This window comes from Eubalaena glacialis, chromosome X, assembly GCF_028564815.1.
Source record: "Eubalaena glacialis isolate mEubGla1 chromosome X, mEubGla1.1.hap2.+ XY, whole genome shotgun sequence".
NCBI classification, from domain to species: Eukaryota; Metazoa; Chordata; class Mammalia; order Artiodactyla; family Balaenidae; genus Eubalaena; species Eubalaena glacialis.
In genome coordinates this window covers 91,151,714-91,223,802 of record NC_083736.1, presented here as the reverse complement: position 1 = coordinate 91,223,802, position 72,089 = coordinate 91,151,714, and positions in this window count along the sequence as shown.

Genomic DNA, 72,089 nt, shown 5'->3' with positions numbered 1-72,089 from the left:
GTGTGTGGAAACCTTTCCTCCTTCACAGCTCCCTCCCACTGGTGCAGGTCCCGTCCCTATTCTTTTGTCTCTGTTATTTCTTTTTTCTTTTGCCCTAGCCAAGTACGTGGGGATTTTCTTGCCTTTTGGGAGGTCTGACGTCTTCTGCCAGCGTTCAGTGGGTGTTCTGTAGGAGCAGTTCCACGTGTAGATGTATTTCTCATGTATCTGTGGGGAGGAAGGTGATCTCCGCGTCTTACTCTTCCGCCATCTTGCCCCTCCCTCTAGAGACTCATTTTCTATCAAAATCGATACCAATCACTATAAAGAACTCTGATTGGTCTAGTTTGTATCACATGACCAACCTTGAATTGATCACTTTATCTACAGTGATGAAGTGCTCTGACTGACCATTTCTGGCCCATGTGTCCACCCCCATGGCAGGAAAGTGGAGGATCACTGAACTGAAAGTTTACCAGGTGAACTTTTTATGAATTTTTACTCATAAACATAAAAGGGGTTCTTTATCAGAAGAAAGGGAGAAAGAATGTGGGCAGATAAAAATTTGTACCTTCTTTAGGAAGATATTCTGAAACTGTATGTGAGGCCCTCAGCAAGATTAACTGAAATTGATATTTTAAACCCAAGTGAAATACAAAGGTGTGACTTTCAAGATGTAGAGACTTACAAAGTAGAATGTGAAAAGGTTTTGAGGTTAACAAGAGACAAAGACCATCTAGACTAATTCTAGGGACATTGCTATGATCTCTGGCTTGGACTGAACAGTCATTGGCTTTCTAAGTAAAAGTGGTCCCCAAATTTGTATGTGTAAAATAACCCCTTGGGGTATGAAAAGAAAAATAGTTTGCTTATAATTTACAGGATGTCATCAACATAGTTAATTTTACAAAAAACATTAAATAGTAGAATCTCTTCAATATAGATATGGTGAGTGGCCCGAAACTATTTTGTATTGTAGAGGTTCTTTGATTATCCTGTGATAAGGTACTTAGGGAATTGTAGAACTTAAATATATATTAGACATTTTTCTTTTACTAAAAGATAAGTGTTCCAAGTGTGCCGACCTTATTCTGATGACAAAAGACTTTCAGTAATGTGTTACTTAGAATGTACTTTAAAAATAATGAACACCTTCAAAAGAAAAGTGTTATTTTACCCATAATGGAAAGGACATCTGATTTTCAAAAGAAATTCACACAATGGAGAGAACATCTTAAAAGGGAATATTTGGAAATATCTCCAACATTATGTGACTTTATGGCTGAAACTATGGGTGTCACCTATAAAAGCAAATAATACACATATATGTGAATCCTTAAAAATTGAAAACACAATAGAAAAAAAAATGACAAGAGACATAAACTATTTACATAAAAAGAAAAACAAATGGTCCTTAAACATGTGAAAAATGCTCTCACATTTAATAAGGTATTAAAATTGAAACTACACTGAGATAGCATTTTTCAAATATGCTGACAACTAAGTCTATTAGCTTGATGTGGAGAAATAAGGACTCTTAAATTTCTAGTGGCTCTGCAAAATGTCAAACCCCCATGGTGGGGTATTTTGCAACATCTAACAAAATTACATGCTTTTACTTTGTGACCCAGTAATTCAACGTCTCGGAATCTACCCTAAAGATATAACTCCAAAAATATGAAATATATGCACAAGGTTGTTCATTGAAGCATTATTTGCAATAACAAAAATTGGAAACAACCTAGCTATCCATTCATAGGGGACTGATGGAATAAACTATGATACCTTCATACAATGAGGTACACGCAACCAACAAAATAAAGAAAAGGAGGAAGATTTGCTTATCCTTGCCAAAAGAAATACAGGAAGGATGGAAGGACTAACTAGAAAATTATCCTAAACTAATAAAAATGGGAAAATGAAGTGGAAGGCATAGAGAAAGAAACAAGTCTCCTCCTTGAGTATATCTTTTTATATAGTGTTGACTTTTGAACTATGCAAATGCTTTATTTAAAAAACAAAATAAATTTTAAGGAGTATAAACCTTTAAGCACAAATAGAAACACATGAGCATAAATATGTATCAAACATAACCATATAAAGAAAATGATTACTTAAAGTATTTTTTGACACAGTATTCTGACTGTACATCCTTAATTGGATATATTTCAAAGACAAAAGAACTGCAAAGAAAGCTCAGTAGATTTCTTGTTGTTAGTAATATTGATTATAATTTTGAAGCTAATCTAGGTATGTCATAGGATAAAGTAAATAAATGTACATGTATATGTATGGTTAGGCATCTATATTTTCAGAGTTAAGAAAAAGAGATGCATCAGAAAACTCTAATTAAAAAAATAAATGAACTGAAAGCTGATATGAAAAATAGCATGGAGGTTCCTCAAAACTAAAAATAGAATTACCATAGGATCAAGCAATTCCACTTTTGGATATATAGCTAAAAGAATTAAAAGCAGAATGTCACACCCATATTCATTGCAGCCAAGATTCACAGTAACCAAGATGTGGAAACAACCCAAATGTCCATGAACATATGCGTGAATAAAGGAAAATGTGGTATATCCATACAATGGGGTAATATTTTCTTATAATGAAGGAAATCTTCTCGCATACTACATGATGGATGAACTTTGAGGACATTGTGCTGAGTAAAATAAGCCAGACACAAAGAGGCAAGTACTGTATGATTCCATTTATATGAGATATCTAGAGTAGTCAAAATTACAGAAATAGAAAGTAGAATAGTGGTTGCCAGGGGCTGTAGAGAAGGAACAATGGAGAAATGTTGTTCAATGGATATAGAATTTCAGGTTTGTCAACCCAATTAAAAAATGGGCAGAAGAACTGAATAGAAATTTGTCCAAAGAGAAAATGCAGATAGCCAACAGGCACATGAAAAGATGCTCAACATCATTAATCATCAGGGAAATGCAAATCAAAACCACTGTGAGATATCACCTCACACTTGTCAAAATAGCTATCATTAAAAGAACACAAATAACAAATGTTGGCAAGGATGTGGAGAAATGGGATCCTTCCTACACTGTTGGTGGGAATGTAAGTTGGTACAGCCACTGTGGAAAACAGTATGTAGGTTTCTCAAAAAAACTAAAAATAGAACTACCATATGGCCCAGCAATTCTACTCCTGGGGTTATATCCAAAACAAAAACAAAAGCAAAAACACTAATTCAAAAAGATACACGCACCCCAATGTTCATAGCAGCATTGTTTACAATTGCCAAGATATGGAAGCAACATAAGTGTACATCAATGGATGAATGGATAAAGAAGATGTGGTATATATATACACAGTGGAATACTACTCAGCCATAAAAAAGAATGAAATTTTGCCATTTGCAGCAACATGGATGGACTTGGAGGGCATTATGCTAAGTGAAGTAAGTCAGACAGAGAAAGACAAATACTGAATGATGTCACTTATATATGGAATCTAAAAAATACAACAAAGTAATGAATATAACAAAAAAGAAGCAGACTCATAGATATAAAGAACAAACTAGTGGTTGGGACTTCCCTGGTGGCGCAGTGGTTAAGAATCTGCCTGCCAATGCAGGGGACATGGGTTCAATCCCTGGTCCAGGAAGATCCCACATGCCGTGGAGCAACTAAGCCTGTGCACCACAACTGCTGAGCCTGTGCTCTAGAGCCCATGAGTCACAACTACTGAAGCCCTTGTGCCTAGAGCCCATGCTCTGCAACAAGAGAAGCCACTGCAGTGAGAAGCCTGCACTTCGCAACGAAGAGTAGCCTCCACTCTCCACAATTAGAGAAAGCCTGCATGCAGCAACGAAGACCCAAGGCAGCTAAAAATAAATAAAATAAAATAAATAAATTTAAAAAAAAAGAACAAACTAGTGGTTACCAGTGGGGAGAAGTGGGGAGGGGCAAAACAGAGGTAGGAGAGTGGGAGGTACAAATTATTGGGTGTAAGATAGGCTCAAGGATGTATTGTACAACACGGGGAATGTAGCCAATATTTTGTAATAACTATAAATGGAAAGTAACCTCTAAAAATTATATAAAAATAAAATTTTTAAAAATTTCAGGTTTGCAAGATGAAAAAGTTCAAGAGATCTGTTACACACCAATGTGAATATAGTTAACACAACTGAACTGTGCACTTAAAAATGGGTATGAGAGTAAATTTTATCCTATGTGTTTTTTATCACAAACTTTTTAAAATAAAATGAACTGAAAATATCAGTATGAACTGATAATTTTAAAAAGTATTTCTCCTAGCTCTGACATAGATAGTCCTAGAAGCAATGACACCCCAGAAGCATTAACACACCTAGCGCACTTCTCAATTCAATTTTCTAATCAAAGGAACCAAGGCTCCTTTGAGAAATGGTGATTCCAGGTCTGAGGCAGGGTGAGACTGAGGCATCTTGTGCCATAAAGAGCAAAGAGGTACTCAGAGGTGAACAGGGACACGTCACTTCAGAAGAATACAGGATCCGGCTGGAAGAGGCTTCCACTGGCCATATTTGAAACACTTTGATCATTCAAAAGAATAATATCTATAATTAATTGCAACACACTGAATAAATAAAACCCATTAATCCATAGTGATACTCCCTCCAAAAAAGAAAAAAAAAAAGGAAAAAGGTGGATAAAAGGAGAGCTCTTCTTTATAGAATGCCAGTTAACAAATTAAATATAAAATGAATAATGGATTTAGAAAACCACTGTGTTGTAACCTCCGAAGCAAAAATGGATCAAGGCAAGGATCACTGAAGAATGCTAAAGCAATTAGGTGAAAGATTGTTGCAGAAAAGAGTATTCACCATGTGGAAGTGTACCTAGGGGAAGGGACCTTTACAGTGGAGGGGTCTGGAGGTCACCACCTTAAACAAGTGATCAAACTTAGTGTCACTCGTATAGGTGCAGCCAGACCTAATGTGCCGACCAAGATGATGCAAGTTGAATTGAACAAATATCACCTTTGAAATATTCTGCTGAAGTATTTCATCTTAATCTAATAAGCCTCTAGAGACCTTACTTGCAATATGTAAGGAATACATGAGATTTTTACAGTTAAACAATACCAGGAGGAAACAATCAGATAAATCCAGAATCCAGGGCATTCTATGGGACGACAGTTCTGGGTTCTTAAAAAAAAATGAGTATCATGAAAAATATACAAGGTGAGGGAGAGGTATTCTTTTCTAAAAGAGTCTAAAGAAACACAAAAATTATAATGTATGAACTTAGATTGCACATTGGTTCAAAAAATAGAGCTGTAAAAGATATTTGTGGGACAATTAAGGAAATTTTAATATGGACTATGTATTAGGTGATACTAGGGAATTATTGCCATTTTCTTAGTTGTGAAAGTAGAGTGATTATGTAAGAGAATGTCTTTATACTCGGTAGATGCAAGCTGAATATATAAGAGCAAAGTACTATGATGTCTGCAATTTACTTCCAAATGATTAAAAACAAAAACACCTAATTTAACCAAAAACTGTTACAAAATTGGTGCTTGGAATTCACTATTGAGCATCAGTATTTAGGAAGTGCAACCAACAGTACACCCCTTTCATTTGGATCTATATATTTTTTGAAGTACCTTTTCAACTATTACAACCATTAAAACCAGGTATGAAAATATACTGAATTTAGAATCAGGCCACTAAATCACTGTATCACAAACTGTTAAACCAAGAATTTAAAGTAATGAACGACATCCAGTCTTGAGTAGATAACTCTCACTAAAATATAATTATGTATAACATTTATAATAACATATGAGTGAGAACAAAAATGCTTTATGTATCATTAAAGATTAAATACAGAATATTTTCAGGTACTTTTATTTCAATTTTATCTCCTTTTTCATTTCTGTTTGTAAAATATGCATTAGAATGTGCATAAACTGTTATTACACTGCTATGTGTACATTCTTGAGAACAGTTCCAATAAATACACATCTAATCTATTCATGATTTTTATTTTTATTAAAGATTTTGACTGGCTTGAGTGGTGCAATATGAGTCAATGTGTAAGGCTTAGCCCTTTGTGAACGAATCTTGAAACACAAAATTTTGAGAAAGACACTGTATTAGTTCCTTAGGGCTGCTATGACACAGTACCACCAACTGGGTGGTTTAATACAACAGAGACTTATTCACTCAAAGTTCTGGAGGCTAGAAGTTCAAAATCAAGGTGTCAGCAGGAATGGCTCCTTCTGAGGGCTCCGAGGGAAACTCTGTTCCATGCCTCTCTGCTAGCTTCTTGTGACAGTGGCCAATCCTTGGCATTCCTTGCCTTGTAGATGCATCACTCCAATCTCTTCCTCTGTCTTCACGTGGCTTCTCCTTATGTATCTGTGTCTCTTCTCTTCTTATGAGGACATAAGTCATGTGGATTAAAGGCCCACTCTAATCCAGTATGACCTCAGCTTAAATAATTACATCTGCAGTGAACTTATTTCCAAATAAGGTCATGATCTAAAGTACCAGAGGTTAGGACTTCCACATATCTTTTGAGGGGACACAATTCAACCTGTAACAGAACCTAACGGATGTTTTCTCCATCTTGTTCTATGTGCTGATTCTCTATCTTAGTCTCTTCTTCCATATTTTTTACATTCACATATTTGGTAGAGAGAAATCCAAGGAGAAAGGGAAAAGAAAGCTCAATATGTCTGAAGATATATTTTGTGTTGTGATTCATTTTACAACATTTGAACTAGAAATGATGAATTATTTTGAGATGCTAGAATTGTTATCATGTCTTATCACGAAATAGATTTTTTCTTTTTCCAAATACTAGAATTAAGGACTGTGAATTCTATCCTTGCAGTTTCCTAATCCACATTATAAAGCATGACTCTTTTTTATTAAATTTTCTGTAGTCCTTAAATTCTCAGCTTCACCCTTTAGCACTATTATAATTCTTGTTCTCTTCAAGTTATCAGATCCAACATGTACAGTGTCTTTTTTTTTTTTTTAATTTATTTATTTATGGCTGTGTTGGGTCTTCGTTTCTGTGCGAGGGCTTTCTCTAGTTGTGGCAAGCGGGGGCCACTCTTCATCGCGGTGCGCGGACCTCTTACTATCGTGGCCTCTCTTGTTGCGGAGCACAGGCTCCAGACGCGCAGGCTCAGTAATTGTGGCTCATGGGCCCAGTTGCTCCGCGGCATGTGGGATCTTCCCAGACCAGGGCTCGAACCCATGTCCCCTGCATTGGCAGGCGGATTCTCAACCACTGCGCCACCAAGGAAGCCCCAGTGTCTCTTTAAAATGACTTTTCTGCAGATTATTACCTTTGAGGTCTAATTTATCTTCCTTTAAACTATGGCTCCTACTTCCTTTGACATGATATGTTCCTACATTTTGTTTCTAACCAATAAATCTTAAGGCTCATCAGTGTGTGACCTGTTTAATTGATTGGATGCATTTGCAGCTGCATTCCTAATAGATACAATAGGCTCAAGCTAAAAGGAAGAAATGTTTGGTTTGTTGTTCTCAGTTTTTCTAAATACAGAAATGCGGACATTAATTCTTATACCACAGTCTGCTTCAAGTTGCTCTGTATTGTTTAATATGGTTTCAGTTTGATGGGCAGTAGGAAAATCTTATTTAACACACAAATGTAAAGAAGAAAAACCCCTTCTGTAAGAATAAAGCCACTATGGTGGCTACTTAATAAATATTAAGTAATAACAGCAGTACTCATGGGGGAAATAGCACAAAGTAGTCTTTTATTGTTGGACAAAAAAAGTAATCACACTTTTTAAAGGCCAAATGACTTGGAAAAGCATGCTATATTTGTAAACTGTTAAATAAGCATTTATCCCATTTATTGAAATTCCCCTTTTAAGGTGTAAAGCATATTGTATTTAGGAAGCTGTATTTTCTATTCTACAGGTGAGTGCACTGTGCCAATTCCACAACTACACATTGCAGTTCAAAGATTTCTGCTCACTAGTTCAGGCCTTCGGAAATGTGTAAAGTGAAGCTTGTCTTAGAGTGATTCTTATTGTCTCTTTTTCTTTCTTCCTTCCCCCTTCCGTGCTCTCCTTCTCTCTCTTTAGCTTTCAAAATCTGCCCTCAGGAAACTGATAGCTCATTTACACTAAACCAGGGGTTCTCAAATAAAGGGTGATTCCTGCAAATTCAGCATCTGCTGGGAACTTGTTAAGAATTCACATTCTCAGTCCCCACCCTAGACTGACTGAATCAGAAACTCTAGGGATGGAGTCCAGCATTCTGGGTGGTAACATGACCTCCGGGGGATTTCAATGCCCCCTGATGTTTGAGAACCATTCCACTTTCCCATAAATGACAGATAGGTTTTTATCTGTTAGCCACACCAGGAATACTTACATTATTTTTAAAAAGGGAAAAAATTGAATTTTTAATTAAGAAATTTTAATCACTAGCTGTCTTAGTCTGTTTGGGCTGCTATAACAAACTACTATAGACTGGGTGGCTTATAAACAGCAGAAATTTATTTCTCACAGTTCTGGAGTCTGGGAGTCTAAGGTCAGGGTACCAGCATGGTGGGGTTTTAGTGAGGACCTTCTTTCAGACTGCAGACTGCTAACTTCTTGTATCCTCACATGGTAGAGAGCAGAGAGGGGAAGAAAGTTGTCCTGTGACTCTTAAAATGGCATTAATCCCATTCATGAGGGCTTCATCCTCATGACTTCATCTAATCCTAATTACTTCCCAAAGGCCCCACCTCCTAACACTGTTACCAAGTCTGTCGCCTCAGAATCAAACCCTTGCCCCTCCCTCGAATAAAAACCGATTACTCTTATCTAAGTTTCAGGAGGAAGCTGCAAAGAGAAAAAAAATAAGAACTGGTTAAAACCAACTAGACCCAAGATGGCAGAACATTTGACTTCCAGTAAACCTTGAACCTCATTATGCACTCATTGTAATACATTAGCATGCTAAATGACACAGCCACCAGCACCATAACAGTTGACAGTTGCCACGCCAACAACCGGAAAAACCCATAAGGGACTGAAAGGAGAGTCACATCAGTTCCATGTCCAAACTACATCCCTGTTCTCAGATAAGTCATGAATATTCTTCCCACTCTTTCCAATTCCCTCCCTTTTACCTCGATTCTCTTATATATTTGGTATCTCCACCCGAATTGGGTTGAGAAGTTAATTTGCAAACTAGGTTCCCACTTCTCCATCCTTTGGCCATTGAATAAAGCTTGCACTTTTCCAGTCTCAGCATCAGTTTCTTTATTGGCTGCTCAAATCCGATCAGAAAAAGAACCTCCCTGGCCAAGAAAAGATGTCTTGGCCCAGGCTAGGACCCCAGTGTGGGTCCAGTTGACCAATTCGGTAACAATACTATCACATTGGGGGATAGGGTTTCAGCATATGAATTTGGGGAGACACAGACATTTAGCTCACAACAACAATTAATCAGTGGGGAAGGTGATCAGGGGTGGGATGCTTTGAAGGTCAATGGTAGTAATACTTTGGTGACAATCCTGTTTCCTTCCTGGCTACATGAGAGTTGCTTGTTCCTAGGATTCCCAACTGGATTTGCCAGGGTCTGTGGGTCAAGTGATCCTGAAATCAGCAAACTTTACATTTTATGATGCTTTTTATGGTTCATTTTGAAAGAGTGGTGGGGATTATCCCAGATAACCTAGAAGAGTAGTTCTCAAAGTAATCAAGATTGTTTAGGCTGAAAGACAGGAGTTGTCTTTAAAATACTATTTTTTTTAAGTTGGCTGCCTTTGTGTTGTTCTTGTTTTTATAATTTGTGCATATCACACCAGAGCTCCACTAATTTTTGTCAGACTGCTAGGTCTGTCTTTTGTGCCATTAGAATTAATGTTTAAATGGCAAAATCCCTGGGCCAATATACCATTTCACTTTAATAGTAAAATTAATCAAGAGCATTTTGTGTGCTGAGTATGGCTGATTGAATCTTGAGACCCTGATTCTATTAGATACAAATTCTTGAGAAAATGTTTGATCAGAATTCATAATAGATCCCTCATACATGGATTTAAAAAAAAAAAAGACAGGTTTAATAAATAAAACAATATTTTAAATGTTTTAAAGTATCTGTTACTATCAACTTTCATTGAATTTATGGTGTCTTAAACTTCCTTGTGGATTATAAACATTAAATGAATCCTGTAGACCTTTATATTCACCTTGAGGTACTTTTAAATATAAACATGATATTTCATTTTACTTAAGAGCCTATTAATTTTAATAGAGATGAGTAAATATATCAGTTGTGATTAACACTCACTCAACAAGTATTTGAAGGCTTACTATGTGTACTTAATGCATTTCATATTCTCTCCATGAACACGGGCACCGTCTCTATTTTGTTTGCTGCTGTTGAATAAATAAATGAGTGGGTGAAGGAACAAAGGCTAAGAGCTATGGGAATATAAAGATAAATGCCAAGTAGCCCCTGTCCTCAAGAAGTGTATATTCTTACTATGAAGTAGCTAAAACATGGCTCATTAACTGCAAAGTAATAATTGATAGGTACCATGAGAGAAAAAGAGACCATTTCTGTTGGATTTTTGAGGCATGAGAGGTTACATTAAGCTAAAGAATCAGAAAAGTCTTCCTGGAGGAGATGAATCTGCATTTGGAGAATTTGAATATGTGGAAGGGGGGAAGGGGAGGCATTTTGGGCAGAGGAAACAGTTTCTACAAAGAAACTGAAGCAGGAAATACAGAACATGTGTGGAATGTAAAGTGTTGAAAGAAAAAGTAAGAAGTAAAACAGAAAGGGGTGGTTGCAGCCAAGCAAAGTACTTTAGAATGCTTTCAATCATCAGCAGGAAGCAGGTGAAGTTATCTGACCAGAAAATAGAAACTATTACAATAACCTGATGAGAGATAATGGCCCAGACTAGAATGAAAATGGGAAAGAAAAAAAAAAAAACAACAGAAAAAGACTACTGTATTAACCTGTCTCTGATGAACATTTTGCAAGGTCCTCAGGCCCCTAAATCCTCAACTAGCTTTCTGCTGGAGCCAGTTTCCTGAAGATTAAATGTACGGGGAACACTCCAACCAAATGCATGCAGATCTCCTGGTCAGAGTTTTGACCCCAAAACTCCTTCCCTGGGGTCAGGAATGGGCCATATGTGAATCTTAAAAAGCTTGATTTTGTCCCTAAAAGAATCTCTGACCCTACTCCTCTAGATTCTACCATTTCACTGTGAGAAGCACAAAATGCTGAAAAAAAAAATCCCTCCTTTCTCAACCTGGGGGAGAACTACCTACTTCCTTCTCTTCTGCCCCTGGGCTCCACCCAAACCAGAGTCAACCCATTGTACCACAGAAAAATGGCCAAGTTCCAAGGAAAATCAGAAGGTGGGCCTTCTAGGTGGGTCAGTTTGGGGAGAAGAAGGTCCTCTGTCAAAGAGAGAGAGAGAGACAGAGAGATAGACAGAGACAGAGACAGAGAAGCTCCCAGAGAAGACAAAGCTTTTACTATACCCTTTCCTCTTTCTAGAAGAAGCACCATCCCCTACAAATCCTACTAAAGAGTTTAGAGCAATGGTGAAAATGATGGTACATTGATGCCAGCCTGACTGGGTTCAAATCCTATTTCTGACACTTATGTGTGACTTTAGACAAAATACTTACAGCTCTCTCTGACTTAGCTTCTCCATGTTTAAAATAGGGACTATAATATCAATAGTACACCAAGATTAGTGTTATTGCTATCATTAAACAAGGCAATGTTGGTACTTAGCCCTTTCCATGCTTACTTGATGTGAGGTGTTGTTTTTCTAATTGTGACTCTTAACCCATGTCAGGAGCTACTACTTCTTGGAAAGAGTTAGGAGCAAGAGACCTGAGTACTATTTAAAATTAGAACATATGGCTTTCAGAAAGTTTATTGGTACAGGATCATAATTAAGGAAGGAATGGTGGGTGGACACAGGAAGAAAATAAAAAATTATAGCAAGATTTCCCACCTGGATAACTAAAGACACAGAAAGTTGGACATCAGGAAAAGGAGCAGGTATTGCAGCATGCATGTTGTTTACTTTCAGGTTCATGATGCCACTCTAACTACCACAGGCAAATTACAGATAATAAGCACATATTATCAGTCAGCTTAAGTTACTCTGTGTTGTAGTAACAAACAATCACAAAATCTCACTGGCTTAAAACAACCAAAATTTATTTTTTCATTCAAACTACAGGTCTACTGATGGCCAGCTGCAGCTATGCTCCATGATGTATTTACTCTGGGACTCAGATTAATAGATAAGTCCCTTTCTAGGATAGTTCTGATCTCATGGTAGAGAGAGAAGGTGAGCATAGAATAGCGCATGCTGGCTCATAAAGCATCTGCTTGGAAGAGAGTTATACTTCATTGGCCAAAGCAAGTCACATGGTCAATGCTGGTATCAATGGAGCAAAGAACTCCCTTATGGATGGTTCCTACAGATTGGGGTCAATTTATTCTCAACGGAAATACAATTTACCACACCAGGACTTTGTGGTCTAAGATCAAAGAAAGAATAGATGAATCCATTCTACTCTGGTACATGGATTATGGCCTCTTTATGAGACAGAAATCATCAACAAAATGTTCTAAGATGGTTAAAACCTAGAAATAAATTTAGATACACTACAGGGGAAAAAAAGCAAACAATTTGTGAATAAGAGGTTACTTGGGCAGAATTGAAGATGAGATGTAATGAATAGGTGTAGATTTCCAAGATCATATTATACATTCAGGTTTGAGTAGGAAATGAGCCATCAAGGTCCCTGTTAATATAATGTTGGTAAAGGTTAAAGAAGAGATTAAGGATTGAGAAGAAGGTATGATAGTTAAATGAGATGTCCAAAAACTAAGTTGATCTGCAGGGGGAGAGAAAGGAAAACACAAGGTGAGAGTCTGTGAGTGTGTGTGTGTGTGTGTGTGTGTGTGAGAGAGAGAGAGAGAGAGAGAGAGAGAGAGAGAGAGAGAATAAGAGAGAAGGAGAGAGAGAGAGAGAGAGAGACAGATGAAATAGCAGCATTCGGCAGTTCAGTTAGTAAAGGACACAAAAACCAGCAGAGTCAAAAATAACAGGAAATTTACAAGATTGGAGATAAAATAAATTATTATTATTATAGCCAGTACGTTTGAAAATGTTGAACACCTTTGTCATATGGAGAGGATGGGAAGTTATCTCAATTAAGATTTATTGAGATGGAGCTTCATAACAGGCCTATGGATTAGAAGCTGAAATTAGAGGATACTCTTTGACTAAATTATTATTTACTTAATGCCTGTACCTTCCGTTTGCATTTAATCACCTTATTCCTTAAAATGTTAATACATTATAATCTGTAAATGTTTTTAACTTAAATTTACTCTATGCTTCTAGAAACAGTAATTCTACACAAGTATGATAAAACATATCTGTTTGTGACACCCTAAGAAACTTTGAGTTAACCATTAACAAACAGAGCTCTAAGAATGAAGAACATGTTCTGCTTCTTTGTATCATTCACAGTTATCATAGTGCTTCATCCATAATAAGCAATCAATTGATAACTGTTGAGTGAATGAAAGAATTACAGTTTTATTCTTGCTGTTTTCTGTAGAATAGTTACTTGAATGACTGGTGAATCCAGCAATTGTATCTCTTTGGGCCTCAGCCTCCTCAGATGTTAAATGTAAAGTGGATTATCCACTAACCTCTTTGCAGGACTGTTGAGAAATAAGAAATGCAAATGTCAAATAATTTGTACCCATAACATTCGATGACTATTTGGAAGTAAAGTTATGCAGTGATATTTTAAGTTAGGATTCTGTATTTTTGAATAGCCAAGACAGGGAAACCACCTAAATGTCCATCAACAGATGAATGGATAAAGAAGATATGATACAAATACACAATGGAATACTTCTCAGCCATAAAGAAAGACTGAAATAATGCCATTCACAGCAACATGGATGGACCTAGAGATCATCATACTAAGTGAAGTAAGTCAGAAAGAGAAAGACAAATATCATATGATATCACATATGTGGAATCTAAAAAAAGTAATACAAGTGAACTTATTTACAAAACAGAAACAGACTCACAGACATAGAGAACAGACTTGTGGCTGCCAAGGCAGAGGGGGTTGGTGAGGGAGGGATGGAGTGGGAGTTTGGGATTAGCAGATGCAAACTCATATATAGAATGGATAAACTACAAGGCCCTACTGTATAGCACAGGGAACTATATTCAATATTCTGAGATAAACCATAATGGAAAAGAATATGAAAAAGAATGTATACATATGTATAACTGAATCATTTTGCTGTATAGCAGAGATTAACACAACATTGTAAATCAACTATACTTCAATAAAATGAATTGAAAAAAAAGTTTCTGTATTTTTCAAATCTTAGTAGTTTCTATTTAAGTAAATATCTAAACTGGCATCTTTGGAGAATCATGCTAGATCTAGGTGATACCAAACACCCCAATGAAAACTGAAAATACTGAACAATATCTAGATATTTTTATGTATTCAGAAAACAGCTACCATATACACAGAATAACTGGATGTGTAACCATAGAAAATCTGACTTCCAATTATATGTCCTGAAACTGACAGGTGGCATATAAAAAAAATTCTTGAACTTGGCAGAAAGAACATTTAAGTTTTCATGTAGGGCCTTGACATCATAAAAGTTTAACCATAGAAAGCAAAAATGCCCATTATAGATTCTATAGAAGTTTATTTCTCCATGACTTTGCAAATATCATTACCTTCATTCAAATAATGTATTTATTTCTTTATACTGGGCAAAATCAAAAAGACCAAAGCAATTCCATATTTTTAAACTGCAATTTCACACATGTATAGTAAAGCATAACTATTTCTGACAGTTTTAGAAGTTTTGAAAGCATCATTATCAGACAAACTCTAAGAAATAAGAACACATTTTTGGTTTTACTCTTTTGTTTCTATATTTGTTATTGTTTATACAAATCACTGTGGTTAACTGAGAACAACATTTAATAGGTCCCTTGCACATTCACATATGTGCTTTTGGAATATCAAACAACTTATATATACTCACGGAAAGTGACAAGTAAAGGCTAAGAGAGGTGGTGGTAAAAGGTTGTAGTTAAAATTATACTCTCTACTTACATTAAAATTGTTAATTTTTACCACAACATAATTTCCTGGTTATCAAAAGATTAATTGACTTTCTTTTAAGAAGATTCCTTAAATTATGTATGCATCACTAAAAATAGTGGTGATGTTTCAATATATTTGGGAAATTATCGTCTAACACGAATAAATCTGATAAGATGTTTAATGGATAGGAAGATGCCATCACCTATTGAACTATCAAATCAGGGACAGCCAAATGGGATTCTTTCTTGGACCCTTTAAATCATTTAAATTCAAGCATTTTGGGTCATTTTTTTCAATAACTAGGCTTTAACATGCATAGCTTATAGTAGGTACTAATATATTTAAAATGTTTCAGACATTGAGTACACTGTATCACAAAGCCATTTTCTTCAAATTAATAATACAAAGCTTTCAACTTCGTTTAATTTGGCATGTAGACAAAAATACTGGGAGATAGCATAAGGCACTCTATCTACAATCCTTTCTCCACCCTTCAGGCCAGGCAAACCTGCAAACCATTCTGAGGCTCTTAGATCTAATTGCTAAGCAGCATAGATGCCACTTATTAGAGAAATCGAGGAGGAAGCGGTAATCTAGAAACCACAATTTGATTGGAAGTAGGAATATTATTAATGCACACAATTCCCTTACTGCACATTACTAAGGCATCTAAAGTAAAGGGAAAGGAAGTGCTTCTGAAAGAGGAACCTCTGTGGTTCCTTTGAAAAAGAAAGCCAACCAACATGAGTTTTATAAAGTTTAGCAGCATTTTACTCCCTTCCATCTTAAGTAGTATGTTAGTTGCAGAATCATGATTTTCTCTTGGCTATCCTTTATGTTGCCTATGAAAAGTCTCCTATGTGTCTGCTCTGGCTGTTATTCTGTGTGTTCTTGAAAAACGCCATTCAGTGGTAAAGACCAAGCAATTTTGTTTGCCTAGAGGACTGACTTTCTACCCCATCAGGTCTGGCTCTTTACTTTTTTCCTGCAGTATCTCCTGATAATGTGCTTGAAAGAAACCCCCAAATACCCTTGGTACCAGATTGCCTGTCTTGCCTAAGCCAGAGGTATGTGGTTTTTCAAGATAAACTGTAACATAATAGCATTGTCACATTTAAATCTCAAGCCGTGGAGTCTAGGGGTAAAGGCATATCAAATCTGGGTATTATACAAGATGTTGGCATATATAAGATGCTATCTCAAATCCATTAGGAAAGCAGTGTGCAGGCTGGTGGGACTTGCAATGAATAACCAAATGATGGTTTGGCATGGAGGGTGAATGGGCGTGCAGAATCAGCACAATCCATGAACAGAGCTTTGCTTTCATCGACTGATGTCTGTACCAGTGTTTCAAGGCATGTTGGTTAAAAACACTGTCAAGACTGATCCTCTAGGGACACATCCTTTCAAAGTGGTGTTTGCCAATAAATGTGCAGCTGTCAAGTTCTACAATTTATTATGGGTTTTGATAGCACAAAAAATGTTTACGGATTTAAAAAAAATCTTGAATGGGAGGGAACACACAGGTGAAGAGAATGCCTTTCTTCCTGTTGCTACCTTATTTGGTTATGAGTACATTATCAGAAAAATAGAAAAGCTCATTTCCTCATCTTCAAAATGGCACCCCTTGTAAAGCAGTTGTATTAGAGATCAGACAGCAGGACAAGAATGGGGGCAGAGGCTAAAAATGAATGAAAGAAAATTGATACCATCAAAAGAGGAAAGAAATATAAGAAAGGCGAAAAGGCTAAATAAAAAGTTTTTGTTTGTCTTGGAAAACATGTGAGAGGGTGGTGAGCCTGTAATTCAGTTTAAAGGCACAGGACTGGAGCAGCCTGGCAAGTAGGTCTGGGACTAGAAGGATGGCAAGCTGAGAATTGCTATCATTGTTCAGCTATTCCTTCAGAGAAGCCCTACCAGGTATGTCTCAGAGGAATCCTCACAATAGCTACCTGCAAGCTAGCTAAAAGCTGGAAACCTACACTGGTCTCTTTATCATCATTCTTGAAAATAGAGGGAAGGGAGTATTCCTCGTGGTAAGTTTAATCCACATTTCCCCAGCTTGGAGGTCTCTAATGAAGGTGGGTTTGAGTTACAATGACAGTCATTTCTGACTCTGAGCTCAATAAAAATTGACAATACCCCATCTCTTTGCGTCCTTCCATTACCACCTAGCAAAGCCTTCTTGGGGATCAGCACTGTAATTGTCCTGAGCAGCTGCTAGCGTGCATTTATCTGCTCCATCCCAATGTAGCCTCTACTCCAATGCTCTCAGCTGACCTTGGTATAATCTGGTCGTTTATCAATGCCTGATTTTCAGGACTCCTCCCACAACCATATGGCTGTTGTAACTACTAATTAGGATCACTATACATCCTGGTTAGCCCAAGACAATCTCAGATTAATTCTCTTGACCCAGCAAAATTTTTTACAGTGTCCCCTTTCATTCTCAAAAGTGCTACTTTCTATTGGAGATGGACTTTCTTCCATCAGTTTGTAATTCTTGTTCAATAAGGCTTCCAAATAGAACAGTCTAACTCAGTTTCTTACAGTTCCCAGACTTTTAGAATTCTTCTGCTTGTCTTGTTCATTCAGATTTGTCCACCCCATGATACAGCAGAAAGAGCATAGATTTGGGAGCCCAATTGATTTGTGCTCAAATCTCAGCTCTGGTACTTACTAGCTAAGTAGAGCAGGGTAAAGTCTCAGTTTTCTCATCATAAAAGTGGGAATAATAATATGACTTAGCTCATATAATTATTTTGAGGATGAATCAAATATAATATGAGACTAAAACCTAAGCACAATATCTAACATTGTAGAGAATGAATAAATGTCAACTTTTCACTCCATCCCTCTAAAGATGGAAATGTAAAACAGCTTCTCCAGGGCTTAGGCCAGAAAACATTCACCTAATGATATTTAACAACTTACTCAAAATTCTCTCTTCTCTCTTCCTGTAAGACAATTTCTCTTACAGGATAGTGAATAAATTCCTTACCCACTGAATTATTCCCTCAGTGGTTAGAAGTGACCCCTTACCCCTCTCTTCCAGCCTATACTTCAATTCTTGGTCTTAGATAGAACCCTAAATTTCAATGAGCCCATTACCATCTCCCTAGGAGACCAATAGGAAGCTTAAACAAAAAGAACTCTTGGACATCACCATTTTAGTTAAACCAGAGGTCAGCAAACGTTTTCTGTAAACAGCCAAATTGTAAATATTTTAGGCTTTGTAGGTCATACAGTTTCTGTTACAACTACTCAACTCTACTGTTAGAGCACACAAGCAGACATAGATGATTCATAAATGAATAAGCATGGCTGTGTTCTAATAACACTTCATTTATGGACACTGAAATTTGAATTTCACACAGTTTGCATGTGTCACAAAATAATATTCTTTTTTTACAATCATTTTTTTAAATTAATTTATTTATTTGGTTGCACCGGGTCTTAGTTGCAGATCGCCAGCTCCTTGGTTGCGGCATGCAAACTATTAGTTGCGGCACGCATGTTGGATCTAGGTCCCTGACCAGGGATTGAACCCAGGCCTCCTGCATTGGGAGTGTGGAGTCTTATCCACTGCGCTACCAGGGAAGTCCCCCAATCATTTAAAAATGGATAAAACCATTCTTATCTCATAAGCAGTACAAAAATAGGCAGTAAGCTAGATTTTGTCAATGGGTTTTAGATTGCCAATCACATAATTTGACTCTTGGTTGTAAATGGCAGGAAAACAAGCTCAAACCAACTTAATCAAAAAGGAATTTATTAGTTCACCTAAACAAAAGTCCAGGAATATATGTTTCAGGTATAGCTTGATCCAGGGGTTCCAAACAGTGTCATCAGTCTCTGTCTCTCAGTTTCTCAATCCTCCTCTCCTTCATGTTGACTTGATTCTCATGTCCTGATTGTGTTAAGATGGCTGTTCATATTTCTAGGGCTTTTTCTTCCATGTTCAAATATAGCAGAAAAGAAAATGAGTGTTCTTCTTTCTAAAACTGTTAACATAAAGTACTGGGACTGATAATCAGTACTCTGAGCTAGATCATGTGTCCATCCCTATTCCAATAACTATGACCAGAGGCATGAGATGTCTTGATTGGCTTAGGTCAATAGCATATTCCTGTACCTGGGGCTTGGGTGGGATCAACTCTACACAATCTATTCAGAAAATCAATAATTCCCCCAGGTTATTTAAAGACACTGCTGCCAAAGAATAGGAAAGGGGTAGGGGTGGTGCTGGTGTATGTTAGAAAATGTAACAAATGTGTACCATATACCATAGAACATGCCTGCCTTTCAAGGACATTCAAATTTGGCCCTCCCCAATGCCCTCAAAAAAAAATGTGAACTTAAATATTTTGAAAATAAAATTAGTCAGTGGCATAAGGTTGATCTTTCAGAGAAGGCCATTTCATATATATGTATGTAGGTATATGATGAATAAATAGGCCTCAGTTTTTCCCTATAACACAAAGAGGTTAAATTAGACTATGACAAACTTTTCTGCAAAGGACTAGATAGAAAATTTGTTAGGCTTTGTGGGTCATATATTTAGTCACATTTTTCTTCTTTTTCCTCCTTTTACAACCCTTTTAAAATGTAAAAACCGGGACTTCCCTCGTGGTCCAGTGGTTAATACTCTGCGCTCCCAATGCAAGGGGCCAGGGTTCAATCCCTGGTCAGGGAACTATGTCCCGCATGCCTCAACTAAGACCCGGGGCAGCCAAATAAATAAATTAAATTAAATAAATAAATATTAAATAAATAAATAAAATGTAAAAATTATCCTAAGCTCAAAGGTCATAAAAAAATACAGGCCAGATTTGGCCTGCAAGCCATAGATTGTCTACTTCTAAACTGGATAATCACTAGCACCCCTTCTAGCTATGCTAATCTATGATTCTAGGCTTCTGTCTTTAGCAGCTGATACCTACTGCCTCCGCCCAGGAAGGTCTCATCCTTTCACAGAAGTATTCAAATGCCAATGTCACTATTATCCCCTGCCCCAGGAAGTGTGGTGAAAATATCTAAATGGTTCTGTGCTCACCTGCATCCTTTTTGGCCATTGAATACTAGGTATCCGTATTTTCACTGTTCCCAAAAGATGCTCTCTTCTCATGGTTTTCTATCTTACTTGTGAGAAGCAGCTTCTGCCAGGCCAGAGGTATGCGGTGGCAGGTAAGGATTACCTTTCTAAAATACAAATATGATAATATCACTCTACTGTTTAAAAGCCCTTACTGACAGTCATCACCTTCAGGGCAGAAGCTACACTTCTCAAGCATGGCATTTAAGGACCATCACAATCTAACTCCACCTGGCTTTTCAGCCTTGTCTCTCATGACTTTCCTCAACTGCTTTATCCACTACCAAGCCCAGTATACTCATAGTACCCAAACTTGTCATGCATTGAGTGCTTTATATTTTTGCATAATAGTAAACTACTCACTTTGCCTACGATGGGGTTCAGAATATGCTACTCCAAAATATGGCACCTTGGCATATGGAATATTTTAGGGTGAAGGAATTTGAGAAATGGCAGGTACAGGGACTCTCTAACTTCCCCTTATTCACTGAAGCAGGCCATAAAACCCTCTTGTGAGGTATCCTCTCCATACCCAGAGGAAAGGAGCATCCTTATCTCTGAAGATGAGAATCTGAAGACACAAACCTTACTGTTTCCCCCAGTTTACTACCCTTACCTCAATGCTCTTTTGTCCTACCGCATTTTCCCATGACTTTCTACCCTTCATCAAATTTAGTATAAATATGGTCAGGTTTAACTGTTTCTTTGGGTCTTCATTTCCTTATGAAGGCTCCTGTGTCATGTAAAGCATATATTAAATACATTTGTATGCTTTTTTCCTGTTAATCTGTCTTTGTCAGTTTAATTTTCAGGTCCAGCCCCAGACCCTAAGAGGATCAAGGAAAAGTTTTTCCTTCCTATACCTATAATCGGCTTCCTTTTTATCATGCTCTTGAGATCTTTCCTTCATAGGCCACATCCTCTTTGAAGCCTTCATTGCTCCCATGCTTGGGAAGAATTTACTCCCTCTTTGTGTACCTTTATGATCATATTCCTACTTAGTCATACAATGAAATCATACCTTATGTGGGGAGTGGAAGTCTAAAAATATAAGAAAAAAAGAAAACCTCACATTAGTTTCAAATTCACCTTGAAAATAAATGTCTTAGGAAGGTTATCCCTCAGGCTGAATAGTAGGTGAAATAGTTAGTTGCCTTGCATGTAGGGACCAAGTTGTATAAAAAATATAACCCTTACACTTGAGAATCACAGACAGCGCAGAGAGATGTTCACACTGTGAGAGGTAAGTGGGAACCTACACTGAGGGAATTGCAGTTTCCTGTCTTTCATTATCATACTAATTATAGGGCCTTGCTCACTAAATGGATTAGTGGACAAGCCAAATTGGATTAGTGCACCAGCCAAATTCTCTCTCTCTCTCACTCTCTCACTCAACTTATCTACTTAAATATACTTTAAATATGCACTATGTAGTCTGCTTTCTCCTTCTAACTTGAGATTATAAGATTCTTGTGGGCAGGAATTATGTCTTCCTCACTTTGGATCCTTAGTACTTATCTACTATGGCATCTCCTGGGTGCTTACAGGTGGAGCATTGTAGAAGCTCATTAAATGTGAAATGGGATTGAATTCCATGTTCCTTCAGTGTTTTCTTCTTATTTCTTTTAGTCCCTAACAAATTAATTCAACATAATTTGCTGATGGGGTGGTGGACAATCTTCAGTGGAGAAAAGGAAACTCTGCAGCAGGCCTTTCCAAAGTAACCCAGTGATAGTTCAGTTTTGCAAAATGTAAATGACATAATGCTACTTTCTTTCCAACCACAGGCCGTATCAAATAATTAGATGAGACCAAAGTTGAGTCCATTATAATTTGTCAATAAGTCCTTCTTACCCCTTTCATGATTAAAATCAAGCAGTAAACCTTCTGAACATCACTATACTTCCTGGCAGTCCAATAACAAAGCTTTCTAAATATTTTGGACCTCAAGTCCTTTTAATTCATCCAGTCCTTCACATTACTATTCATATGAAATTAATCTCAAATTTGTAAAACTTTTGATAGTTTCTCAATACCTTTCCGAATAGCAGGAGAATTTTTATTATTTTTTCTTCCAGTACTGAAATGAAGGACTTTCTGATATAGAATCATCTACTAAACTGCTCAGGGAATGAATTACATGTTGACATTTTAAGTAGGCAAAGTATTCTGTCCTCTTACCGGTTTTAAGGACTTTGACTTCAAAAACACCACGAGTGATTCAGGAGATGGAGGCTCTCTCATGTTTCTATGACTCTCTGATTCTTGGTCAGATGGTAATACGTGAGAATATATTTTGGCTGCCAAAGAATATTCTCCCATAAACAATGTTCAAAAACAGCTTAATAATTAAAGCACTAAATATTAAATAAATAGATGAATATATATGAAAGATACAAATATATAAACATGACTTAATAATTAATTCTTAGTATTTTCATTTGGTTTCTCCCTAGTGCAACTCAATCAGAGGGAAAGGATATAGCTGAGTCAAAACTCATGTAACAAACTAAATGACTCCTTTCACACATAGCCTTAGCTTAGCTCTGTCTATATCCCCACTCTTCAACCTCTTCTGCTGTTGGACTAGTAGACTGTGTGACAAACGATAAGCTGGTTAATATTTGTTCTGTGATCAAGTCTAACATAAGTCCAGGTCACTCTAAGGTCATTCAGTAAGCAGGTTGAAGAGAAGGGATGCAAACCCAAGTTGCTCTGATTACACAGCCTGAGCTCTTAGATGTTCTATACTCTCTACTCAGGTAGCCTATCTCCCTTTGTTTCCTGGTTCTCTAAAGTCAATCAAGCCTGAATAGAACACATGATGATTCTAATCTGCCATGATATATAAAGATAGTCATATAAGTGACTGGTTTGGTTCCTTCCTGTTCTGGAACTAGGCCAGTGAGTCACAGCATATTGGACCGACAAATGGTCTTTCACATTTGATTAGGTTGCATGTGCTAGGCAACATGGACAATGAAATGATGATGTTAAAGCACCTTTTTGTTTCCCCTTTATTAAGGATTTGACAGACTAGCATCCAAATAGCTATAATACAAAGCAAAAGCATAGGGTGGTAAATGTCTAAGGAATGTAAAATCATAATGCTGGAATACTTAATACACAATTCAAAGACAAAGGTACGTTAAAAGGTTGGTAGCGAGAATTATCTAGTAAGGCACTGGCGAAAGGAAAAATGTTTCTCTTGGGTGCTTTTGGGTTTGATGATAGGAAAAGCTGGGAAACAAATTACCATGAGTCTCCCTTTGTATGACAGGAAACACATACTCTCTTTTCAAGAATAGCAGGGAGTAGATCTTTTGCCAGTGCTTCAGGGGTCTACCTAGAACTATTGTTTAACCCAGTGGTTAGAAAGTTTGGCTCATTGTTATTTAAGTCCATTTCCTACAAAGCTACTCTATAGAAAAATGGATCGACCAAATGCAAACCTTGTTTTTCTTTTTAACAAGCAGTCACGTTGTAGAATGCTATTAACTGTCAGAGGAAACAAAATGACTATGCTGACTGTGCTAGTTTTCAGACATAAACATAGTATTCAAATCTGCAGACCCTGATGATTTTTATTCCAGGTTTCTATAAAAATTAGGTCAAAGTTATTGTGGGACCATACCAGTAGTATATTTATACATTTTCTCCAAGAGGAAAGTGATGATACTAGAAATGATAGGCATCTAAGTTTAACTTCTTTACCTGTATATATATTTTTAAAAAATTCAAAATTTGCCCTCAAATCTATTTGTAGGCAAATTAAATGGGAAAAGAAATGAACTAAAAGCCATAATAGCTTTGTGAAAACCAAATCCTATCAGAGTAAACTTACCTCTTTCTGCAGCAGATTCAATAGACTAAAATAAGGGTTTTTTTTTTGAGGTTTTCAATTCCACCCTGCTAATATAACCATCAGTGAAATGGGAAAGTGTGGTATGAACTATATAGCTATTAAACTGGACCACAGTTGGCTCTAGCATCATGTTTAGAAAGTGTCATAAATCTAGATAATATAATAATTAGGGGTTCAAAGCTTCCAGTCCAGAATTTTAGAAAAATGACTCTTCTGAGATTTTAACACCATCATTACTAGTTAGGCTAGAAATTAAAAGATTATACCTGTACTTCCAAACAGGTCAGAATTTTTTTTTTTTTTTTTTAATTTTTATTTATTTATGGCTGTGTTCGGTCTTCGTTTCTGTGTGAGGGCTTTCTCCAGTTGTGGCAAGTGGGGGTCACTCTTCATTGCAGTGCGCGGGCCTCTCACTATCGCGGCCTCTCTTGTTGTGGAGCACAGGCTCCAGACGTGCAGGCTCAGTAATTGTGGCTCACGGGCCCAGCTGCTCCGCGGCATGTGGGATCTTCCGGGACCAGGGCTCGAACCCGTGTCCCCTGCATTGGCAGGCGGATTCTTAACCACTGCGCCACCAGGGAAGCCCCAGGTCAGAATTTTGACATACATAAACAAAAATGATCAAAGAATAATAGAGAGGAACGGATAAGCAAAACAAATGGACTTTCAGATTTTGCACTTAGCAGGAATTCAATAACATCTGTTGATAGATTTAATTTATGTGTTTTGGTGTCATAGCTGTTGATCATTCATTCATTTCACACATATTTAGAGAGGCCTTAGTATGTGCCAAGAACTATTCTAGGTGCTGGAGATCCAGAGATATCTATTAGGCAATGGGGTTTGTCTTCATTATTTTTCTCCACCTTTTTGATGTTAGATGCTGCAGGACTTTACTAATATCTTTATGTAGCATTAATTCTAGTTTGTCATTCAAGCAATAAAAACCCAGAACATGAACAAAAATCATGTATTTATAGATTTCACCCCTAAGATAGCCACTGGGCTCATTAATATGATATTGCTATCTCTGAAGATGTTAAAAAAATTATTTGGGACTGAATAATTCTTGGTACTTTTAGCTGAGCCAGTAGTATACCTTCAGCCCTGTAATAAACTCATATCAAATCAGGTGTATAAAAGATGTTAAAGATTCCTTCCAACTCTGTTGTCACTTCTACATGATGTAAGCATTTTCCAAGTGTACTAAATTGTTTGACCCCAAATCATGGTCTTCTATTATTTCTTTTCACTTGCCTCCTGGGCAAGTCAGAGGCTGGGAGAGAAGTAATCATTTAAGATTTCAAATACAGATAATGCATTTTATGGAGTGTAACATGGTCTTAAACATATCCACAGATCTGTAGACCCATCCCTCGAGATGTGTTCCTGCTCAGAGACAGAAAAGACGTCCTCAGACCCATGGTGAACAACCATCCCAGATTGCCCAAGCCTGTCCCAATTTTAACACTGAAACTCCCACAACAGGGGAAACCTTTCAATCCTAGGCAGAAGAGGACAGTCAGTGACATTAAATGCCACTGAGTCTTATCTTGACAAAAATTTTTGTCAGAGTATAAGATAGGATTCCACAGGTTAGGACCACTTTTTACCGTTAGTGAGTTAACTGCATTTACTGGGATGGCAGGAGGGAGGGAGGCAATCTAACTCTGATAATTTTTGTAACAGCTCTTATCACCTTTATCAATTTGTTTCTCTTCTTATATACACATACCATCATTATAGTCATTGTGAACTCTTTTTTCAATTCTTGTATGTAGGCCAGTTCACAACAAATTTATAGTTGAAACGTTTTTTTTAACAAGTTTTGTTTTGCCATCAAGAACCTGATTTTAACAATTTAGGATCTATTTTAATTCTTCATAAATCACACACATACACAAATGTGTAACCATAATATATATATGAGATCAGTTTTATATATATATATGTATCATATGTATATATTCATTTATATGTTAATTTATAGTATCAATCAACTCTTCCTTACATCTTCACCTGCTTTTTTTCATAGGGTAAAAGAAAATATGAGCATTGTTCACTACACCAAGTGAAAGACCTAATCAAAATTGGAAGTTTGGTACATACCTGGACACTTATAGCAAGGCATTTCCAGATCAAATGTGTCTGCTTCTAAGTGAACAAAATCCTAGGCTTTGTCCCAACATTGATTAACAGGAGGAGTTAGAATGGATTTTTGTCTACAATTTAACTATAACAGCAAAAAGTTTTTGAGTGTTTTTGTGGCAGAATGCCATGCTTAGAAACTAGGGTATTCTAAAGGCCCTATTAACTGATAATTGATTTTTCAAAGTTATGAACCACTCTGAAAGTCCTTCAATCCACCATTTCCCAGCAACTGGCAGAGTCAGAGATCCACCAGGCACAGAAGTTTCTTGTGTTGAATATTACAGTATAGTTGCAGAGCCAGATTAACTCTACTGGTACATACAGCCTTGACCTTCACAGTGATCCATAGGAAATCAAGAAAAACTATTTAGAAAAATATTTTAATACTATCATTTTCTCAGTTTACTCTAACTCTCAGGACACACACAGCAAAGAAAAAAAGATAACCAACCATCAAGACTCCAATTACAAAAATAAATAAATAAATAAAATAAATTTTAAAAAAATAAAAGGGGCTTTCCTGGTGGCACAGTGGTTAAGAATCTGCCTGCCAATGTAGTGGACACAGGTTCGAGCCCTGGTCAGGAAGATCCCACATGCCGCGGAGCAACTAAGCCCGTGCGCCACAATTACAGAGCCTGCACTCTAGAGCCCGCAAGCCACAACTACTGAAGCCCGTGTTCCTAGAGCCCGTGCTCTGCAACAAGAGAAGCCACTGCAATGAGAAGCCCGCGCACGGCAATGAAGAGTAGCCCCCGCTCTCCGCAACTAGAGAAAGCCCTTGCGCAGCAACGAAGACCCAACACAGCCAAAAATAAATAAATAAAATAAATTAAAAAAAAAAAAAAAAAGACTCCAATTATACTTGACTTATCCTCAGGAAAAAAGTTTGGTAAAAGTATAAGGTAGGAGACAACAAAGAGTTCATTTTGTCTTCCTTATAAATTCTTTCTATTCATTTTATGTTATGTTCATAATCCCAGAACTAAAAGTCAACATCAGTGTTAAAGAAATGTGAAAGGAATTTTCAGCAAAATTTGGAAGCAATTTGGGGGTCAGGAGAACCAAAATCGAGTCTGTTGCACTCCAGGAATTTAGAGATGAAATGTGATTTATTGATTTGAGATGCATATTCAAAAAATGTTATTGTTACTTTGAATTATAGATGCAGAGAAATGCTGAAGGCTAAAGAGGCAGGTGTGAGGTCAGTATTGCAGACATTATACCATGTACTTACCACACATACCCATGATCACAATATGGATTACTGAACTGCTTAGAATTAATAAAAAAATATATATCTACTTTCTGTCCAAAATTTAAATAGAAGTCAGATTGACTGCATAAGTATATTTTTAAAAACTGCTAGCTTAAATATCATCTACATCCCCAAGTTTTACGCAGATGACCCAAGGCACTTTACCAGTACATTTACCAATCATCATAAGTTAACCAGAACACCAGGTACCAGAACAAATTAAAAGGCACAACTTTAATAACCTAATGATCCATTCATATGTCTGATTTTGATGACGCAGCATTATGCAAGAAGTAAAATTGAGCTGCTTCATTTCAGTTTGCACTTATACCTCTGAAATTTGTTAACATTCCCTTCAGTTTCCACACTGAAATCATTAAACGAGTTCTAAAAATCAATGAGACTGTTTGATTTGTATATCAATCTACTCTGTAGTAGAAGAAAGATAATAATATTCAGTAATCTCAAAATTCTTTAAATTCTTTGATTTAAAAGTAGTCTAACTATATCTTAGCCCCCTGTGGTTTGGTCTTGAGAATTTTTATCGAACTGAAAAACATGTATTTGCACTTCCATTGTTGCCCATATTTGCTTTAATATGGGCCATCTCAAAGGTTTCTTATCTTCCATAACAAATCATTATGGATTTATCCTCCACAATTTATTAAAACTCTTCTTGAACGTATTTATGTTTTGGAGTTAGTCATTTATCATTCTAATTACTTTCGTAGATTTACTACCTGCTTCATGAAAAGATCTTCATTTGCTCTTAAATTAGCCATCTTCAACTGCAATATTGCTCTTGGCTCTAATTTTTATGGGATTTGTTTAAACAAGCCCAAATTCACCAACCTGTATATTTCATAATGTTAAAAACTATAATCAAGCCCCTATATTCAGAAGTTTTCATTTTGGTAAACATAGCCTAAATGTACTATAATTTTTAGACTCTTTCTGATGTTCTTAGGCCCAGAGTACTAAGGTGGTTATTTGTATTTAGCAGTATCTCTTCACATTGGGATGGGGAAACTGAGGTATGGAGAAGATAAGTAGTATTATGAGCATGGACACCAAATCAGTTTTGCTGCCACGAATAGGATCTGGGCTTAGATGTTCAATCTAAGGAAGAGAAATTCCCAAGCATGGGTCTTTCTGGCTGTGTCAGAATCATTGGGGATTGAGGGTGCTGGAGAAAATACAGATTCCATGCACATAACACCAAAGATTTTGATTCAGTAAGTCTGGGTAAAGCCCAGAAATCCTGATTTTTAATGAGCTCTCATATTAATTCTGATGAGCATCCAAGTGTGGGAAACCACTGATATAGTATATCATTGGTGTCAACTAAAATATAGTAAGGGGTAATGATGTTCTACTATTTTCCAGGACTCAGCCTCCACTGTACTGTCTCCAATATCTCCAACTCATAGCAGGTCGAGCCATTCTCTAGGAAATTAAAAAATAATTGAATAACATTATTGTGCTTTTACTGATCTTTCATATAATGATTTAAGATATGTAATGTACAACATGAGTTCTATCTAGCCTTTTGAAGAGTGGATCTCATTTTTTACAGAAGATTAATCTTTTGCATTGGAAGCTGCCTTGTAATACATATCCCAGTGTTTTATTTTCATGAAATGTCTGTGTCAACTGAAGACATGTAAATCAGCACATATTGTGTTCTAGCACAGCTGAATTAGAAACCCATTAAGGGCTGGAATTACGGAAATGATGACCTAGTCTTCAGTACAGCTCCACTAGTCCATACCTCCAGCTGTTGTGTATCCAAGCTATGGCAGGAACATTTGAGTATGATCTTGAGAGAACTTCAAAAACTTAAGAAAGCTTTGACCCAAATGATTTAGTTTGGTTTTAACTAATTGTGTGGGGGGTGTGTGTGTGCACACACATGTGAGCGTGTGTGTGTGTGTGTGTGTGTGTGAAGGGAGAGCAGGGGAGAAACACAGAGAGGGGAAGAGAGACTGAGAATGACGCACTGTAAACTTTTCTTCAAGCTCACATCTGGAATAGTGATGAATAAAGAACAGCATAATTCATTGATGAAATCAAGTTGTATTTCATTCAGTTAGGCACACGTAACTCCTGCCTTTGGATTTTTGTCTATTTTTCAAAGGTGGTGACTGTTAATGCATTGATTTTTAATTTATAATATCAGAAAAAATAATTGTGTTATAGAATTGATGATCTTGTTGGGAAAAACCTCCCTTGACAACCTAAACTAAGAGGGTGTGATGCTGGGGGAGTGCATTTTGTTTTTGTTGTTACAAAAGAGAAAATTGTTCTTTCAGCTATAGCAATGGTGTCTAACAGCAACTGCTTCCTGTGAAATTGTTCCAAACACATTTCCATAAAGAAGGGTTCTATTGTACTCCTTATATTCCAACTCCATCTACATTCTACTCCAGGACTTGGTGTGTTTTTCCCCCCAACAATTTGGCTATTTAATGCTTGTACAGGCCTATAATTGTTCTGATGTCATCGAGCCAATCAATCACAGAACTATTCATTAGGATATCTGCAATCAGGGCAGTGTCAAAGTGAACTATATTCATTTTGCTACAAAACATCAAATGATGGCAAATTAAACTCTTATTGTAATGATGGCATTAAAGTGAATGGTGTGCAATTATATTTTTTTCTCACCGTTGCATTATTTTTACTAGAGAAGATAGTAAACATGGGTTTTACTGACTTTAAGACTGGAGCAGAGCTGAAAGGAAGAGGGCAAGGGTATTTATATTTCCACGTGAAAAGCCCCTTATATGGCATTGATGGAAAACAAGTCAGTAAACATTACATTTTAGCAAAATAAGAATGCATGAGCCTATTTTCCATTTATAGTCAGCCTATGACCATGTGTCAGCACAAAAAATAGATGAATGTAGGTGCACTGAGTACTCCAACAGCAACACAAATCCCACAGAAACAAATTGCTAGTTATAAACGAAGAAAAATAATCCACATGCTTACATATTTCCCTCCTGCAAAAAAATGTGCTCTTTTCAAAATTAAGGTTAATACAATATTTTATCATGGAAAAACTACACCATAGCCTTTCATAAATTTGCCTAATATAAAAGGTCATCAGTGGAAAGTGGAAAATTGAATAGCATTGATAAGAATAATTATTTAGTGTTTTGTCCTGTTTTTCAAGCACCTAAAAGTCAAATGTTAATTAAAATAGTTAAATAAATAAAAAGAAAAGTTTAAAGTAAGTTAAATTTATCATTTGCAGCTGTCCTTGTCTTGAATTGTTTCAAGATATATTAGGAGCTCTCGCTCTCACATTAGAATCATTAAGGACAGTTTAAAACGAATTTTCACAGCAAGAGATATTAACATTTCAGTAAAATTTTAATGGGGGATTTTCACATGAGGCAAAACTGAAGAGGAAGAATGTTTAAAGATGAAACTATTAATTAACTAACAACTTTCTGTTGTTCTGATGTTTCTCTCTCAGTAACATTCGCTTTCTTCTAGACTTTGCAATAAGGTCAAAATAACCCTTCATTTATTATACTCACTTTCTTTCAGTGTCCCAGTTTCTGGACATGATTTCATGATAGAATGGAATAGAAGAAGATCAGTTAGACCATGGAGAATATTTTATTTATCAAAATACATTTGGACAAGAGCCAAATTCACAAGCACAACTATGAAAATCTTGGCATTATAAAAGTGTTTTAAATACATTTGAAACATCTTCCGGTCTTCACACTATGGCAGTGTTTCTGTAGTTCTGAAAATAATTCTATAAAATGAATACATCTTAGGAATGCTGTTAAGAAAATCACATTTATTTATTAGGCACATATTCAACCAGTAATGAAGCAAATCCAAATTTTCTCAAACACAAGAAATAAAATTTTGTAATTTAATTTAATAAAGGTAAGTATCTTCTCAAACAGTATGTTTTTTCCAATCATATTTACTCAAAGGCAAAATAAATTATTAATTCTAAAATATTCATTAAGTTGAACAACTGAAATATATTATAGGCCAATGATCTGAATTGTAAGAAACAAAATTTTTTTGTCTAAATAAAACTATTTCTATTGAGAAATAAAAATATATTTTATTATTTGTTCAGTATCTCTGAAGGAGCCTAAAAACTGGGTGCGCATACTGTGCAATGAACAAAAATGCCCTTAATCACACTGCAGAGTTAACTTAGTGAAGACATCACTGCTGGTGCAAAAGGGCCCAGACAGACCACTGAGGAAGGCACTGGGTTGTCGCTCTTAGAAGCACTCACTGCCTCTGGGCCTCTAATGACTGAGTGAAGCTGTCATCACTTCTACCCCTGCCAAGATGATTTCCACCCAGTTCCTTTTTTGTATCACTTGTTTCCTATTCAAAAGCTAGAGGGAGGGTCATTTGATTAGCAATGTCTAAGTTATGTGCCCAAGTCCTAGCTACACTGAGGCTGGGAAAGGAAGTACCTGGACTTTTCAGCTTCTGTAAATGGGATGTTAGCTTTGTCTCCTGTGGTGGAGGATTTCATAAACATAAGAAGATAAGGTTAGATCCTGAGTGACCAAAACACAATGACAAATGACCACTAAGATACACTATTGCAACTACCTAACATCAGCATACACTGTTCTTTCCATACCTTATTTTATCTAGGATTGCATAGCTCTGAATTTGTGCTAGGTATTTGTCTAAGCATTTCACTGTTGTCCCTTAGTATTTGCAGGAAATTTGTTCCGAGACCCCCTGCAGACACTAAAATCTGTGGGTGCTCAAGTCCCTTATATAAAATGGCTTAGTACAGTCAGCCCTTCATATGCACTTGATGAGGAACCCACAGATACAGAGGACTGACTCTATATTTACTCATTTAATTTTCACTATAACCATATCAGGTAAGTACTATGTTTCCCATTTTATGAGTTAGAAAACTGAGGTCAAAAAAGATTAATTTTCTCAAGGTCCCAAACCACTGTATAATACCACATTTTAATGTGATACAACATAATTGTTCCTTATACAACAAAAACTGTCTTATCTCTCCAAAAGATATGCAATGGACTAAATGTTTATGCCCCTCCTCCAAATCATACGTTGAAATCCTAACCCCCAAAGTGATGGTATTAGGAGATGGGGTCTTCGGGCGTGATTAGGTCATGAGGGAAGAGCCCTTATAAAAGAGGCTCAAGAGACCTCCCTCGCCCCTATCCATCATGAGGATACAGTGAGAAGACAGGCATCCTGAGGAAGCTGGCTCTCAGCAGACACCAAATCTCCCACTGCCTTGATCTTAGACTTCCCAGCCTCCAGAACCATGAGAAATAAATTTGTGTTGTTTATAAGCAACCCAGTTTAGTGATATTTTGTTATAGCAACCTGAGTGGACTAAGACAAAACTTTTGGACAACCAAAAGTTCTTATCACTTACTTCATACAGCTCTAAATCCATGATGTCTTGGTAATGGCCCTTGTTCCTCCCTTTGCATCACAACAATTTCTCAATATTATAATTCGTAAATTTAATGATAACCAAGATACCCCATAATTTTAATGATTATTAACACACCTGAAAAATATTTGGGGAGGTAGAGGTTAGTTAAACTATGCAAAAGCATATAGCACAGTAAGGAAAATGAGGTGGATCAATGCTGTAATCCTCTTTTCTGCATCTAATCACAAAGCCACAAATGGTATTAACTACTTCCTTGCTCTACTGGCCATTAATCTTCCCTTTTTTCTCAGCACCTCTACTTGCTAGGGCTCTTTACCAGGTCAGGTGAAAGATCTAAGCTTAGTGGTTCTGACTGATCAGGATCCCTATATTTTGTTTTATCACTGGCCACTGGACATAATAATATTAGAACCTCCTTCATGGATGCTACTTCTGTCTACCTCAGTTGTGTAATGACAACCTTATTCGAGTTAATAACGAAACCCCATTTTTTGCCTGTTTACTCTATGGCCAGTTGATATTTCTTTCACTTTTCAATTCAGTGTAACCTCTATTGGTAGAAATTTTCCTCTTTTGAGTACTGAGATCTTTCAATCAACAAACCCTAGAGTTGCTATATAAGTACTTTATTAGGTGAAATACCATTCCCACTTTCTCCCATTGGTTCCCAGAGCTGTGTAATATGAGTATGGGAGATGCGGTACCTTACCTTGATCATTGGTTCATATCAAATACTTCTGTGCATCCCATAGAAGAGTACCTGAATCTCACATGATCAGTTCTCAGTTGGCACAGTTACTGTGCCTCCAAGAAGGCATACTGCTCCACAAATCAATCTATTTCTGGGTGATGGAGTTCATGGAAAAAACAGTGAATCATATGGGAATCAGCTAATTCATTCCCTTACTTCTTTTTATAAAAGGTGAGTTCTTTGATTGAAGGTCATATTGTGTGGGATACTATGAATGTTCATATGGCATTCAGTATAAAAATGATGGTGCTAGAAGAAGCATGATGGGCACGGAAAACATATCAAAATATTTTATGCCAGCAAGGGAAACACAGCCCTCTTCATGACAGAGTCCACTGTAACCATGTGTCTCTAGGTGGCTGACTGTATTGGGGCTCAGCTGTTACTGTAGGCAAATTGGCCACTCAGTAAGGCCAACCTTGGTGAGAGAGATTTAATACTATTGATATCAGGCCAAAACTCCATTCCTGCCACTATGGCTATCACCTTATAATAACCTGCGAGCAAGCACTAGGGAGACTGGAGGAAAAACCCTTACTGTTATTATAAGGTAAGATTATTTTTGTATGATTATTGAAAACCTTTTATTCCAAGGATGACTTTTAGTGGATGTTCACATGGGACACAAACATTCTCACACTTGGTGCCCATTCTGAGATGTTCATGCAGAAGCCTCTCACTCAAACTTCTTTATCACTAATCCTCCAATCATTTTCTTTCAAATTCTCTGATCATCCAGCCAAACCATTAGCCACTACCCATGAATAAGTAATGATCCACACCTCAGGTCATATATCCTTCCAGGCAAAGTGGACGATGAGATATACAGCTTGAGTTTCAGCCAATTGAAAGGAATTTCCTTTGTCAGTGTCTTTCAGGGTAACCTCTAAGTGAGCCTGTAATACTGCAGTAGTCGACTTTTTGCCTAGTGTCAGCACATCATTCAGAGCCATCTATAAACCAGGCTCATTCTTTTTTCTTCAGTTAGCTGGTCATCAGCAAGTCTCCAGGAAGTCAAAAGTGTCATTTATAAGAAGGATGACAGTGCAACCAAAATAGGCATATTGGGAGTGTGAATCATCCACTCACACAAATTACTTATGCCTACAGGACCTATTCAAGTCCAACATTGTGTATACTACCTCCTCTGAATAGTGGAATGCTGTTGTATGCCCAAGTTTATGACTTAGTGGATCAAATAACACCTAGCTCATGATGGCTTGCTCAGGTCATATAAGGTACTTGATGTCCATGGTCAGGTTTTCAGTCTCTACCAGAGCCCAGATCAGCAAGCTAGGAGCTATTTCTCAAAGGAGAAAGGTGATTTGAAAAAGAAAATATAGCTTTATTCTAAAACCTGTTGGGTCTGCATTGTGGTTCTCCTTGTTACAAAAGGCTTACCCCAGGATCCGTCTCTCATCTCAACTTGCCATGGATACCTTTATTCTGGGTCATATGTTCCAAGTGATAGAGCAACTCACCTTGCAGCCTTCGTTTGCTCTGGACCCCTTTATAATTTTTTTTCCTCCCAGCCCTACAACTCTGGCTCAGCTGACATAGAGATCTTAAAACCCAATGGAGGAATAATTTTACCTTTGGACCCAACAATGGATCCCATCTCTAAATACTATCTGGATGTTCACTACCTTCAATTGCAACCAAACACAGAACCAATTCCAGATTTCCCATATTTCTTAGAAGATATTTTGCTGCAACTAATCTTTGCTGGAATAATCTTGATGTCTATATCAGTTAGCTTTCTCAGATGCAAGCAACAGAAACCAACTTGGCTAGTTAAGCATACAAGAAGTTTATTCAAGAATATTGAGCAGCTCTCAGAATCCTCAAAAGAGTTAGATAATCTGTAATGAAGAATATGTAGAAAAAAAAATTGTGCCACAGAATTGGTCCAGTGAAAAACCCACTACTACTCTCAATGTTATTGCCTCTGCCACTGGAAACAAATACAGAAATTTACACACCAGGGATGCTGGATTATGTCACTAGACTGACACTGTTGTCTCTAGAAATTGAATTCCTTCATGCCATAAATATATAATAAGTATCTACCATATGCGAGGCAATGTTCTGAGTGCTGAAAACATAGCTGTGTAAAGAGAAAAAAAATGCCCACTCTTATGGAATTTACAGTGCAGTGAAGGGAGAGAAACGATAAGCAGATTAATAAAATATATAGTATATTAGATGATAATTACTAGGGAGAAAAATAAAGCAGAGTAAAAGGGATAGTCAAAGTTAGAGAGGAATTGTAATTTTAAGTAAGATGACCAAAAAAAGTTTTCCTAACAAGTGACATTTGAGTAAAAACCCAAAGAAAGTAAGGCAGCAGAAAGATATCCAACTATCTGGGCAAGAGCATTTCAGGGAGATATAACATCAAGTCCAAAGGCTCTGAATTCAGAGAAGACCTGAGATGTTCAAAGAAAAGCAAATATGAATAAAAGAAGGTAAGCAAGAAAAATGAGATCAGATTATGTAGGGCCCTATAGACTAAGAACAAGACTTCAGCTATCACTCTAAGATGGAAAATGATTGGAGTTTTGAGCAGTGGAGTGACCTGATCTCACATATTCTAATGGGGTAACTCTGGCTGCTATGTAGGCAGCCCAAAAGAATGACAAATGCATTCATTCATTTATTCATTCATTCAACAAATATGTATTGCAGACCTAATATTTCAGACACATTTTTAGGTGCTAGAATGCAATACTAAACAAGACAAACAAAAATCCTTGTGCTCCTGTAGCTTATAACGTAATAGGAGAAAACAGAATGTATATAAGCAAATAATTATATGATACAAAAGGTGGTGCTAAATGCTCTGAAGAAATCTAAGGCAGAACTAAGGAAATGTTTCATAGCACAGATGGGAAGTACCTTTTTAGCTAAGGTGGTCAGGCAATTCCTCTCTGATATAGAGACATTTGACCAGAAATATGAATGAGGTAATAGAGTAAGCCATGCAGATGTCTGGGGGTAGAATGTTCTGGGAAAATTATACACTAAGTCCAAACACCCTGATATAAGAGCATGATTGGTAAATTCAAAGAACAAGGAGGCCTGTGTGGCTAGAACAGAGTGAGAGAGGAGAGTGGTTTCAAATGAGGGCAGAGATGTATGAAAGTGCCAGATCACACAAGGGCCTTGTAGGTCATTGCAGTGACTTTGGATTTTATTTTGAGTGGCATGGGTAGTCATTGAGGTGTTTTGAACAGAGAAGTGGCCTAATTTGACATCCTTAGCAACTATGTAGAAAATAGACTAATGAAGTTTGTGGTCAGGTGCTGTGCCTTTCCCACAGCCCAGTACCTCACAGCCCAGTACCTTACCTGAGGATAACTTTTGAAAGATGCATATGCATTAAAAACTGCCCATGATAACCTGGGTTCTTTCAGATCAACCAAATCTTAAGGTCAGGCAGGACCAAGATCAGTCCATCACTATTTGGAGGTGGTACATTCAGGATCAGCAGAGCCAGAGTCACATGCAAGCTACATGAGCAGGTGGCTCGTACCCCCAAAATATTCACTACTGTTACACCAGTCCCTCTCCCTAACTTCATACCTCTGGTCAGACGGGGGAGGTACCTTATGATCAGCTAATCAAGAAAGGAAAAGGAGGAGCTTAATTCATGGTTGGACCAGCTTAGTATATGGGTGGAAGCTTAAATAAACTCTGGCTGCACTAGCGCCCTACCCAGGGCGGTTTCAGAAGACAGCCATCAGAGAAAATCTTCTTAATGTGCAGAATTTCATGTGTTGTACCAGATTATCCACTTCATGAGAAAAGAGAAGTGGCCCAAGGTTAGAATATACATAGATTCCTGGGCAGTAGAAAAGAGCTTGGCTGATTGTTCGAGGGCCTAGAAGTAAAGAGATTAAAAGGTCAAGAAAAAGAGTTCGGTGAAAGAAACAGTGGATGCACCTATGGGAAGATATTTATTTTGCAGTTTAACAGCTGCCAGAGAGCATCCAACATGGAAGAGTCACTAGATAACAAAAAGAAAAGCACAGCTAGACCGGTTAGACTACTCCAGTCTGGTACAATAGGCACATGAATGTAGAAGCCCAGAATGCAAGTATGGAGGCTAAGTATGGGCTAAATATTGTGTAGTCTCACTAACCATGGCTAATCTAGTTACTGCTGCTGCTGAATGTATAACCAGTTAGCTGAAGAGACCAAATTTGAGTCACTATTATGGCACCTTCCCTCAAGAAGACCAATCAGCCATTTGATGGCAAGGAGATTACACTGGATGCCCTCCACCCTGGAAGGAACACCAATTCTTAATGAGTACCATTGACATGTATCCTCGGAATGGGCTTGCCTTTCTCACCTTAGTAGGCATCACTACCTGAGAACTCACAGAGTGTTTTCTGCACCAACAGGATCCCACATGGTATTGTGGGAGATCAAGGGACCAACTTCACAAAAAAGCAGGTTCATTAGTAGGGCCATGCCCATGCTATTCACTGATCCTATAACATACTGCACAGTCTAAATGCTGCTGGCCTTTAGGGTGATGGAGTAGCTCTCAATGAATCAATTGAAACACCAGCTTGAGACCATTTCTTACAAGGATGTGATACCATCTTCTAGGATATATTATATAACCTAAGTCAATGACCATTATATGGTACTAAGCCCTCAATAAGTATAATATATATATATGTCTCTGAGAACCAAGGGTGAAAGTAAGAACCGCCTTGCTTACCATTACCCTCAATGACCCACTTGGGCAATATGTGCTCCCTATCTCCACAATTTCAGACTCTGTGGATACATTCATTTTCTATTTCTGCTGTAAAAATTATCACAAACATGGCAGCATAAAACAACACAAATTATTATCTCATAGTTTTGTAGGTAAGAAGTCTTGTTTGGCTTTCTCTGCTTAGGGTCTCCCAAAACAAAAATTACAGTGCCAGCCAACCTGAGGTCTTATCTGGAGGCTCTGGGGTAGAATCTACAAATGAGCTTTTCAGGTTGTTGGCAGAATTCAGTTCTTTATGGTTGTAGAGTTGAAATCCTCATTTCATTGCTGGCTGTCAGCTGGAAACCATTTTCAACTCCTTAAGGCTGTCCACATTCCTTGTCATGTTGCCTCCTCTATCTTAAAACCAGCAACAGCACAATGAGTCCTTCTCGTGCTTCAAACCTCTGACTTCCTCTTCTACCACCTAAAGAATATTGTCTTGCTTCTAAGGGTTCATGTGATTAGTTTGTGCCCAATTGGATATCCAGGATAATTTTCCTATTTAAGAGTAACTGATTAGTAAACTTAATTACATCTGCAAAGTCCCACTTGTCATGTTAAATAACATAGTCACAGATAATAGGAATTAGAGCATGGATATTTTTAGGGGTCTAGCAGCCCTGGTTCCCAGCAACATAGTAAAAACCTCATTGAACTTTAAGCTACAGCTGCCCTCCAGTTACTTTAGGCTCCTTGCACCAAGAAACCAGCAGGCAAGAAAATTAGTTACCATACTGGCAAGGGAATTCAACCTTCATTATCTGGAGGAGGTAGGACTACTATTACTAATGGGGACAGGGAAGAATATATTTGAGCACCCTGTTGATCCACTGCTTCATTGTACTCCCCTGATAATTTTGATAATGAACAAACAAGGGCAGAAGTCACAGACTGAGAAAGGCATAGTGGCATAGAACTCATATCTCTTGGGGATGAAGGTGTATTATTCTGCTCAGGCTGCCATAACAAAATATCATAGACTGGGTAGCTTAAACAACATAGTGATTTATTTGTCACAGTTCTGAAGGTTAGAAGTTCCATATCAAGGTCTGTCAGAGTTCAGTTTCTGGTGAGAGCTCTCTTCCTGGCTTATAGATAGCTACTTTGTCCTCATTTGGCCTTTGCTAGGCACATGCACATAGAGAGGTAGAGAGAGACCTCTCCCTCTCCCTCTTCCTCTTCTTATAAGGCCACCAATCCTATCAGATTAGGGCCCCATCCTATAACCTCATTTAACCTTAATTACCTCCTTAAAGGCCCTAATCTCCAATATAGTCACACTGGGGGTTCAGGTTTTAACATATGAATTTGGGGGGAATAAAATTCAATTCATAGTAGAGGTTATGAGTCATCTCACCAGTTATGCCCTCTGGACAAGCAGGGAACTAGCTGAGGGTGAGGGGTTCTAGAAAATATAGAAGAGAAGGGAGATAAGAAGTATCAGTTGTGGTTTCAAGACAGCTACAGCAACAAGAGCTTGTACCACTAATCTTCCTTTTTTAAGTTTTTCAAAGAAAAGAGATTGTGGTGGTGTTTTCTCTGACTCTATGTCTGACAACAAATACATGGGTTTTTTTCCAACACCAAAGTGAATTCTCTGACACTACCTGGGTGTGCAACAATTCAATTTAATTCTGACACTGAACTGGTTTGCAGGGCAGAAATAGAGACACAGATGTAGAGAACAAACGTATGGGTACCAAGGGGGGAAAGTGGTGGTGGGTGGGTGGTGTGATGAACTGGGAGATTGGGATTGACATGTATACACTAATATGTATAAAATAGATAACTAATAAGAACCTGCTGTATAAAAAAATAAATAAAATTCAAAAATTTAAAAAAAAAAGATTCTGACACTGACATTGGAAGTTAGCACAGACCCCACAGGTTAAGAGCTCAGTCTTACAGGACTGCCCCCACTTCAGATGTCATTCACAAGTCCCAGGGGCCACCCATATTTCTAACTGGCTATAAATTCTAGGGTTCCAACAACCGTTTCCTGAGGTTTAATCATTCACTAGACCAACTCGCAGAACTCAGGAAAACACTTCACTAATGTTTATCAGTTTATTATAAAGGATACAATTTGGGAACAGCCAAATGTAAGAAATCCATAGGGCAAGGTATGGCAGGAGAGGACACAGAGCTTGCACGCCCTCTCCAGGTGTGCCATTTCCCAGCACTTCAATGTGTTCAATAATTCAGAAGCCCTCTGAATCTCATTGTTCAAGAATTTTGATAGAAAATCTCCAGCCCCTCCTCACCTCTCCAGATTTCAGGTCATGGGCCTGAAAGTTCTAACCCTCTAATCTCATGTTTAGTCTTTCTCATGGCCAGCTCCCAGACTAAAGCTATCTTGGTGCCCCACCGAGAGTCATCTCATTAGCATAAACTCAGGTGTTGTCTGTGGTTGAAAGGGGTTCATTATAAATAACAAAGGATATCCCTGTCACTAAGGAAATTCTAAGAGTTTGGGGAGCTCTGTGACAGGAACTGGGTACAAAGACCATACATATTTTGTATTATACCAATAAAACCAACTGGAATCCTGGAGGAGCTTTTCCCAGATGGCCAAAAATCATATGAAACAAGTGAATTCAAGCAGCACAAGGGGTAGACTGTAGTTGATTCTGTGATGAGCCTTTATATCCCTTCCCCTTAGCTGCCAGAAGTGTTGTTACTGAAGACCCACAGCTGAGTCCCTCTGTAAGGATTGTCCTTAGTCAAGAGCTATCTTGCCTGGGTTATAGCCTCTCCCCAGGGGCAACCTTCATATAATCACTGGTTTATTCAGGGTCCAACATCCTGATCACTTTTGTCTCCATTGGAGACAACTCTGAAGGACATCCTAGTTATAGAGCTGCCCATAGAATTAGCTATGGGGAGTCTGCATTGCAGTTTAATTTCTCCCTCTGCCCAATTCTGCTTTTCTCACAGCCTTACAGGTGTCATTCCTGAGAGCACTGCTCAAGAAATCTGCAGGGACTTCCCTGGTGGCGCAGTGGTTAAGAATCTGCCTTGCAATGCAGGGGACACGGGTTTGAGCCCTGGTCAGGAAGATCCCACATGCCGCGGAGCAACTAAGCCCGTGTGCCACAACTCCTGAGCCTGCACTCTAGAGCCCACGAGCCACAACTACTGAGCCCACGTGCTGCAACTACCGAAGCCCGCGTGCCTAGAGCCCGTGCTCCACAACGAGAGAAACCACCACAATGAGAAGCCCACGCACTGCAACGAAGAGTAGCCCCCGCTCGCCACAACCAGAGAAAGTCCGTGCGCAGCAACGAAGACCCAACACAGCCAAAAATAAATAAATAAATAAATAAATTTATTAAAAAAAAAAAAAAAGAAATCTGTATACACATCTGTGTCTCACAGTCTGTTTACTGAGGAGCCCAGGAAGCACCAATTGGAAAGTGGAGAAATGAGACAGGGAAGAGAAGAAAGCCAATACAGGATACATTCATTAGCAGGTTACTCCTGAGCACAGCTGAGACCCATGCAGCTGAAGGAGAATTCTGAGAAACTGTAGAACATGCCTTAATGCTGTCCTGTTCAAGAAGTGAGGAAATGGGGGTATTTAATCATTCATTCCTACCAGTTATTTGTTAAAGGCTGTTCTCGGGGGTGCTAACTTCCAGGGTCAGCCTGCTGAAGTTAGAGGTGGAACACACACCTGTGGCCAGAGAAAGTCCTCAAGCAGAAAGTCACATGCCTTAAGAAATACTAAAACTGAGCCCCGGGGCATTCCAACACTTAAGATATCTGGAAGGTAAGGATGATCCAACAAAGTATGCCAAGAAAGAGCAGTCAATAAATAGGGAGATATAAAGAAGGAAAAATGTTTTTTCCTTCTACCCTTCTAGGCTCTTGGCTGGGTCTCTGTAACAAAAGACAGATTAACAAAAGAAAAACAAACAAAAGTTTATTAACATATATAGCTCATATATAGAGGAGAAACTCAGGGATGAGTAATTTAAAGGAATAGCTAGGGCTTGGGTTTATATTGTATCTTAACGAAAGATAAGTTTTTAGAGAAGTGACAAGACAAAGGAAAAAACCTTGACTCCTAAGAGAGGCAAATTGTGGGAAGGCAAATATATGGGAAACTAATGGTAGATCAAGCCTAGTTAGTAAAGTTTGGTATTCCCCTGGTACTTTCTTTAGGCTAAGGGTATAAATTTTCTCCAGTGATTAAATTTTGTCCTCCCTGGTAGAGAGGGGAGAAGGGACACCTTTGTAAATTTGTGTCCTCCTTTGAGGCAAATACAGGAAGGCAGAGAGGTTTTCCTGTATCTGCTTCTTCTCAGTTACAGTCAGCTCAAAATAATCTTTATGCCAAAGTGGCATATTTTAGTGTGGCAAATTCTGCTACCCTTCAGAGACAACAAAGAGAGAACATTTTCCCAAAAGCCAAGGAGGAAGTAATCAAATTATGTCAAATGCAGCTCATGGGTGAGTAATATGAGGACTGAGAATTGAGTGTAGGATTTAGGAACATGGAGATCATTGGTAAACTTGTCAAGAGCTCCTTCAAAGGAGTGGTGGAGATAAAAACCTGACTGGAGTGAGTTCAAGAGAGAACAGAAGAGGATGAAGTAGACAGTGACAACTGACAATTTTAGGGTAGTTTTGTTAAAGGGGGGAGCAAAGAAAGGTAATAGTAGCTTGAAGGGATATAGCATCAAGAGAGACTTTGTCAAGGTGGGAAATATTGCCACATATGTTCATACTGTTGGGAATGATACAGTAATGATGAAGAAACAGATGAAACAAGGAAGGAAAGAGATACTTGCATAGTCCTTGAGCTGATAAGGAGGAATGAAAGTGAGTGTAAAAGGAAAGAGGCTGTCCTCTACATATGTTCACTGTGTTCACATCACTTTCATGAAATACCAGATGGTGAAATCCAACAAATTAAAGCCACCTTTACTTGACTTTACTCTGCATTCTTGATGAGTTTTTGTTTCCTGGTTCTGAATGTCAGACTTGGCCTTGTCCCACTTTTTTTTGGCCTTAATTTCCCCACAACTACACTGATTGACCCTTACAGCCTACAGTAGAGGACCAATCTTGTCCATAATACAGAGGAAATGAAGATTTTCTAGCCCATCACTTAGCTGTGAGTGATCTTTCCACTTGTGCAGCCTAAGCCTGTTCTGAAAACAAGCTTCTGCTCCTTCTTTGTAACCGAATGCAGGTTCTGCCACTCGCCACTCAGCTGCCAATAAATTGAGGGACAAACTTTGGTAGAGAAAAAACATATTTTATTCAGAAAAGCCAACAATCTGGGGAGAAGGTGGACTTACGTCCAGAGACCAACTCCGAAGATTTTGCTCAGCCATGACAATTTTTAAAGGGAAAAAGGGAAACAATCTCAGTTAATCATTAAGGCAGGAGGTCAGATTCTTCATCCTTTTTCCATTGCGTGCAGGCCTGCTGACTTCTCCCAATCTTCCTTGGGACGCTGTCTTGCTTGCATGGTCCGCCTGTTATTAGATGTTCTCTTGCCCGCGTGGTCCACCTGCAAATTTACCAAGGGAAAACTAGAGGTAGAGAGTCAATCATTCTTTAACTACTTAATTCTTCATTCTTATTCCTTCTAATCCAGGAAAGGAATCAACAGGTTAAGTAAGGTTTTGTGTACATTTAGAAAAGCAGAAATCAGGAGCTAAGTTAAATGTTGCCTAATGATCTCATCTTTATGATTAAGGTCTAAGGAAAACAGGGATGAACAAACAGAAAAGGGGCAAAGGAGTTGCTTACACTTTGAGTTCCTGATTTGTTAATATGCCTAATACTTAGATCTCTACAGGACTGGGGCCCTCTTTTTCTTACCAGTAATGCCCATCCCTGGGATTTGCCTGCTTCCCCTAAACCCTAGCTTGGTAGCTAGAACCCTTATACATTCTGGCAGATTTCCTGGAATGCCGTCAACCTTCTAGCTTCTTTGATCTTCCAATGTAACTCGCATCAGTGTGTTTTGATCATCTGTTGGTATATCCCATTATCTCATGTTTGAATCCCTCTCCCATTCTCTCTCTCTTTCTCCATTACTGAGTCTTTTTCTGGGAATACAATGCTATATTTTGTAGTTTCAGCTCTGCTTGGAGGTCTGGCAGAACCTGAAGCTGACTCAGTTGCCTGAAGGTCTAGGCATCCCACAGTCTGTCCTAAACCACTATAGTTACCTGAGCCATGCTTGGCTATGTCATGAAAAATTACACTGAAATTATTGTGACGTACTAATAAAATATATTCAATGGCACATTTTAGTAGGAAAACTAAGTCTGAAACTATCACTCAAATTCTGCTATCATTTTCATTTTTCTGCCAAAACAGTTAAACATAGCCCAAACTATTCCTCTGCCATGAACCCATTGGCTTCGTTCTGTGCATATCAAATACATTCAGTAATCTTTATCATCTTGTTCATGTGGAAATAAATAGCGGCTGAGTAACTGGTTTAGAGGTTAGGTCAACAGTCCCAGTTGTGATTATAAATACAGTGTGGGGCTTTCTGTGAATCTCCTCTCCCCCTGTCTTTTAACCGGGCTACATTTAAATTTGCCTTGTTCACTAGTAATCGAGTTAAAAAACTGAACACTATGCTTCTTGAACTTGACTGTCATATTGAATAGTTCTAGTTCCTATCCTTTGTACTGTTTAAATTACAAAGTAGTGTCATTCCACTTGCTTGTAAATCTTTTACAGTATTTCAGTTTTGACTACCTTCAAAATAGAAATGTCCTTCTTTTTCCTCAAATTGAGATATTCCTTTTCTGTTCAGCAACACTACTTTCATTTAACAATTAAAGCGTGGATGAACTGAGACTAGGAACAACTGAGCAAAGTTGCTGCTATGCTCAACATATTTTAAAAGTTTATAGACAGCAATAAAGGTCTTCACAATGAAAAAAGTATGCAAATCTGATTAGCTCTCTTAAAAAGGGAGCTGAAAGCCAGCATAGCAACACACAAACGTCTTGCCAGTAGCAAGTCATCTACATTGTTAATTACCAAGCTCATTCTGGAAACTGAGCCATGATATCAATGAGATCAATGAGATTAGTGGGCTCTTAAATACTCAGCAAATAGCTCTTTACCTTAAATATAATCTTTGGGATTAATCTGAATAGTTTACCAAAGCATACAGTTAAGTGTGAGTCTATTCTACCAGGAAACAATAGGAAAAAAAAAAATTAATTTTATCTTTTTGGCTTACTTTTTAAATCCACAAACAATTGGAAAACATCTTCTCATTGATTAAAAGAAGCAATAGCAAACTATATCTCAAAACATAAATGTCCAAATTCTGTCTTTTGAAAGGATTTTGATGGGAATCAGAATATGCCACCCCAAAATGTGCCACTTTGGCAAATGGATTATTTTGCCAAATAGGGGAGAGAAACTCATCACCAAAGACGGGAATTGATGTCAAGGTAAGTGTGCATAAAAGTGCTTACCAAAATAACCATTATCTTCTGTCAGTTACCCTATGTAGTTCCTAGCAATTTTCCCACAAATTATCACCATTAGAAGCCCAAATCCCCTTTTCCTTGTCTAGTCACTCCTCCACAATGTATTGTCCTTTGTTAAAATGGTATATAAGCTCTTGAGTGTAACCACATCTTTGGGTTTTTACTTCTTTTCTGTGAAACCCCCAGGCACATAAAAATATTAACATCAATCAAAATTGCATGCCTTTTAGTCTGTTAATCTGTGTTTCATCAATTTTATTTGCAGGCCTGAGCCATTTATCCTAAAATGGTAGAGAGAAGGTTTTTCCTCTCCTACAATCTATAATGGCAAGCTTCATCTTTCTACAAGAAAGGGGGGTAGGTAATATTGTCAGTCTCTGGTCATCTTTAGTTACATAAAAAGCCAAACTTTCTCAAAGGAAATTACTAGAACCATTACTTATTACCTGCTCTCTTGAAAACTTTTAGTTGATAACAGAGCCATTATATGGCACATAATCCTACAACTCTGTTCAAAGTATTTGTAATTATACATACATTCTTACTACAGCATCTACTCATGTACTTTTCTGTTATTAAATATTTATTGAGCTCCTATTTGATGCTACCTGCTAAATAACAGACATAGTACTTGCTCTTATGGAATTTATAGTAAGACAGACATGAAACAACTTATCACAAGGTGATAAGTGTCAGAGTGCTATGGTATCAAATAAAAAACAAACCTGGACTTGGGGAAGAAGAGACTGTATTCGAAAGGAGTATTGCAAGAGGGACAACAAGGACTATTGCAATGGGGGAGGAGGGCAATTACAATAGGGAGTCTGGTCTGAATGCTGCAAGTGTCTCAAAGGTCAAGCAGAAAAGAGCTTTTCTTCTATAGGGAGAGGTGAACAAAGCTAGAAAAAAGTGAGTGTGGGGGAATGGGAAGAATGGATGGAACTGTCATGATCAGGCTGTAGCTCATGACAAAGACGCTCTCCTTGATCAAACTCTAGTCAGGCTCCTCTGAGCCCTCTTCTCAAGTAGCCTTCAACTTTGGCCTATGAGAGCTGCAGACTCTCTGCACAAATGATTTCAGCTACCTCCAAGACTCAGAGACTGTAACAAACACTAGCATTTTTTTCTAACAGCTCAAGGCAGCACCCCTAGGATGATGACCCAACCCCCTTAAGTTCCTATCTGAGAAAAAGTCACTGGTGCAAAAAATATGCACTATTTGTTCCGGCCAAAACCTGACTACAGCCCCCACCCCCACTCTCCCTTAGAAGCATTTACTTTAAAAACTTAGACTTATAAATCCTTCTTCTCTCCCTTTGAGTTGTATATGTATCTCCTAAAAACTAACAGTGTCTTTCTCAAAGACCTAAGGGCCTCTCCTTTGAAAGTAATCATCAGGAAGACTAGGGCCCCTGTCTCCTAGTCTCTGTGGGAGGGTAGGAGCCTAACTTTGATAAGTGCCACTTAGCAGGCACAGGTGGCCTAATCACATTAAAGTGATCAATGCCCTTACCTGCTTCTTACAATTTTTCACTTCCCTGACTCTACTCAAGCACCCCACACATTTCCCCTTCCTACTTCTTCAGTTTCCCTTTGAAATGCTCAGTCACTTCTGCACAGATCAGATTTGAGCTCAGGTTACACTGGGGTCTCTCCCCTACTTCAGTGGGACTGTTAAATAAAATCTATCTTTACTGCCTTTAATTAGTGTCTGGCTTTGTTTTTCTTTAGTAATCAGAGACTGTTTTACCCTGAGGTCAGCCTATTCTCAGGAGGGGCTGCTAAGAGAGGGTTGTATGCTGGCTTGGGCTGAGAGTGAGTCATAGTTGAGGAGCCTGCGGAAAGGAGAGAAGCTTAACTAAAATTTGATCAGGTCAGATGAATGGGCATTTTGTTCCAATTAATTAGTGGGGACAAATAGTTCAGCTAATCATTTATGAGACAAAAAATGGGAATTTAGAAGGCTTCTGTTTTGTCCTAGGTAAATGACAAGGATATCTGTGAGTCTTATCTAACTCATGTAGGATGGATGGCCCTTTGCAATAAGCCAATTCACAAAAGGGTGGTGGGATTTCTTAATTGTTGCTGTCTTCCAGGAGCACGAGGCTCAGGTAACATTCACTACCGTTAGTGGGAAGACACTGCAGAACACCAATCCTTGTTCAAGGGTTAGAAAAAACCACCCAATCCAGTTATATATAAGTTTCTTCCTGAGTGATGGGTTGGAAGAAGCCAGATAAATGGTACTTGGGTAGAAAATATTAGCCTGTGATGATACAGATTAATGCCTGTGTGAGGAATTTCAAGTTCATCCTTCTTGCAACAAAAAGTGAGAGAACTGAGTAATGTGGTGACAATGGTGAATTTTACCTGAGCCCTGTGCTCCTGAAGAACAGGGAAGACTAAGAAACTACCTCACCCTTTGTGTTCCAGGAAATGGTTTAGTACAAAGAATCTCCTTTTGCTATATGACTTAGATAAGACTCACTGACTCCCTTTATTTATATATAACGAGGCCAGACATGGACCTTCCAAATTCTCATTCTTTGCCTCATAACTAATTTGCTGAACTCTTTTGTCCCCACTGGTGAATGGGAACAATATACTTATTAACCAAATTTTGGTTAAGATTCTGTTCTTCCCCCAGATCCCTGAACTTGACCCATCTGCAGCCTGAGCTGAAATACAGCCTTCTCAGCCTTCCAAGAACAGGCTGACCTCAGGATAAAATATTCTCTGATCTACTTACTATCCCACAGGGCCACTCTTTCATCCAACTTCCCCACACTTGGTTCCTTCCAGCTCTGTTTGCTCCTATATAAAAGAAAAACTTTTTTTGCTTAATTCTTGAGACTTGAAGATCTTATGCAGTAGTTCTCTCTATTACAATAGATCCTTTGTCCCTTGCAATAATGTTTTGAATAAAATCTCTCCTTACTGAGTTCCAATTTGTTTTTTATTTGACAGTGGGGAGAGAGGTAGGCAAGGGACAGATCACAGAGCCTTGCTATCTCAGACAATGACAAAGCATTGAAGGTTTTAAAAAAGAGAGAGTGATAAGATCAGATTTGCATAATAAAAATCTTTCAGGCCTAAGGTGGGAGAGGGGATTTCTGCCTTGGCCACTTGCTTGGTTGATGGGGCTTTCTCTGAGGAGAGAGAAGATTGGGGCAGGAGGAGGTGATTTTGTTCAAAACACTCATTTTGAACATGCTGAATTTGAGGTGACCTGGAGATGTTCAGTTACAGCAAGAGATGTGATTCTGAAGCCTTGGGGAGAAATATGTGTCAGAGAATTAACAGCACATACATGATTATCGAAGCCCTGGAGTAATGCCCTCTTCAATCTCAAACTATAATATACAGGTTCTCTTCTCTTTTTGTCTTTGCCTTCCCTGGATCATGACTCCAATTTTAACCTCTATTTTTGTTTCTCTTTGTTTTTTCTTCCTGCTTTAGAATATATGGACAGCGATGTATAAACTACAAAAGTAAACTCCACATCAATAAAAAACTAGATGAATATTTGTTATTCCTCTCAGGCCATATAGCTTCATTTAGCACATTTAAGCAGTTGCTAATTGCTCTCCTCATAATGAAATGAAACAAGTATCAAATTCTGTTTGAAACTTATTTACCATACAATAGTGTCTAACACAAGATCAGCAACATCTTTAGTCCTAAGTGTAACAGGGTGGGTAGAGGAACTAAGAAATTCCTAAGGGCTTTACTAGATACTTCATTGGAAGTCATGAGGCATAGGAAACCCAGAAAGATGAGAAGGAGACATGAAGAAAAAGTAACAATGTAGAAGAAAATATAAAAGAAAAAAAAAGAAGGGGCAAAAAGCAGAAATTATTAAAGCACCCATAGTGGGGAGTTTTAAAAGATAGGGTGGTTGGTGATACCAATATTCATGTCAAAGGATTCTCAGTGCCTTTACAATAATGAAAGTTTAATTTTAAAACAATTTAGTTATTATTGGAAAATAACTTTGTTATGGTAGACCAACTTGACAATAGAGTCGCTGCTTGTTCTAGATCTTCACCATTCTGTGGCTACAAAATAAGGTCAAATTTACCTTAAGAACCAAATTATGAAAGCTCCAACAATTTGCTGAAATACTGAAACCAAATTTGGCTTCTGTACCCCAACACCAAATTAAATCTTGAAGACAGAGTTTTGGGTGAAGTAGAAAAGAATAGCTTTATTGCTTTTCCAGGCAAAGGGGCCACAAGCAGGCTAATGCCCTCAAAACTGTGTGTCCCAAGCTGGAGGGGGTAGTGAGGAGTTTTATAGTAATAGTTCAAAGAGGGTATGATCAGCTCGTGGGCATTCTTCTGATTGGTTGCTGGTGAGGTAAGTGGGTGTCAGCATCATCAACCTTCTGGCTGGGTTGGAGTCTATGTGCTTGTGGGCATATCCTTAAATTCTCCCACCTGGTGGGGTTTTAGTATCTGCACAACAGCTCAAAGATATTATGTTTATCCCTTGAGGGGGAACCAGGACCCTGCCCCAAGGCTGCATTATTGTTTCTTTTGACTATTCCTCCCTTGTCTCTGCATCCCCTCCCTTCTCTAATTAGCAACTGTTAGAACCTGCTCCTTGGAACTCAGGGAAGTTCATGGAGGCTGAATAAAGCCTATTTCCTGTAATCAAGAAATAGGTGATACATAAAGGCTTTTGTGGCCAGGAGCCCCACAGGGTCCTGCTCGGTATCAATATAGCCCTTCTCAAACACTTCCCCAGTGATTTTAGGAGGTTCCATAAATGAATCTATCAGCTCTAATCCCTCCCTTTCTCTGGGATCCACTGTGAACATCCTATGTCCATTAGTACACTTGATAAAGCTCCTCCACTGCAACTGCTCATCATGGAAATCCCATGTACGTGCCAGGGCAGCTGCTTTCAGATCTTCCCAACACTTGCAATGAGCCACACAAAACTTTGGGTGCTGAGAGCATCTTCTTCTCAAATCTTTGCCAAAGTTTTCAACTGAAACTACTTCTTTGTGCCAGAATCTTACATAGGCTCTTTTAAACAGGTCTGTCTACTTCTAGCCCTGTCTCCTCTAACTATTCAATTATGCATTCAATCTACTATGTGCCCAACACTGTGTCAGGTGTCAGCGATACAACAGTGAAGAAGACAGATGCAGTCCTTGGCTTTTGTGGAGCTTATAATCTAAGTGATATGATAACCCAAATAACAGAGGCTTAAGTGCCTTACAGGATTTATTCTTATCCTTAACCACTACTTTGCCAGTTAAGGACTATTATGATTCTCATTTTACAGACCTAAAGTCATTAAGTTGCTCACTCAGAGTCACAGAGTTAGTGAGGGAATAACCAGGATTTAAGCCCTGGCCTGTCTGACTATACAGCCCATGCTCTTGACTCCTAATAGGTCCCCTCAAAACAAATCCACAGGGCTGGACAGTTTATAGAGATCAGATCTACCAGCCTCCTCACCCACCTTACTCTTCTATGAACCCCTTTGCATGAATTCAGTGTCCCTCTCTGAGACCTGCTTCCCACCCCACATTAAGAGCTTAGGTATATATCAAGGTATAAACATAAGTCAGGGTAGACAAGGTAGGCAGAAAGGAGATATTCTGTGTACTAAGAGCATCTGTGAAAAGCTTCATAGGCCAAAAATCCTTTCATACCATTCTAAACAAAAACCTTTCTGATGATAATCACCTAGCGAAATACCTTTGAGACTGGTGCCTGCAAATGCACCATACCTTTTAACTAAATATTGGTAATCAACTTGCTCTAAAGAGAGCTCTTCTTGCCCACTGGAAATCTCTTTGGTTATAAACAAGATCTAAAATGAAAGGTTACGAAGGCAGTAGGATTAGGGACTTTATCTGAGTTTGGGATGTCCCTGGTAATAGGGGTTCTCAGCAAGGCCCCACACAAGGGCTGGAAGTTGAATGGTCCTCCACATTCAAAGGAACCAGTGGGCTCTACTCACTATTTTGTGGCTTTTGAATTGTTTCTCTGATTGTGAGGATTGGTGTATGCTGAGCCACCCCTGCTTTTTCATTTGGGCTCCTCTGTGATAAGCAGTACACTTCTGAGAGGTGGATGGCATGTAAAACACTCTCCCTGTGCCTCTCTGTGATAGACACTGGAGCAATGAACTCTACCCTATGGAGTAAACCCTCAACCTGTTCAGGGTTCTAGCCAGTGCTGCAGTTTTAATTACAATTTACTTTCTAGCATGATAGAGTAAGATATTTTTAAAGTCTAAAATGTTTTATTGCCTTTAGATTATACTCTCTTCCATGAAATGCCAATCTGTTTGGAACCAGAGTCTAGGGTTTCTTCTTTTGTTGTTATCCTCCAAATATTGTCTAACATACAGTGTTGATAAAAGGTCTCTCTGCACAGGGTAAAACCAGCCAGGTGAGGGAAGAAAAACCTGCCAATGAACTGATGTTTTAGACTCTACTGACCATAGGGGACTACTTGATACTTAACAGAATTGACCGATTCACACACCTACTAAATCACTGTGTAGTCATAGTCTATGCTGTCCAATACCATAACTGTGTGGCTATTTTAAGTTTAGACTAAAGTTAAATGAAATTAAAGTTTTAGTCCCTCAATCACACTAGCCCCATTTCAAGTGTTCAATAGTCACAGGTAGCTAGTGGCTATTGCATATTGGACAGTGCAGACATATAACATTTCCATTGTCACAGAAAATTCTATTGGGCAGCACTGGTCTTGAGGATAAAGCTACTGTTGCTTTATTGAGATAATTCAATTCAGTACAACTACTCTGGGCAAATGGTAGTTTCAACTCTTAAGGAGGTAATACTTCCCTGAAACAGATATGTGTACAGCCACAAACTATAACATGAGGCAAAGGTGCTAAGTGTTCTAATTATCGGAGCAAGGAGAGAGTCATTCTGACTCAGGTGAGGGGAAAGGCTTATTGTTGCAGGCGGCAACTAAGTTGTTTTCTCAAAAAGGGTCAGATGGAAACAGTCAGAAATTGACCAGTGGCTGGTGGGAGGACTGGGGAGGAGTAGAACAATTTCAGTGGAATGTGAGCAAAGGGTACAAAGGTAGAAAGTTTTGAACCTGCGTGGGCAAGTGTAAGTGTTGTATTGGTTGCCGGCATGTGCTTGTTGAGTTCATATTTCAAAGTCTAATTCTTTCAATTCCTTTATAAAACTCTGCAGTTAAGGTTATTTTCATATTCATGATGAAATTGCCTTTTTGACTTCCCTTGTGATTTGAAGATAAGGCTGCAATCTAACTATTGCTGCCAGGCTAATATTTCTTTTATATATAGCTCTATAAACCAGAAATTCAATTTATTAATTTATAAGACACATAACTATCAACTGTCCAGGTGTTGGTGTCTGCTGAGCAGTATATTCTATTCCTATAGGCAAATTTATAAGAGAAGTCAAATTATAAGCACAAGACTGCTTGGAGAGCCTGGAATCTAAGCAAGGGAGTCAGTTAGGTATTCCAATAGCTAGTGTCATCCAGATATGACAGCCTAATGCAGCCTAATAACCACTATTAGAATACCTAGATGACTGTTTCTTCAGGACAATGTATATCATGCTATTCCTGTTTTCAGAATCTGCAACAGTTTCTTGTCTAAATTAGTAAATCTAAACTCCTCTACCTGGCATTTAAGGCCCTACTTAATCAAATGACATCTTATTTAGTTGAATTTATCCCCCATTAGGATATATAACATAACAAAACAATTATAATGCAGTCGTTTTGATGTGACCATTTTAACGCAGTCGTTTTGATGTGACCGTTTTAACACAGTCATTTTTATGCTGAGACCTTTTGTTGATGCTGCCTGAGCAAGATTGTTTTAACATAGACATATATGACAGATTCTAAAACAAAAACTATTAAGCTGTCAGCTTTTTTTAATGACCAAAAATGGAATGTAACATCTGTGACCCCCAACCTGTTCCCAATTTTTTTCTATATCCACCTAAGCACATTCTACTCTGAGTCCCCATGCCTTGCTCAGTAAATGCTCAGTAAGTATTTGTTAAGTAAATTAATGACTGAATGTTAGCCAATCATTATGTTGTTCTGTACAGTTGCTGTAGCTCTCCATCTTTTCAGAGTGAAGAGACTTTCCTTTAACATGGATCTTATTGTAAGTAGCTTCTAAAGGTGCTTTCCTCTGCTTACCTTATTTAGATGTCTTGTGGTCATTTTTAATCCCTATGTATGCAGTCCAGTAATAATCCATCAAACAGCCTGGTTTCCAACCAGACAGTCAGCCAACCACTCCAGGAACCACTAGAGGTATCCAAGCATTTTTTTCTAGTAGCATTAATGTTTAAAATATGGCAATGCTTAGCTTATATTGTTCCTAGCATGAATTAAGATTCATGACATTTAATTAAATGACATCACCATCATAGTATTTCACTCTAAAGCAATTCTCTTCCTTTTATTCATTCTGATGAGGTTTTATTGTAAATAGGAGCAAATTGTCTTTATAAAGATCAATCGGGCTTCCCTGGTGGCACAGTGGTTGAGAGTCTGCCTGCCGATGCAGGGGACACGGGTTCGAGCCCTGGTCTGGGAAGATCCCACATGCCGCGTAAGTGACTGGGCCCGTGAGCCACAATTACTGAGCCTGCGCGTCTGGAGCCAGTGCTACGCAATGGGAGAGGCCGCGATAGTGAGAGGCCCGCGCACCGCGATGAAGAGTGGCCCCCACTTGCCGCAACTGGAGAAAGCCCTCGCACAGAAACGAAGACCCAACACAGCCATAAATAAATTAATAAATAAAATTAAAAAAAAAAAAATCAATCAACAGCTTGTTACTTGCTAAATCCAATGCAGTCTTTCATATATTATCTTCCTTTGCCCTCATGTAGTACTTGAAACTTTCTTGTATCACTCCTCTCCTGAGTTTCATGTTATCATGTTCTACTAGTTTTCCTTCATCCTTTATGATTTTTCTTTCTGTGTCATCTGCACTGTCTTCTATTTCTTGAGCCACTCTTTTCATGATAGTGACCCCAAGGGTCTCACAGGCACCTCACACTCATGTTGAAAACTAAACTCATGTATTCCATCCCACTTCCATAAACCTGACCTTCATTCAACATTTTTTAACACCCGCCCCCAGAAAATGTTATCGCTTTTTACCTAGTTTTACAAGCCCAGCAAATTGGAAGCCAATCTTGCCTCCTCTCTCTTCTTCACTTCTACATGTTATTCATCATCAAATCCTGCCAACTATACCTCCTAAATGTCATTTTTCTCCATTTTTGCCATTACCATCCTAGTTTACTCCATCATCGTCATCTCTCACATGTACAGCATCCTAAGTGGTCTCCTTGAATCTAGTCTTGCCTTCTTCTAATCCATTCCTTAAATTGTTGTCAACTTTTTTTTTTTCAAATAAAATCTGATCATGTTACTTCCCTATTTAAGACCCTTCTGTAATTTCTTATTGCTCTTTGAATAAAGGCCAAAATCCTTAAGATATCTAGAAAAGCCATCCATGATCTGGATTTTGTCTCACTCTCCAGTTTCATCTCAGGCCATTCTTTCCTTTGCTTTTACCAGGTCTCTTGAATATGAGGATTTATGTCTTCTATCTCTTCTGGAAAATTCTTAACCATTATTGCTCTGAATATTGCCTCTGCCCATACTCATTATTCTTTCCTGCTGAGATTTCTATTAAACATACTTTGGGCATTTTTAATGTATCCTTAACCTCTCCTATTAATCTTTGTCTCTTAAAGCTGTGTTCTGGATTACTTCCTCTGGGTCTGCCACTTATTAATTTTGTTAACTTTTGCTCATGATGGTTTGTGTATTGGTGTGCTTTGTGATTTGGGATTGTGAATTTGTGTATGGTAAGGTTTTTATTGTTGCAATCCTTTGTGGCAATCATGAAATGAGTGTGTGTCCTTCTGGAGACATTTAGTATTTGTGTTTGCCTCTGACAGCTTCCTCAGAAATGTCACAGAGTGGGGTCACTTCTTATGTTAATTTATTGGCTTTGGTGTCCCTAGAATATGTAGGTAGTGGAAAGCTTGTATGATGTAAAATCTGTGGTAACTAATTTTCAAGGAGAAAAAAAATTTATAATCTAGAACCCAGGATAATATAGACAGGCTTCCTTTTTTAGTAGGTTTATTTTTTCCTAGTTCCTCCTTACCCTTAGGGTGTAGACTACAGAGGATCTTGGTTTTTAAATAGAGTCTAGGTTTCAAATTCCCACTTCTTACAGACCCAAGACCTTCTCGCCCCTATATAGCCATTAAACCCCAAGTCCCATTTTTGAAGAACAGCGAATACTCTCAGATCCACTGAAGTGTAAACTTACTCATACATTTTTTCAATAAATATTTATTAAATGCCTGCTATGCCAAACATTATTATACATACTGTAGATACTATAGATTTGCCACTCCTATTTTGAAGTTTCTATTTGGAGCCTATTAAGCAAAAGAATTATCAAAAACTTAAAAATTAAGTGATAGTATAGCTATTTTCTCATTCAGTGTCATACTGGAACATTGGATAAAGGGCTCAAGAAAGGACTATTTAATACTTTAGGAGAAGGTACTTCATTTGACATAATATTTACTGTTCACTAGGGCCCAGAATCTGAAAAGTTTCATGTAAACTTATTAGGTTTTGTCTAGTAGATGTGCAAATCATTCCTATCAGGTAAAAAAATAATAATAATAATCTTAAAGAGCATAGTCTTTTTGCCATATAAGACATTAACCAATTTTGTATCTAATATGCCTTTCCTAGTGGACTATTAAAACCCCTATTCCTCTAATTATCCTTTAACCCAACTTTACCTTCCTGCTTATTCCCTTGTTAATGAATTAAATCTTTGACATGTCCTCACTTTATATTTGTATGAGAATCATGTTTATAACTTTTTCTAATTCACATGTTTACAGGCCCCCAACAATTTCTTTTACTGAAAGTTCTGATGTGCTTATAAAAGGATGCTTGCTATATTCTCTCCAGCATTACCAAATGTTTAATAGTAGGAGGTTTTCTGTTCATTTAACCTCCCATATCTATAGAAAAGAAGCACACCTCCTCCTCTGTGCTTTAAGCACACTGGCCTTCTTTCATTTCTGCAGAGTTCTGCCATTTCTCTGCCCTCTAGGACTTTGCAGTAACTTTTTCTCTCCCTGGAATTCCCCCTTTAATCCCTGTTTCCTTTTGCTTGGTTAACCTCTACTCTTCCTTCAAATCTCAAAAGTTATCTCCTGTCTGTCATACAGAGTGAAGTAAGTCAGAAAGAGAAAAACAAATACAGTATGCTAACACATATATATGGAATCTAAGGGAAAAAAAAAAAAAAAAGAGGTCATGAAGAACCTAGTGGCAAGATGGGAATAAAGACACAGACCTACTAGAGAATGGACTTGAAGATATGGGGAGGGGGAGGGGTGAGATGTGACAGGGTGAGAGAGTGTCATGGACATATATACACTACCAAATGTAAAATAGATAACTAGTGGGAAGCAGCCGCATAGCACAGGGAGATCAGCTCGGTGCTTTGTGACCACCTAGAGGGGTGGGATAGGGAGGGTGGGAGGGAGGGAGATGCAAGAGGGAAGAGATATGGCAACATATGTATATGTGTAACTGATTCACTTTGTTGTAAAGCAGAAGCTAGCACACCATTGTAAAGCAATTATACTTCAATAAAGATGTTTAAAAAAAAAAAAAAGTTATCTCCTTAGGAATCTTTCTTTGACTTCCTTCAGCCCCTAAAAACTATTTCAGATCCCTCTGCTATTGGGTTATTTTTTAGGACCCTGTACAGTTTCTTCACAGGCACTTATCAAAATTCCAGTTTATTAAGTAATTTGTTGTCTGACATCTATCTCCACACACAAGATTGTAATGCAGCTTCAGATTAATAAGAATAGAGACTGTGTCTCTTTTCTTATAATTTTCTTCTTAGGTGCTATCACACCTCTTTGTTAGTACCTCTTTGTTAAGAATTTGTTTGGTGAATTAACAAATCTTCATTACCTTCTTCCTCCCCAGGTGACCCAATCATGCCCATGACTTCAATTAACATCTATGTTGATAATTCCCAAATCTGTACTTATAGGTTATGCCTCACTCCATAGTTCCAGGTTCATATTTCCAATTGTCTCTTAAAGACCTGTAGCTGATTATAGTATAGGTACTTAAACTCAACTGATTCAAAAGTTAATTCACTGTCTTTTCCTATAGATCTGTCTTTCCATTTCTTATTGTACCACCTTCTACACAGTCATCAACACTGGAAACTCAGAATCAACTTTTATGCCTACTTTTCTTTCACTAACTACAAACAATTAGTCACTAAACCTTGTCAATGCTACCTCCAAGGATCTTGATTACATTTGTCCTTTCTCAATCCCATTGACATTCCCTTAGTTTAACAGTATTCAGTTATTTTTTCTAAAATACTCAGTAATGCAATTCCCCAACTCAAAAAACCTCCAATGAAAAAATTTTAAAAATTAAAAAACTATAATGCCTCCACTACCTATAGAATAAAATTCAAGCCTCTTAGCACAACATAAGAAGCTCTTCACAATCTGACTAGACATATTTTTCTATTTTCATCACATTGGTCATCTTTGTTCTCTAGGAATAATATTATTTGTTTATTCTTCAACATAGCACATGCTTTCATGCCTCCATGGTTTCTCTCATGTACCCTGTACCTATAAAGCCTTTTCTACCCATTTTCTTCATTTGGAAAAATCACACATATCTTTCAAGGTCCATGCTTTTCTGCAAAAACTTTCCTATTGCCTAAATTGCCAGCTTTCTCCATTCTTCTACAGGCAAAATTAGTTCCTCTATCCTCTCTCTTTTCTTACAGAACTTTTTCTATTGTATTTTGTGTATATCTTGGCAGAAAATGTAATCCAGATCATAGGTGCCTAGCCAGAAACAGCTAGGGGCTCAGACACGTTTGGACATGTTCGGATGAACTGATGAGACAGGCTCAGCTGAAGTCTATTTTCTGAGGAGTCTTCTGAAAAATAACTCCAGCTGTGTCCACTGCTGGGATTCAAACATATCTGGGCATGTCAAGCAAGTCTAAGGATCAGCCAAACAAAAACCCATTTAGAAGAAAAAATGAAGAGCCTTCACAAGAGAATTTATCTTTAAAAAAGAAATAAGAAGGCACAATGAACGTAACTTACTAATATAGGAATAGTTTGCAAAGGGAAATAGAGATTTTTTTTTTTTTAATATAGCACAACCCCTGTTTTTCAAATCTTCAGGGGCTAGAGGTCTTACATCAGAAGATATAGAAGCAGTGAGCTAATAAAATTTATGTACTGTTAAGAGACAACAGACCCAAAATGGAAACATTTGCACTAAGCCCCACATCAGCAAACCAAGACTTAATACCTAACCTAATAGCAATTTCAACCTCTCCCAGGAATATAATCTCAAACCAGTCTATCTGGAATTTCCTGGTCAGCAATGGTGAGGTAATTTGCCTGATAAATCCCTTCCACCCCCAAAGAAAGATGAGGTAATTTGCTCTTTCTTTGTCCCCACCCCCTCTGCCTATAAAAGTCTGCCATTTTGGTCAGTTCTTTGGAGCTTCTTTCTATTTACTAGATGAGATGTTGCTCGATTCATGAATTGTTGAATAAAGCCAATAAGATCTTTAAAAATTTATTAAGTTGAATTTTGTTTTTTAACAGATTTGGTGACAGTGGAAGGATCTGAAGTGAACTTCTGATTGCTTCAGGGACAATGAGGAACACAGGTATGGTATCCATGAACCCTTTTCAGTTCTCTGTATTTCTCACCATTTCTGAGGGCTGTGGGTAAGTTTCTCTTGGTTTTGAGCTTCATTCTCTTTGTCTCAAGCTCCTGATCTAATTGACTTTCCAGTCCACAATTCCCCATTTGTTTGGAATCCCAGTCTAGTTCATAGTCCCCATTTGTTGAGGTGTGCTATTTCAATCCTTTCTCCAGTCCAAGGTTCCATGGTAGGTATCATTGGTGGTGCACACAGAGCCTTCTCTTAGCCAGGACATAGTAACATCTATTGGATACTGCCCATATATTAAGGTGCACATATTTGCCTTGTTTTGTGTAGATAAGGGCTATTGCTAATGGGGATCTCAGAAGCGAAAAAGCCAGAAAACTTTGTGGGCATGGATCAAGCACTTAAGAGCTATTAGAATACTCGCCAACTAACTCAGATTCCCACGTTAGGATAAGTTGGTCATAGAATAGGTTAGTTTGACACTAGGTCACCTGCCAACCTCAAGAAACTTTCAGTATAATGAGGCAAACTGTAAAACACCACAGTCTTCAACCCAGTAGCAAATCCCCTTTAGGTATTAGTTTGGCTCTAAGAGACCCAGAGACTTAAAATAATGGTATTTTTAAATTTGTAAGAGTTGAGCATGCCACCTTCAGGCACACCTGCTTATTTTATTTCTAAAAATATAGTCCTGGAATGTGTAGGTCACTACAAAAAATGGCAGAATTATACTAAAAACAGCCTAGAGTTACAATGATCATTATGGAGAATGTTCCAATTAGACAAGACCACTCATTTAAGAAGTGCACTTGAAAATAAGGGTTCCCTAATCAACAAGAATGGGATACCTAATTTTTAAAATTTATTTATTTATTTATTTATTTATTTGGATGCGTTGGGTCTTAGTTGTGGCGTGATGGATCTTTTAGTTCTGGCATGAGGGATCTAGTTCCCTCACCAGGGATCGAACCCGGACCCCCTGCATTGGGATCTCAGAGTCTTAACCACTGGCTCACCAGGGAAGTCCCTGGGATACCTAATTTAATTGGTATGTAGAAGCTTCCAAAAGCTTCAATATTCCAAAATAGCTTCATTGAAAGATTCATTGCAAAAAGGCTAATGAAATAATAAAGAACACACTTAAAACAAAAGACTATAAGACTGACATAACTCCTACTGCTTCACTCTTTTATTTGAGTATTAATTTTACTAATCTTCTCTCTGGAATGTCTTTCCACTCTCAAGAAACTACAGGACCATAAACAAAATTATGCCAATTAGTGACCTTACAGACACCTCCATATCTACCATCAAAGGAGGGCCCCTCCCAGAGTTGAGGAGACTCTGAGAGATTTCTAGTAAACTGCTATGTTATTCCCTTAAACAGCCAGGGGAAACTAAAATTAAAGTTAATACAAAACCTTGCCATAGGGAGAAGAAGATGGCGGAAGAGTAAGACGCGGAGATCACCTTCCTTCCCACAGATACATTAGAAATACATCTACACGTGGAACTGCTCCTACAGAACACCCACTGAACGCTGGCAGAAAACGTCAGACCTCCCAAAAGGCAAGAAACTCCCCACGTACTTGGGTAGGGCAAAAGAAAAAATAAATAACAGAGACAAAAGAATAGGGACGGGACCTGCACCTGTGGGAGGGAGCCGTGAAGGAGGAAAGGTTTCCACACACTAGGAAGCCCCTTCAGGGGCAGAGACTGCGGGTGGCGGACGGGGGAAGCTTCGGAGCCACGGAGGAGAGCGCAGCCACAGGGGTGCGGAGGGCAAAGCGGAGAGATTCCCGCACAGAGGCTCGGCGCCAAGCAGCACTCACCAGCCCGAGAGGCTTGTCTGCTCACCCGCCGGGGCGGGCGGGGGCTGGGAGCTGAGGCTCGGGCTTCGGTCGGATCGCAGGGAGAGGACTGGGGTTGACGGCGTGAACACAGCCTGAAGGGGTTAGCGCACCACAGCTGGCTGGGAGGGAGTCCGGGAAAAAGTCTGCAGCTGCCGAAGAGGCAAGAGACTTTTTCTTGCCTCTTTGTTTCGCGGCGCGCAAGGAGAGGGGATTCAGAGCACCGCCTAAACGAGCTCCAGAGACGGACGCGAGCCGCGGCGATCAGCGCGGACCCCAGAGACGGGCATGAGACGCTAAGGCTGCTGCTGCCGCCACCAAAAAACCTGTGTGCGAGCACAGGTCACTCTCCACACCGCCCCTCCCGGGAGCCGGTGCAGCCCGGCACGGCCGGGCTCCCGTGATCCAGGGACAACTTCCCCAGGAGAACGCACGGCGCGCCTCGGGCTGGTGCAACGTCACGCCGGCCTCTGCCGCCGCAGGCTCGCCCCGCATCCGTACCCCTCCCTCCCCCCGGCCTGAGTGAGCCAGAGCCCCCGAAGCAGCTGCTCCTTTAACCCCGTTCTGTCTGGGCGGGGAACAGATGCCCTCAGGCGACCTACACGCAGAGGCGGGTCCAAATCCAAAGCTGAACCCCGGGAGCTGTGCGAACAAAGAAGAGAAAGGGAAATCTCTCCCAGCAACCTCAGAAGCAGCAGATTAAAACTCCACAAACAACTTGATGTGCCTGCATCTGTTGAATACATGAATAGACAACGAATCATCCCAAATTCAGGAGGTGGACTTTGGGAGCAGGATATATTCATTTTTCCCCTTTTCCTTTTTTTTTTTTTGAGTGTATATGTATATGCTTCTGGGTGAGATTTTGTCTGTATAGCTTTGCTTTATAATAGCTTTATTTTACTTCACTATATTTTATCCTCTTTTTTTCTTTCTTTCTATTTCTTCTCCCTTTTATTCTGAGCCGTGTGGATGAAAGGCTCTTGGTGCTCCAGCCAGGCATCAGGGCTGTGCCTCTGAGGTGGGAGAGCCAACTTCAGGACACTGGACCACAAGAGAACTCCCAGCTCCACATAATACCAAACGGCGAAAATCTCTCAGACATCTGCATCTCAACATCAAGACCCAGCTTCACTCAACGACCAGCAAGCTACAGTGCTGGACACTCTATGCCAAACAACTAGCAAAACAGGAACACAGCCCCATCCATTAGCAGAGAGGCTGCCTAAAATCATAATAAGGCCACAGACACACAAAAATACACCACCAAACGTGGACGTGCCCACCAGAAAGACAAGATCCAGCCTCATCCACCAGAACACAGGCACTTGTTCCCTCCACCAGGAAGCCTACACAACCCACTGAACCTACCTTAGCCACTGGGGACAGATACCAAAAACAACGGGAACTACGAACCTGCAGCCTGTGAAAAGGAGACCCCAAACACAGTAAGATAAGCAAAATGAGATGACAGAAAAACACACAGCAGATGAAGGCACAGGGTCAAAACACACCAGACCTAACAAATGAAGAGGAAATAGGTAGTCTACCTGAAAAAGAATTCAGAATAATGATAGTAAGGATAATCCCAAATCTTGGAAATAGAATAGACAAAATGCAAGAAACACTTAACAAAGACGTAGAAGAACTAAAGAAGAATCAAGCAATGATGAAAAACACAATAAATGAAATTAAAAATACTCTAGATGGGATCAATAGCAGAATAACTGAGGCAGAAGAACGGATAAGTGACCTGGAAGATAAAATGGTGGAAATAACTACTGCAGAGCAGGATAAAGAAAAAAGAATGAAAAGAACTGAGGACAGTCTCAGAGACCTCTGGGACAACATTAAACACACCAACATTCAAATTATAGGGGTCCCAGAAGAAGAAGAGAAAAAGAAAGGGACTGAGAAAATATTTGAAGAGATTATAGTTGAAAACTTCCCTAAATGGGAAAGGAAATAGGTAATCAAGTCCTGGAAGCACAGAGAGTCCCATACAGGATAAATCCAAGGAGAAACACGCCAAGACACATATTAATTAAACTGTCAAAAATTAAATATAAAGAAAACATATTAAAAACAGCAAGGGAAAAACAACAAAGAACACACAAGGGAATCCCCATCAGGTTAACAGCTGATCTTTCAGCAGAAACTCTGCAAGCCAGAAAGGAGTGGCAGGATATACTTAAAATGATGAAGGAGAAAAACCTACAACCAAGATTAATCTACCCAGCAAGGATCTCATTCAGATTTGATGGAGAAATTAAAACCTTTACAGACAAGCAAAAGCTGAGAGAGTTCAGCACCACCAAACCAGCTATACAACAAATGCTAAAGGAACTTCTCTAGGCAGGAAACACAAGAGAAGGAAAACACCTACAATAACAAACCCAAAACAATTAAGAAAATGGTAATAGGAATATATATATCGATAATTACCTTAAATGTAAATGGATTAAATGCTCCCACCAAAAGACACAGACTGGCTGAATGGATAAAAAAACAAAACCCATATATATGCTGTCTACAAGAGACCCACTTCAGACCTAGAGACACATACAGACTGAAAGTGAGGGGATGGAAAAAGATATTCCATGCAAATGGAAATCAAAAGAAAGCTGGAGTAGCAATTCTCATATCAGACAAAATAGACTTTAAAATAAAGACTATTACAAGAGACAAAGAAGGACACTATATAATGATCAAGGGATCGATACAAGAGGAAGGTATACCAATTGTAAATATTTATGCACCCAACATAGGAGCACCTCAATACATAAAGCAAATACTAACAGCCATAAAAGGGGAAATCGACAGCAACACAATCATAGTAGGGGACTTTAACACCCCACTTTCACCAATGGACAGATCATCCAAAATGAAAATAAATAAGGAAACACAAGCTTTAAATGATACATTAAACAAGATGGACTTAATTGATATTTATAGGACATTCCACCCAAAAACAACAGAATACACATTTTTCTCAAGTGCTCATGGAACATGCTCCAGGATAGATCATATCTTGGGTCACAAATCAAGCCTTGGTAAATTTAAGAAAATTGAAATCGTATCAAGTATCTTTTCCGACCACAACGCTATGAGACTAGATATCAATTACAGGAAAAGATCTGTAAAAAATACAAACACATGGAGGCTACACAATACACTACTTAATAACGAAGTGATCACTGAAGAAATCAAAGGGGAAATCAAAAAATACCTAGAAACAAATGACAATGGAGACACGATGACCCAAAACCTATGGGACGCAGTAAAAGCAGTGCTAAGAGGGAAGTTTATAGCAATAGAAGCCTACATCAAGAAACAGGAAACATCTCGAATAAACAACCTAACCTTGCACCTGAAGCAATTAGAGAAAGAAGAACAAAAAAACCCCAAAGCTAGCAGAAGGAAAGAAATCATAAAGATCAGATCAGAAATAAATGAAAAAGAAATGAAGGAAACAATAGCAAAAATCAATGAAACTAAAAGCTGGTTCTTTGACAAGATAAACAAAATTGATAAACCATTAACCAGACTCATCAAGAGAAAAAGGGAGAAGACTCAAATTAATAGAATTAGAAATGAAAAAGGAGAAGTAACCACTGACACTGCAGAAATACAAACGATCATGAGATATTACTACAAGCAACACTATGCCAATAAAATGGACAACCTGGAAGAAATGGACAGATTCTTAGAAATGCACAACCTTCCGAGACTGAACCAGGAAGAAATAGAAAATATGAACAGACCAATCACAAGCACTGAAATTGAAACTGTGATTAAAAATCTTCCAACACACAAAAGCCCAGGACCAGATGGCTTCACAGGCGAATTCTATCAAACATTTAGAGAAGAGCTAACACCTATCCTTCTCAAACTCTTCCAAAATATTGCAGAGGGAGGAACACTCCCAAACTCATTCTACGAGGCCACCATCACCCTGATACCAAAACCAGACAAAGATGTCACAAAGAAAGAAAACTACAGGCCAATATCACTGATGAACATAGATGCAAAAATCCTCAACAAAATACTAGCAAACAGAATCCAACAGCACATTAAAAGGATCGTACACCATGATCAAGTGGGGTTTATCCCAGGAATGCAAGGATTCTTCAATATACGCAAATCAATCAACGTGATACACCATATTAACAAATTGAAGGAGAAAAACCATATGATCATCTCAATAGATGCAGAGAAAGCTTTCGACAAAATTCAACACCCATTTATGATAAAAGCCCTGCAGAAAGTAGGCATAGAGGGAACTTTCCTCAACATAATAAAGGACATATATGACAAACCCACAGCCAACATTGTCCTCAATGGTGAAAAACTGAAACCATTTCCACTAAGATCAGGAACAAGACAAGGTTGCCCACTCTCACCATTATTATTCAACATAGTTTTGGAAGTGTTAACCACAGCAATCAGAGAAGAAAAAGAAATAAAAGGAATCCAAATCGGAAAAGAAGAAGTAAAGCTGTCACTCTTTGCAGATGACATGATACTATACATAGAGAATCCTAAAGATGCTACCAGAAAACTACTAGAGCTAATCAATGAATTTGGTAAAGTAGCAGGATACAAAATTAATGCACAGAAATCTCTTGCATTTCTATACACTAATGATGAAAAATCTGAAAGTGAAATTAAGAAAACACTCCCGTTTACCATTGCAATAAAAAGAATAAAATACTTAGGAATAAACCTACCTAAGGAGACAAAAGACCTGTATGCAGAAAATTATAAGACACTGATGAAAGAAATTAAAGATGATACAAATAGATGGAGAGATATACCATGTTGTTGGATTGGAAGAATCAACATTGTGAAAATGACTCTACTACCCAAAGCAATCTACAGATTCAATGCAATCCCTATCAAACTACCACTGGCATTTTTCACAGAACTAGAACAAAAAATTTCACAATTTGTATGGAAACACAAAAGACCCCGAATAGCCAAAGCAATCTTGAGAACGAAAAATGGAGCTGGAAAAATCAGGCTCCCTGACTTCAGACTATATTACAAAGCTACAGTAATCAAGACAGTTTGGTACTGGCACAAAAACAGAACTATAGATCAATGGAACGGGATAGAAAGCCCAGAGATAAGCCCACGCACATATGGTCACCTTATCTTTGATAAAGGAGGCAAGCATATACAGTGGAGAAAAGACAGCCTCTTCAATAAGTGGTGCTGGGAAAATTGGACAGATACATGTAAAAGTATGAAATTAGAACACTCCCTGACACCATACACAAAAATAAACTCAAAATGGATTAAAGACCTAAGTGTAAGGCCAGACACTATCAAACTCTTAGAGGAAAACATAGGCAGAACACTCTATGACATAAATCACAGCAAGATTCTTTTTGACCCAGCTCCTAGAGAAATGGAAATAAAAACACAAATAAACAAATGGGACCTAATGAAACTTCAAAGCTTTTGCACAGCAAAGGAAACCATAAAGAAGACGAAAAGACAACCCTCAGAATGGGAGAAAATATTTGCAAATGAAGCAACTGACAAAGGATTAATCTCCAAGATTTACAAGCAGCTCATGCAGCTCAATAACAAAAAATCGAACAACCCAATCCAAAAATGGGCAGAAGACCTAAATAGACATTTCTCCAAAGAAGATATACAGATTGCCAACAGACACATGAAAGAATGCTCAACATCATTAATCATTAGAGAAATGCAAATCAAAACTACAATGAGATATCATCTCACACCGGTCACATTGGCCATCATCAAAAAAACTAGAAACAATAAATGCTCGAGAGGGTGTGGAGAAAAGGGAACACTCTTGCAGTGTTGGTGGGAATGTAAATTGATACAGCCACTATGGAGAACAGTATGGAGGTTCCTTAAAAAACTACAAATAGAACTACCATACAACCCAGCAATCCCACCACTGGGCATATACCCTGAGAAAAGCATAGTTCAAAAAGAGTCATGTACCAAAATGATCATTGCAGCTCTATTTACAATAGCCAGGACATGGAAGCAACCTAAGTGTCCATCATCGGATGAATGGATAAAGAAGATGTGGCACATATATACAATGGAATAAAAGCCATAAAAAGAAATGAAATGGAGGTATTTGTAGTGAGGTGGATGGAGTTAGAGTCTGTCATACAGAGTGAAGTAAGTCAGAAAGAGAAAAACAAATACAGTATGCTAACACATATATATGGAATCTAAGGAAAAAAAAAAAAAAGGCCATGAAGAACCTAGTGGCAAGACGGGAATAAAGACACAGACCTACTAGAGAATGGACTTGAGGATATGGGGAAGGGGAAGGGTGAGATGTGACAGGGTGAGAGAGTGTCATGGACATATATACACTACCAAATGTACAATAGATAGCTAGTGGGAAGCAGCCGCATAGCACAGGGAGATCAGCTCGGTGCTTTGTGACCACCTAGAGGGGTGGAATAGGGAGGGTGGGAGGGAGGGAGATGCAAGAGGGAAGAGATATGGGAACATATGTATATGTATAACTGATTCACTTTGTTATAAAGTAGAAACTAACACACTATTGTAAAGCAATTATACTTCAATAAAGATGTTTAAAAAAAAAAAAAAAAACCTTGCCATAATAGAGCTACATTGCCTAGTTTAAACTCCACTCAGAGCTTGCAGATGGGATCCTGGAAACAGTGGCAAAAGCTGGCTAAGGGTGAGAACTCTTACTAGAGTCAGATCTCTTGAATCTCTGTCTGTAGTATCCAATAAATAGAGGAAAATAAAATATCTTTTGCACCCTTTGGTGATGCCTCTTGAGTCAAAGGGGTTGTTTGATACTGCCAGAAATATTTACTGTTTGTCCCAGCTAGAAACAACACAGTAGCTCTGTGGTCAGAAATTGGCCAAATTACAGAGTCTGATAAAAAAAATTTTAGCACTTCTCCTCTAAGCTAAAATAAAACTATGTACACAGAGGGAGGGGGAAAAAAAACTTCTAAAGCCCTTGTAAAAGGATTTATGGATAAATCAACTTATGATGTCATTTAAGTTGCAACCTAATTCCTTAAGGAATTAAAAGCAACTGTCCTTATCTTACAAATCTTTGAAAAACCAGAAATGTGGCTCCAGGAACTCTTATCTAGGTCATCTCTTTAAAATACCAACTTTGGGGAGATAATTCTCATCAGAAGAAAAACAAAAGGGGCAAAAGTTATATTGAAATTTAGGCAAATAAAAAATCTTAAGTGTCTTCTTCACAAATATTAATAAAAGCCTTTAGCCATCTGAGGAGGGTAGCCTTAAATTATTCCATCTTCCATGAATGTAATTTGGATCCAAACCTCTTTTATAACTACCTGATTTCATGGCTAAAATGTTAAAAGAGAAGCTATAATGTCTCTGCTTGCATATATCTTTATATTTTTGTGTCTAGGTATTAATATATGTGTTGTAGATGTATGATATTTTCCACATCTAGATTGTATTATTAAAATTATTCTGTAAAAAAGCTCTATGTAATTGGCCTAAAGAAAATTAAGCACTTATATGCAGTACATATTCATAAATTTCCTATAAATATAATAAAAACAAACCTAAATGCTTTACAGGTTCACATGATCTAAGATAATTTTTAGTAAATAAAAGCTAGTTTAACTTTCATGGTTTAATTAAAATAGACATATTTTTAGAGTTATCAATATTAAAAATAATGCAGACATACAACTTTTATTCTACCTGGGTTTACTAGTCTAATAAGTTTTGTTATCTCTGTTACAAAACTTGTCAGCAAGACAAATGATGTGGGAAAGACCTTCACGATGGCGGAGGAGTAAGACGTGGAAATCACCTTCCTCCCTACAAATACAGCTACATGTGGAACAACTCCTACAGAACACCTACTGAATGCTGGCAGAAGACCTCAGACTTCCAAAAGGGCAAGAAAATCCCCACATACCTGGGTAGGGCAAAAGAAAAAAAAAGAGAGACAAAGGAATAGGGACAGGTCCTGCACCTCTGGGAGGGAGCTGTGAAGGAAGAAAAGTTTCCACACACTAGGAAGCCCCCTCACTGGTGGGGATGGGGAGTGGGGAGCTTTGGAGCCACAGAGGATAGTGCAGCAACAGAAGTGCAGAGAGCAAAGTGGAGAGACTCCTGCACAGAGGATTGATGCCGACCAGCACTCACCAGCTTGAGAGGTTTGTCTGCTCACCCTCCGGGGCAGGTGGGGGCTGGGAGCTGAGGCCCAGGCTTCAGAGGTCAGACCCCAGGGAGAGGACTGGGGTTGGCTGCGTGAACAGAGCCTGAAGGGGGCTAGTGTGTCACAGCTAGCCGGGAGGGAGTCTGGGAAAAAGTCTGGACCTGCCTAGAGGCAAGAGACCATTGTTTTGGTGTGCACAAGGAGAGGGGATTCCTATTCCATGTGCCCACAGACGGCAGGGCACTGCCTAAGTGAGCTCCAGACACAACTATATATATATATATAGTTTTTGCCCTAAAGCAAAAAACTGCTTGCTAAATTTAAGGTACAGCAGGAGGCCAGTGTGGCTAGCACTGAGGTAGGAGGAGAGTATTGGATGTGAAATCAGAAAAGAAGCCAGGAATGAGATCAAGTGTGCCTTGTAGAACAGACCAAGAAATTAGATTTTATTCTGAGTGACATGAGAAACCACTGAAGTGTTTGGAGTAGAAGACTGAAATGATCTAATTTACATTTTAAAAGGTTCACTCTAACTTTTGTGGGGAGAATTGACAGCTGGGGAGAAAGGGGTAGGGGCAGAAGCCAAGAGACTAGTTAGAAAATTAGTGCTTGATGATGATTTTCGACTGGGTGGTACAAGTGGAGGTGGTAAGAAGTGGCTGGATTCTGGATAATGTGTATTTTGAATATAAGGCCAACAGGATTTGGTGATATGTACCAAGTATGTATGTATGATGTATGTAAGTATGTATGATGTGGGTTGTAAAGAAAAATCTGGTTGACGTGAAGAATTTTGTCCTAAGCAACAAGATGGATGAAGTTACCATTAACTGAAATGGAAAAGTCTTTGGGCCAAGCTGGTTAGGGGATGTTAAGAATCAAGAGTTCAGTTTGGGACATAGTTTATTTGAGTTGTCTGTTATACATCTAAATGGAGATGTTGAGCAGGAAATTAGATTGAGTCTGGAATTCATGGTAGAGATCAAGGCTGGAGATTTAATTTTAGGAGTCTTCTGTATAGAGATGGTATTTTAAAGCCATGTGCCAAAATGAGATCATCCAAGACATGAATGTAAATAGAAGAGGAGAGAAGAGGTCTCGGGATTTAAACTTGGAAAACTACAATGTTTAGAGGTCTGTGAGATGAGGAAGATTCAACAAAGGGGATTAAAAAGAAACAGCCATGAAGGTTGACAAGAGAATAAATAATGGTCTCTTTGCAGCTAAGCGAAGAAAATAAATCTCCATATATAATCATCGTTATACAACAGGGATGATGGGTACAAATAACTACCATAAACTGTTACTAATACTAAAAAATTGAGGTTTCCCAGGATTTACCAACCTGTGGGTGCAAATTAGATCAGGATAATATTAGTACTGTTAAAAAACAAAATTCAACTGAGTAAATTTTTAAAGATCTTATTGGCTTCATTCAAGAATTCATGAATCAAGCAGCATCCCAAATAGCAAATAGAAATGATTTCCAAAGAGCTGAACAAAATGGGAGACTTTTATAGGCAGAGGGGGAAGAGGCAAGGAAAGAGCAGATTACCTCATCCTTCTTTGGGGGTTGGAAGGGTTCTATCAGGTGGATTACCTCACTACTGCTGACCCAAAAACTCCAGATGTACTAATTTAAGATTACATTACTTAAATTCCTGGGAGAGATTGAAATTGCAATTAGGTTAGGTATTAAGTCTTGGTTTGCTGACATGGGGCTTAGAACAAATGACTCCATTTTGAGCCTGTTGTCTCTTTTTTAAACAATTCTCCCCTTTTGCTCAGACTCTCAGCGTAACTGAGAGAGTTGATCAAAATTTAAGGTATTAGCACCCTTCCCAGCTATGGCTCTGAAGTTCTCACAGTTTTTGTTGATCTCTGTGTAGTATTCATAAGTCATGACTTCAGGCTCACAGTCTTTTAGCCAATCATTTTCTTCATTTCTTTTCCGGTGTTCCAGTCTTAGGGAGATTATTTGCTTAGTGGTTAGTGGCTGTGAACATGTATTTAAACCTTTTGAGAGAATACATGTGCTAGGGAGACTACTATGATTATTATTAGCAGGATAATTCCCAATGTTTGGAGTGCATTTTGGAGTCACTGTCACCAAGACCCAAACGAATCAAAATCAAGTAAGTCAGAGAAAGCTTGAAGGAGTCATCTTTTTAAGCCAAATTGCTTGTTCAGTGATTTTTTTTTTTTTGAATTTTTGAATTTTATTTTATTTATTTTTTTATACAGCAGGTTCTTATTAGCTATCTATTTTATACATATTAGTGTATATATGTCAATCCCAAT